At 37.4% G+C, this 65612-nt stretch overlaps 1 protein-coding gene and 1 long non-coding RNA gene across 9 annotated transcripts; one reads left to right on the top strand and one right to left on the bottom strand.

Annotated features, from left to right (window-relative positions):
* The first annotated feature begins 14429 nt into the window (after positions 1 to 14429).
* LOC119658460 (glutaminase kidney isoform, mitochondrial) lies at positions 14430 to 64767 on the top strand. Of its 8 annotated transcripts, XM_038065869.1 has the most exons (13): positions 14430 to 15112; positions 31565 to 31618; positions 40473 to 40564; positions 59905 to 59934; positions 60362 to 60458; positions 60557 to 60696; positions 60772 to 61029; positions 62341 to 62456; positions 62520 to 62641; positions 62707 to 62865; positions 62931 to 63239; positions 63352 to 63795; positions 63856 to 64767. In XM_038065869.1, the coding sequence occupies exons 1-13, from the start codon at positions 14888 to 14890 to the stop codon at positions 63955 to 63957; spliced, it is 2148 nt and encodes a 715-aa protein (XP_037921797.1). In that variant the 5' UTR covers positions 14430 to 14887; the 3' UTR covers positions 63958 to 64767. The 8 variants fall into 8 exon arrangements, with proteins under 8 accessions (XP_037921797.1, XP_037921807.1, XP_037921816.1 ...); XM_038065879.1 differs by lacking the exon at positions 59905 to 59934 and having other exon boundaries at positions 14431 to 15112; XM_038065888.1 differs by lacking the exon at positions 31565 to 31618 and having other exon boundaries at positions 14432 to 15112.
* LOC119658487 lies at positions 51678 to 53516 on the bottom strand. The gene is made up of 2 exons (XR_005250234.1): positions 51931 to 53516; positions 51678 to 51866 (listed from the first exon to the last, which is right to left on the bottom strand). It is a non-coding gene; the product is annotated as an uncharacterized LOC119658487 (long non-coding RNA).
* Positions 64768 to 65612: the final 845 nt, after the last annotated feature.

Raw genomic sequence — 65612 nt, 5'->3', positions numbered from 1 at the left:
CCAGCATAAACCGAATTCCACTTTTTATTTAAATTGATCAATTGCATTTATAATTTCCGCAAACTTATGTGAACTTAGACCAAAAAAGAGAAAAATATTTTAGCGAATTAACAAAAACCTTCGTTTAAAGCATTTAAGTAAAGCTAAATAAAAAGGCTATGTAACTATAAAAAAATATTATAATACTACCCAGCAACAACATCAAAGTCCGAAAATGTTAGTTTCTCAAAGTTATATATATATATATATTATATATCCTACTGTTTCTTTTCTTTTTTCGGTCTTGATCTAATCGGCTATTAAGTCAATACTTCCGCCTTTTGACAGGCCAGGCAAAAAGAAAATTCTATTCAATTCGCTATATCTATCATCAAAAGCTATTATTTAAGGAACTGGAATTTTACGGATTACCTATTTCAGGACTAGATACTATGGGGCCAACTCATCTCCCTGTCTTGGAAACGTGTCAGTGAGGAAATCGTTGGCCGTGTTGTTTGAGTCTTTCCACTGAAAGTTTACCTTAACCATCGTTGCCTGTGTCATTTGCATTAGAAATATGTAATATTCAAATATTGGTGAATTGTAAAAAAGGAACTGAACGGATTAATGATACAATATCTAAAGGAAAAAAATTTAAAAAAAAAACGTTTATTTGACCCCACAGTTAGCCAAGTTACCCCGAAAACATTATACATAAAAGATAAACAGAAAGTATAAAAACGAACTGCAATTTTCATATTTTTTTTGCTTTTTTTACTCATTTTAGGAATAGGAAACTAATATACCTAAAACTCTGTATAAAAATCGAGTAACTTACCCCATCTGCAAAAAGTGTAAATAATTATTAAGCTCTATAGTATGAATTCTTAAAGAATTACAACTCACTAGCTGGCTAGAACCGAACTAATTTGTTGAAATACAAAATCATATAATTAATGAAAACACTCAATTCACCACTTCCACTTATAATATCAGACGAAGAATTTTACTTGTCTCTTTAGTTGGTAACAATTTTTTTTTTGCTTTTCACACTCGATCCACCACTTCCTCTAAAAATATGAGACGACAAATTTTACTCACCCAATGTCTCTTTAGTTGGTAACATTTTTTTTGCTTCTCACAAAAATGTATCTTCTTTTTCGAACCGTGAAATACTACAATTGTGCCCCTAGTTATCAAGGTCAGACAATCGCATCCTGCTATTTTTTATTCCTAAGTGCCATATAAACTCCCTGTTAATAGAGTTGAAAATAATATTTCATGGATTTGTCGACCGGCATTGCATCTTTTGTTCCCCCTCTCTGTTCTCCCCTCCTCTCCCTTGTTCCCCCTCTCTGTTCTCCCCTCCTCTCCTTTCGTCCATACATTGCTCGTGGCCGATGATAGGTTATTCATGCAGAATGTCCCCACCATTTGTTTCTGTTCTTTCAAGTCTCACACACATACAAGGCACGCTTAGGAAGTAAATACATTGAGGCTCCCACAGCCGTAGGGGATGGTTTTTCGACATGTTGACAAAACTGTCATGTAGCCTGACTCTTCTGCTTTAAAATAAGATCAATTCAAGGCTAGCATTCGTATAATTAAAATTCTTGACCCAGGATCATCCTTTGCGAAAAATTTCAATCCAATCTCCCACCAAGTACGAAATCCACCCCGTCATCCGCTACCTCGTAACCAAGGAAAAAACCACAGTTGAGATTTTTAATGCGGTTAAAAGCGTTTATGGGGGTTGCCCACTACACATCTGAAACTAATGAAACAAAAAGACAGTTAGTGACAATTTCAGGAAAAAAACAAGCGTCCGTGTTTTTGGAACTAAAGTTATCATTTTGGCTCAGGGGGAGACCATCAACACAGCAAGATACTGTTGAACCTTAAAAAACTAGAAAGGGCGATTCATAATAAAAAGGCGCTTTAGTTCCAGACTTCACACGGCCAACCCTACGAAGCAACTCCAGGATTCTTTTAGATGGGACTCTACAAATACCTTTTTTTTGTTTTTTTTTGTGCGTACACGGAGGTGGAAAATCTTAGAAAGACACGTCCGCCGCAGATCCGCCGCCCGAACGGCGGAACAACAGCGGGCGCGTGTGGGATTCACACCCACTAAAAACCACCCCCGGTCTCTCCAGCCCCAGCCCCGCGGGACCACCATTGAGGTATTACTTCGCGGGGTAGGTTTGCTCTTAGGCACTCATCCTTCTCCTATTTGCAGCTTTCCTCCTTCTTTGTTCTTTCAGCAACTCCTCCTGCATTTGGATGATTGCGGAGCTAACCGCAAGCCACTTCTCCTCGGACTCCAGCATCTCAGTAACCAAGCTCTCCGGGGTCCCGCTCCTCCCCAGCACCTGGTTTAAGCTCCTTCTCTCCATCGCAAATCGTGGGCAGTGAAACATCACATGCTCTGGATCCTCCGGTATGCCATCGCATCTGGGACAGTTCGGAAAATCATCCAACCCAAAGCGGTGCAGATACTGCCTGTAGCAACCACCGTGTCCCGTGAGGAACTGGGTAATGTGGTAGTTGGTATCCCCATGTTTTCGCTCAAGCCACACCCTAATGTTGGGAATGAGCCTGTGCGTCCACCGACCTTTCGCAGACTCGTCCCATCTGCGTTGCCAGAGATCAAGCGACTCTGACCTTGCCGCATTTCTACGCTGTGCATGCCCCTCCATATGTCTTGCATTGTACAGGACACTCATTTCTTTGGCCAGAATGTCAACCGGGATCATGCCTGCCACCACCAATACTGCCTCATCTGATGTGGTTCTAAAAACACTGCAAACCCTCAAAGCCATCCGCCGGTAAACTGAGTTCACCTGCTTCCGTCTCTAAGAGTTTGCAAGCGCCTCTGCCCACACAGGCGACGAGTAGAGCTGGATGGAGCGCACCACTCCGGCTAGCACCAACCTCCGGCAATGTTTCGGTCCACCAATATTTGGCAACATTTTTGCAAGTGCCGTGGTGGCACTGGCTGCCTTTTGGCATGCATACTCTAGGTGTTCCCTAAAACTCAATTTGGTGTCAATTATTACCCCCAGGTATTTGATAGCCGGCTTTGATACGACCGTATGTCCACCGACCTCCACTTTTACAGTATTATTTTTCCTGCGTTTCGTTATTAAGACCGCTTCCGTTTTCGCGTCCGCCAAGGTCAGCCCGGCCTTTTCTAGCCAGGACTTTACTGCCCTCACTGTTTCCGTTGCGTAAACCTCCACATCTTCTGGGTGTTTTGCTGCAACAACCACAGCTAGGTCATCAGCAAAGCCGACAATCGTAGTCCCCTCTGGGACGGGAAGAACAAGCACCCCATTATACATGATATTCCACAACAGAGGACCAAGTACCGATCCCTGTGGTACCCCGGCTGTGACAATGTACTCTTTGGAGCCGTCATCCGTCCCGTACCAGAGAGTCCTCTCTGAGAGGTAGTTTTCCACCAAATTCGCTAAGTATCCGGGGACACCTATGTCAGCCAACGCCCGTTTAATTCTATTCCAGTTGGCCGAGTTGAATGCGTTTTTGACATCCAACGCCACCACGGCACAGCAGCCGCCAGAAATCAGTGCACCTTTTGCCAGGTTTACCACCATGCCAATTGCGTCCACCGTAGAGTGGGCGCGTCGGAAACCAAACTGGCGTTCCGACAAACCATTGCTGGCTTCGACGATGGGCAGGAGTCTGTTGTAGATGACTCTCTCCATCATCTTCCCCATTGTATCCAACAGGCAGATAGGACGATACGACGCTGGGTTTCCAGGTTGCTTGTCAGGCTTCGGAAGCAACACCAACTTTTGCTTTTTCCACTGGGCAGGGAATATTCCTTCTTTTAGGCACGCCTCGAAGGTGTTGGCGAAAAGGTCGGGCCTAGTCTTCACTGCCAGTTTCAAAGCTCGGTTGGGGATGCCATCCAAACCTGGGGCCTTGTTGTCACCGAACCTACCACATATTTCCCGCAGCTCGTCCACAGTTACAGGCGGTATTATGCCGTCATTTGGCTGGACAAAAACTTGCCTTCCCCTATTTTCGTGGTGAGGGAACAGAGTGGTAACAATCTGTTTCAGGAGGCGTGGACAGGTCACCTGGGGTGATTTCCGCAGCCTTTTCATCACCACTCTGTAAGCCTCACCCCAAGGGTTTATGTCGGCATGGTCGCACAGCTGTTTGAAGTAGTTCTTTTTGCTCCTCCGAGTGGCTTTCTTTTTAGCGGCCCCCCGGGTTTTCCCCTGGGCCTCTGGCAAAGCCTCCTTGCCCGAAAACATGCGGCTCGCAAACTTGCGATTTCATTGCTCCACCAGTAGTTGGGTTGCCTACTGGGGAGCAATCGCCTTCTGGGCATAGTAGCATCGCATGCTTCCGTCACCCATCGAGTGATCTGGGTGGCTTTCTCTCCAGCCGTACCATTCAGGGATATGTCGGATTTGAGCACCGCGGAAAACGTGTCCCCCTCGAACGCTTTCACTGTCCAGCCAAGCATACCACCCCAACAGAAGTGGAACAAATCGGGATACTGGAAGCTCGGCCCTACGGTTATAAAGGTTTTGTGTTCATCTGACATATTTGGCTAAAATCCAAGATTTTCATATGTACACACGTTTGAAATTTATGTACATAAATAATTTGTAACGAATCTTCACACATTTCCACTTTACTTCGTGCACAAAGCATACATATATATCTTATGTTAAATAATAATAATCGTTGGCGCAACAATCCATGTTGGATCAGAGCCTTGAAGTGTGTTAGAACACTTTATTCAAGACCGTAACGGTACACTAGGCGCCCGAGATTATTACCCTGATTTGACTCAGGTACTCATTCACAGCTAAGTCGACTTGTATCCGACGTCAAATCACGATACAAATTCCACTGCCACCAGTGAGATTTGAATCGCGACCTTCCGTACGACAGCCTTGCGCTCCAAACACTCAGCTATCCGGACACTATGTTTAGTTTGGTAAGTTGAAAACCGCTGGTAACCAGGTACACACATGTCTATTATATTAGATTACCCGGAAGCTTTATTAGCACATACGTATACATACACATGTCTCTCTTGAGTAATTGACACTGTTATGCAAATAACTAAAAAAAAAGCCAAAAAAGGGAAACTAAAACTTCCCCATGAACCCCGCCGTTTCTTTAAATTCCCTTTACATGATGATAATGTTATACACGTCGCAAGGTGCCATACATTTACCTGAAATGTAAAACTTTGACCTTGTTGATAATAGTCGGATTACCGTCAAATTTTTCAGAATTATGTCCTATATTATCGCCTACACTGATGTCAAATTTCGTACTTCTGGAAGGAAATTAAGGAGATTTTCTAGTAAACTTCAAAAATATGGTAATATACTATTATTAACTTTATTTGTGCAGACATCATAATGGGATTTATTTTGAAGCCTCGATTTCATACAGTTGCATAACTGTTATTTTTCAGATTTTTCGGCTTTTGAGGCACGTATTTTGAACTTATCTCCCTATCTTTCATCCAATATAAGAAATAAGACCAATTTCGGAAAGTACTAATCGAACTATATTTGATAGCCCACATGCCCATATTCGGTGAAAAAATGTATATCCCCATTTCGCATGTATGGGGAGCCTCCTTCAAACTCAACACAAAATGGCGCCACACGCTGCATGTAAAGGGACACAGAGACCACATCTTTCCACCAAATTTCGTGACAATCCATTCAGCTGTTTCCTAATAAATCGGGTATGACAGACAGACAAACGGACAGACAGACAGACATTAAACCGATTTTAATAAGATTTTGTTTCACAAAAAACCTTAGAAAGCAGGGTAACTAGCTGGCCCATTGTGGTGACGGAAGTCGTGATTGGCACTATTATTAATTTTATTTGAAAGGAGTCGGAATGGGAACTACTTTGGGGCGTAGACTTCAGGTTCATCATTCCGTTTTTCTTTCAGATTTCAGATGACGCACACATTTTGAGCCCTAATATCTTGACTTTCTACACGATATACTGCTGCTACCAATTGAACCCTTTCGTTTGATACCCTACATGACCATATTCTAAGAAAAGAATGATTGACCCCTTTTCGTATGAATTAGAGCCCCCCTCCTCAAATAGAACATGTCACTTGCTAAATGTAAAGGGTTTCATAAGTCACACATTCCCACCAAATCGCGTGACAATTGGCAGCCGTCTTTGAATAACTTTGAATCGACTTCAATAAGGTTTTATTCTACAGAAAACTTTAAACATCGAAAACGCGTGTTGTAGCTGATTTGATTATAAAAAGGAAACTCTGTGGTCAAGGTGATATTCTTGAACTATTCGCCAGATCAAACTGATTTTGTATTCTAAATGGATTTTAAAAAAAAATGGGCACAATTGAGTTTTTCGCCACAAATGAAACAATTGCACATCCAAAGTTCTAAGAAAAGCATACAACATTTTATACCTAAAGTGTCAAGCATCCGTTGTTTCATATGCCAGGTATCTCCCTGTCTGTTGTCGTTGGTGTGCAGGACCCTTAAACTGACTGCAATTTCCAAAGAATATCCCTATTTCTAGATTTTTTTGTTGAGCCTTCCTTGGTCCCATCTTGAAATTAAAATACAGAAAGCAATAATTGCAAACCCATGACATCAACCTTTTTTTTCAATCTGAGCCAATATTTTGTTCTAATGCCCCAAATTTTACTTTCCCTACTCTAGTTATGCTAACGTTCGCTATCTTTGCCTTAGTAGATTTTCCCAAAAATTAAAATAAATCCTCTAGTTAACTTACTTTCTCTTCAATCTCCTCCTGAGCACTGAACGCCAATCTGTCCACCGGCATTGGAATCTGAATCTACGACTTACTTAATCATTCAATCTCAACACCTTCATTCTATGAAACTTCTACAGTGTAATACCCCCCTAATATGTCAACATCTTTCTTAGTTAAAGATACTTGTACACATATGTACTATGCTATGCGTCCTTGACGTTGAACCATTTCCACACGTTCACGCATAAGTAATCTGTGCCATGCGAAGTTATTCGTATGTCTATGAACGTTAGGTGGCTTCGCAAAAAGATGTAAGAACGTAGGATTACATGAAAGCTCTCCTGCTTCGAGTGGTGCTCAGTTCTTTGAAGATTTAAGAAGAAAAACTGTTTACACTTTTCTCTAAAAGAACAGTGATAAAATCTAGCTAGTGTGGCCACTAGCATTTTGTGGGGCGATAACGAATTCCGCAAATTAAACCATACTTGGGTGGTGTGGTTGCTATGCTCTGAGTAATAAACTTGTTTATATTTTTTACAGTTGAACACATGATTCTTCGCTACGCTTGTTTGCGTCGCACTAGTCCTCCTTTGAATCTTCTTCCAACAGAGAGGAAGGAAACAAGTTGTTCGGTATATGTATGCCATTATAAAAATTTTACTAGGGATAGTGAAGTGTGAATACACATCAAAGATAAATTTTCGTCATTAGATAAGAAAATCGCTTTTTGCAGTTAGATCTCGGAAAATTCTCTTCAATTTCCGTAAGTCTTTTTATCTGCCCGCGCCACACCGTCAACTCAGAAATTATGAAGCACAGCCGTGACCTATGTACACTTTTCGGTTTCAACTCGTAACACAGTTTCCAAGTATTATTTTCGCAATTTAAGAAACATTTGTTCTTCTTAAATACTGATACGGATTAGTAAACCTAAATATGCGCCTCTGAATGTTTTCACAGGTGGTTTTCGTTTCGAAATAAACATAATATATAACTAATAAATGCAATTTTTCTTTGGGCCTTAATGTTCTGGAAATTTTTGCAATATTTATTGGAAGGAAATATTAAAGTACAAATTATCAAACATTTTATGACTGCTTTTTGGACACGTAATTTTTCTTTCTCCCGATGCGGTGGAACATTGACGTAACTCGAAAATTCATTGAAAATGAATATTGCCGTCACTGAGTCTAAAAATAGTTACTCCGTTCGGCACAAACTTGACATAATAGTTGTTCATTCTCAACGCCTCTTGACGACATTTGTCACTGCAGATGACCCACAAAAGCTAAAAAGGCCAGAATTAGAAATTCGAAAAAGAACAAGAAGAAAATAATTATAACCAATTTACCTTGAACCTTGAACCTTTGAACCTGGTTCTTCGGCTCCGAAACGAGTTCATGTATAGAAATCAGCCAAAAAGTTATTGGCATCAGTTTTTTGGGATGCGAAAGGAATTTTGTTTGTGGATTACTTGCAAACTAGTGAAACAATAAATTCTAAATATTATTGTAACCTTTCAGACCAGCTGAAGGAAAAAATTCGTAAAAAAAAGACTAGATTTGCAGAAGAAAAAAAATGCCTTTTCATCGGGACAATGCACCGTGTCACAAGTGCATTTTGCATTTCGAACCTCTATAGCCTTTTGCAAAATTGCAAAATTGGTAGATCTCTCCTTTAAAGAGTCTTCCACTACTGCTTTGTCACGAACAATACTATTATGTCGATTTCAGCCTCCGATGATTTAAAAACACAACTATTTAGAGTGATCACTGCATGGTGGTCTTCGCTTTTCTACAAGGGACACAACTTGCATCTTTTTTAAGGTTTTGTGTAAAACAAAACCTTATTAAAATCGATTCAATGTCTGTCTGTCTGTCACACGCATTTTTCTCCAAAACGGCTGAACCGATCCGAACGAAATTTGGTGGACAGATGGAAGCTATAAAATCCCACGCATACAGCGAGTGGCATAAATTTAGGTGGAGTTTGAAGGGGGCTCCCCATACATGCAAAGGGGAGATTCAAAATTTTTTTCACCGGATATAGTTGTGTAGGGTATCAAAGGTCTCGATTAGTACTTTCCGAAGCTGACATCAGTTTTGGCATAAATTGCAAAGTGCGTGAGTGAGGAGTAGAAATGTACGCACTTGAAGGGAGACAGGACTCATTTTCGAAAACTACCAAACCTAAAAATCCGAAAAAAATCAGGGTGGTGCGCCTGCATGAAATCTAGGCCACAAAATATGTCCCATTCCAATATCTGCTCAAATAAACTTACTAATAGTATATTACTACTTGTTAGAAATTTACTAAAAAACCCCCCTTAAATTCATCCTAGGACTTCCAAATTTTGTACTAGCATATTTCCTAAATACGTGCTAAATTTTGTGGAAATCTGGCAATTAACGCCAAAGTTATAGCAGTTCAAACTTAGCAATTTCGCGCGAATTTACTGCTTCCAAAGCCATGCAAATCAGATGCTGACGTCATAATTACCCGAAATAATTGACATTCGCGTGAAATATTTAAGTTTTGTGTAAAACACTTATGTGAAATCTAATCTTCGACAAATGTCCCATTCCGGTATCTGCTCAAATAAATTTACTAATAGTATATTATCAGCTTTTAGAAATTGACTAAAAAACTCCCCTTAAGTTCATCCTAGGTGTACCGGCATAGAGGACAGTCTCGTGCATACATTTGCCAAGTTCCATGAAGATCCAACTATTAGTGTCAAAGTTATAGAAGTTCAAACTTATCAATTTCGTGCTAATTAACAGCATCCTAAGCTATACAAATAAGATGCTGACGTCATAATTAACGAGAATAATTCCAGTGAAATATTAAAATTCCATTCAAGAAGAATCTAATTCTCCCTAGCCCTTTTTTATATTTGATATTGGTTAAATTGTTGGCATTTGCTAATAATATTAAACTCAGAGTGTGAAGCGTCTGGGGTTGACCATTATCAACACAGGGCTTTCCATCGGATGATTTATTTAAATCGCTTTGTAGAAAATAGAGGGCAATGGCATTTTTAGCTATATTACACGGAGCTGTCGTGCACTCGTCGCTCCTCACATCTTATTCTTTTTCTTCAGCCTTCAGTTCACAAGCGGGGTCGGCTCGTCGTGATCGGTTTCGTCATTTTACTTTATCAAATGCCTGATCAGGATGTAATCTCGGGACCTTTAAATCCCCATCCAGCGTATCAAGCCACCATTGTTTTGGCCGGCTTTTTGGTTGCTTATCATTGCTTTCGATGTTCTCACCAATACTGGTTGTTGAATTCTCGTTAGCATGAATTACGTGATCACAACATCAAAAACGCCTTTCTTGCAATTTTTCCACGATCGGTGCAAACCCATATCGATCGCGGATATTCTGATTTCAGACGTAATCAAAACGTGTCACGCCTCCAGTGCAATGCGACATCTTCGTCCCCATTACCGCAAGACGCCGTTCATTGTCCTTTATAGTCGGCCAACACTCAGAACTATAGACAGCGGCAGACGGACGACATTGCATTAAATTTTAGATTAGGGACGTGTGCTGATACGTGGATCACAAAGAACACTAGTTGGGGAATGTCACTTCATCCAGGTTACATTAATGCGTGAAACAATTTCATTACGCAGTTCTCCATTGGCTGATAGCATTAACTCGAGATATTTAAATCGCTGAGTTCTGGCAATGGCAGTAACCTGCCCTTCGAGATATTTTAATCGCTCAGTTCTGGCAATGGCAGTATCCTGCCCAGAACTGAGCGGTTTCAATATCTCGGGTCAATGCTATAAGCCAAGAAGCCAAGAGAACTACGTTATGCTATAGGGAAACACAAAACCTTTTATACCTGAAACGTCAAGCTTCTGGTTTCCCGACTTGTTAATATTTGATTTTGGTTAAATTCTTGGCATTTGCTAATAATATTAAACTCAGAGGGTGAAGCGTATGAGGTTGACTATTATCAATACAGGACATTCCATCAAATGATTCATTTAAATCGCTTTCTACGAAATAGAGGGCAATGGAATTTTTAGCTATGTGACACGGAGCTGTCGTGCACTCATCTCTTCACATCTTCTTCTTTTTAATTAGCCTTCAGTTCACAAGCGGGGTCGGCTGGTCGTGATTGGTTTCATCATTTTATTTTATCAAATGCCTGATCAGGATGTAATCGCGAGATCTTTAAATCCCCATCCAGTGTATTAAGCCACCATTGTTTTGTTGTTGTTGTTTTGGCCGGTTTTTTGGTTACTTACCATTGCTTTCGACGTTCTGACCAATACTGGTTATTGAATTCTCGTTAGCGTGAATTACGTGATCACACCATCGAAAACGCCTCTCTCGCAGTTTTTCCACGATTGGTGGAAACCCATATCGATCGCGGATATTCCCACTTCAAACGTGATTAAAACGTGTCACGCCACCAGTGCAATGCAACATCTTCGTTCCCATTACCGCAGGACGCCGTTCATTGTCCTTCCTGCCCCTCGAGATATTTAAATCGCTCAGTTCTAGCAATGGCAGTAACCTGCCCAAATGAATGATTTCAATATCTCGGGTCAATGCTATAAGCCAATGGAGAACTACGTTATGCTCCTCACATAAGGAAACACGAAACCTTTTATACCTGAAGTGTCAAGCTTCGGGTTTCCCGACTTGTTTCTACCTTAGTATCTCTTTTCTTACCCATTTCTTGTTTATTTACTATTACTATAAACTGAGGTGTGTATGTGAATTAAAACCAATCTTAACTACGTAACTACGTGTACAGTTAAGCAGACTATAAACCCAACAAAAAACTATTCTGAACCTACCTCCCCGTTTTCGCTGAGAAAAACCATGAAAAACTCAATAATATTAAAAGTTGACTTGCTTAAAATACAACTTTCGGCAGAATGAAGCAAATAATGGTTCCAATTTTATTTCAACTTCCCAATCGAAGTAGTGAAGAAACAAATGAAGGTGGCGACATATTTTAATTTTTCCTCACGATGAAAAGTAATGTAGTTAATTTTCTCAAAACAGTTTATTCGACGGACAAATATTGCATATTGAAGAAAAATGTCTGTAGAAGCAAAGAATGGAACTTAAAATTACTTCAAAATGTTTTCCCAGTCGTTAGCGGAGGCAACAGACGCTCAGAAGTATTCAATACTTACTAAACAGCACCATTTTAATAATAATATGAATGGAAGTCTGAAACGGAGTCTATTGATTATGAAGAATTTCAGAAACTCTTGTTGTTTTGACATAAAACGCCTTCCAGCCAGTTATAGAACCAATACTACAACCTGGATGATCTCTGTATGTTTTGGTTGGGATATAGAGTTGCCAGGCTTTTTTAGAAGAGTTCCGGGGGGGGGGGGGGGGGGGAGGGCGGGGGGGGGCGGCATATTCCAGTCGGACCAAGAGTTTTATCGATGACTCAAAAAAAAAAAATTGAATGAAAAAAAGAGATAATAGGCAGACCAGCATAATTTTCTCCCTGGGCCCCGTTTTCCGCACAATTTTAAACCCGGGCTCGAATTTTCCGTCTACAGCCCTTGGAATCGGTAGAAGAAAAACCTAAATTTTATTATTTGTTCATCATTGCCCAACTCATCTATGCATTGATCATTTACAAGCTTTCTTTCCTGCCACCAAACAGAAGATTCTTTGCAAATAAAACCTACCGAAATGAGCGGGGAGAACGAGGATAATTCTTCCCGTCCTGGGTTTTCTCGGAGGCCACAATACTTCTTTGTAAAAATTATTTAGATATTTTCAGTTATAAAACGCATTGGCGAACTTGATGAACTTAAAAGAAAAAAGAAAAGTTTTGACACTTTCTCACCTCAGAGATGACATACATACAGTTTTAGCAGATTTCACACAAGTTACGTAAAATTTGATAGATCACGTCCGACATTGAGTGTAAAAATTGATCTTATGTTAATGCTTTGGAACGGTGTACGGCATAACACAGGGTTTTTGTGGTTCTCAAATATTTCGGGGACGTGCAGCTTGTCAAATATTGCTATATAGCTAGTTACCGTTACTGCCGAAACCTAAGGAAAATTGAAGGATTGTTCTTTCACGTAACCATTATTATCTTTTCTGTTAAAAATTTATTGAAAATGAAAAGTAACAAATGCTCAACCGTATACTTTCCCGTAGATGAGATTCTAAATACTCGCTCAGTAACGTCACACAAAGTGTCAGCAAATCACCGCATTTTCGTTCCCGCCTAGTGAGAATTCGATTTTTAAACAATTATAATTATTATAGTAAATGAGCATTTCGAATTGGGTTTTTTCAACGGATGTGAAACTACTATTTCAGCGTAAAAACAACATATAATTATTTTCTAACGCGGGGAGTCCATTACAGCACTGATGAAGGGAGGATTCGACTCCTGAGCCATCCGTTTATGTTTTTCGGCCTCTATAATGACTTTGTCTTCGATAATAAATTTTCAATCTTTTGCCGTCCAATATAATTACATATTTAGTAATATAGCACATCCTCGTCTTTAATTTTTCTGTGAAAGTTTCGGATTTCTCTTTTTACGATTTACGATTTTACGATGTTCAACAAATACTGCACTTTATTCTCAGTTTCCTCAGGGATAGGCTATGTTAGAATTTTCTGTAGGTAAAAATAGAAAACCGTTATCTTTTAATACTCGAACCGATTGGTCGTCTTTTATCCTAGAAATACAAAAATTTAGGCATGCAATTGTTAGACTTGAAAAAGCCAACAAGTCGCTTACGAAACACTGTGCATATCAAATAAAAGGAAAACGAAAAACTAGATTTCTTTTAAATTTCTAAATATGTTTAAAAAAATATTTCATCTTTCCAGCGTCGCCATCGACTGACAGTCAATGTGGTTCTGCGTATTTGAATTTGCAGGCCAAAAATTTAATCAATCAAAAAGCAGTTATTTTCTTCTACAGAAAGTAAAATCTGTCTTTTGCTTATAATTTTTTAATTTTTGAAATAATATTTACGGTTTTATATAGATACAGAACACACAGAACAAGACGAAGAATTCAACTTCTCATGTACACTATACGTATTGATTGGATATATGTACGTCCATCAACTAGATTTGGAGACGTAATATTTGAAATTTGCTTTCACATCTCGAAAGTGTAGATATGTACATAATTATGCTTTTTCTAACATCAAATTAATTTTCAACAATCTCAACACGTACATATATACATATCGACATTTAGATGCTCAAACTCGGTTATACTGCACAGATTAGCACATATGATTCCACGAATTCTCCTTCCCTTCACGAGCAGTTCATTACGCCGCTTTCGCTACTCTTCAGCAGTGTCTTCAGCAAATTCAGTAAACATATTTAATCTACACTCTCAGCGTCATCTGAATGAAACACATGTAATGTAATATGAATTTTGAATCATGAAATGGAAACAACTGCATCAGGTGAGTGGGTGCTTTCCCCGAACACTCTGACGTCAGAGTGGATTCGACGCACAATACCCTCCCGTTCCACGCCTTAGACCATTGCCAATGGTTACTGGATCTAGTCATGTCGCACATGTGCGAGCCAGAGGAGAACATCTTGACTTTTCTTACCTTCCACTTTTATCTAATCCTTATCATCTGTTTAGATTGAATCTGCACAGAATCTGGCTAGTGTGTCACTTACCTGCAAGATTCCATAGCTTGTCAGATACTTCTCAGGTACCGGCTTCCTGACTTCTGCTTCCATCTGAATAGAAGTTCGAATAGTCGTTAGATAAGCAACTTTCAAATACTTGAATTTTTCTCTTCGTATGGATTTTGCTTCTTGGGGGGAGTGGAACATGGCTAGCAGCTAATCTGAAATTTTTTGGGTATTTCAATTTCTAGGTTTCAGTGGAGCGAATCGCGCACAGTAGTTAGTCAGTGTTCCACTAATTTCTCAACGAACAAGTCCAACTTTTAGTCAGTCAGCGAATTTCGTTTGTGCCTCGAGTATATAGAATTTTTGGCAAAAGTAGTGTGATACGTGAAGAAAAGGCTGATAAAATATTTATTGGTTAGGAATTCTGGAACAACGTGTGTATTGATAGTGTAGCTGTGCTCTGATTTCTCCTTACGTGAAGAAAGTTTTGATTAAAGTCAAGATGATGAAAAGTGCATCGATTCGCAGTTTGATGAAAAATTCGAAAAAGTATTCCAAGCTGGCTGCTACATATTCATCGTCTGCAGCGGGCAGCGGTACTAAAGACCGCTTCAACGATAATCTTCTCAAAGATGAAAGATTGCTGAGCCGCGGTTTGGACGGAGGCACACGAGACCAGCGGAATGTATGGAATTCATCACGAGATTTTCACGATTCCAGCTATCAAGTAAGTGAGACATTGAAAGGTGACCAGCCCATCATCGATTATACAATTGGGAATATCTATAGCTACATACAAGCGCTAAACATCTGATTTCCATCATTGATTTTTGCTTCACCCCTGGTTCACATTACAGCCTTTGCAATGGGGAACAGTGGATTGTGCTGTGTATGTGGCAGGCGGTTGGTATGATTCACTTCCGTGACAAGAATAGTTTGCCGGTAACGCACGTGAGGGTTAATATCGACGAGAAACGTGATAGTGCAAAGAATGTTCTAGATCATCTTATATATGTATATACATGCATACTTACATGGTCTGGAATACCCAAGAAATTTTTTAATACGTGGAAATTTTCTTTCAAATTTTGGACACCTTTTGGAAAGTATATACATATCTACATATTTAATTGGGCTCTATTTGATTAGATTGTTGACACAGAACATTTGCATAAATATCTCTGCGATTTATTTGCGGTAGGAATTTTGTGCTGGCAAAGTTTGGAAATTATGATTTTTTTTCTGTTCGATGACTAGATTTGTATCTTATTTTGAAACAAGGTAGGGCATTTATATCACGCGGATTCTAGGGATCAAAGTAATTAAATGGGAAAAAGAACAGCATTTTCTATACAGCCAAAAATTAAGTTTAATTTATCTGCAAACACCGATATTTCGAGAAAAATTTGCATTCACCACTAGGAATCTTATAACATGATATTTTTCTCAAAGATTAATCCCCAATGGTTTTCCATGACTTCCTTCGAAATGCTATGGATATGAAATAATTACTTGCAAAACAAAAACCTTATTAAAATCGGTTCAATGTCTGTCTGTCTTTTTTTTTATTTTATTTTATTTTTTTTTAAGGAGATATTTAAAAGACTGGCCTGGGCACGCCAGATTGTGGGATTTTTACCCACTAAAACCATCCCCGACTCCCCCCCTACCCCATGAAACCACCTTTCGGTATTACATCACGGGGCGGAGTTAGCTTACTTTAGCTAGATCTCCTTCCGTCTTCCTGCGGGGTTCGTAACCGCGCCTTCCTCACTTCTTCTGCTTTTTGCAGTTTCTCCTGGATTACTGCGATCATGGAATTGATCGCATTCCAGTCTTCCTGGCAAGCTACCATTCTCCGGACAAAATTTTCCGGTGATAGCACATCACCTAGAGTTTCTTCTAGGTTCCTTCTTTCTTCCACGAACCTAGGATATTGGAAGAATACGTGCGCTGGGTCCTCTGGGACCCCGTCGCAGTTTGGACAATTAGGTTCGGTGTCCAATTTAAACCTGTACAGGTATTGACGGTATCCTCCATGGCCGGTGAAAAACTGGGTGAGATTATAATTGATCTCCCCATGCTTTCTCTCCAGCCACTCCCTGATGGAAGGGATCTACCTGTCCAACGACCCTTTTCTGACTGGTCCCATCGCTGTTGCCATCTGCTTATAGATCTCTCTCTTTCGACTTTTTTCACCTGCGATAAAGGAGAGATGGACCTGATGTTATAAATGTTCATCATTTCGATTGTCAGGATGTCAATTGGCATCATTCCCGAGATGACAAACGCTGCATCGTCTGAGGCGATCCTGAATGTAGAACACACCCTTAAGGCTATTCTTCTGTAAACCGTACTCAGTTTATATGCATTGCCTAAAACCTGCAGCGCGTTTCCCCAAACTGGGACTGCATTCAGTATGATAGAACTCACCACCCTGGCTATGAGTAGCCTGCAAGTATGCCGCGATCCTCCTACATTCGGCATCATCCTTGCCAGAGCCATACTCGTGGTGGATGCTTTTTTACAAGTATGCTCTATGTGCTGCTTAAAATTGAGTTTTCCATCTATCATCACCCCCAAGTATTAGATGGCAGGCTTGGAAGTGATGATACGATTCCCGATTCTAATGCAGGCGTAATTTCTTTTGCGGCGCTTAGTGATGATGACCGCTTCCGTCTTTTCCTCAGCGAGTGCCTGTCCAGCACTCTCTAGCCAAGCCTTAACAACACTGATTGCTTCGCTTGAGTACAACTCGGCATCCTCGAGATGCTTTGCGACCACAACCAGTGCTATGTCATCGGCGTAACCCACCACCGTGGCCTCCTCCCGAACCGGAAGATTAAGCACATCATTATACATGATGTTCCACAGTAGTGGGCCCAGTACAGAGCCCTGTGAGACACCCGCGGAGACAACGTACTCCTTGGGTCCATCATCGGTATTATACCACAATTTTCGCTCATGCAAATAGCTATCTATAATAGCGGCGAGGTAGGTGGGAACAGCAATCGTCGCAAAGACTTTCGTATGAGGTTCCAATTGGCCGAGTTGAATGCATTCCTCACATCCAGGGTCACCACCACACAATATTTGCTGGGACAACCCCTTCCGTGAATTGCATTTTCGGCCAAGCCAGTAAGCATCAATGGTTGATCTGGCTTTACGGAATCCATACTGCCTATCTGAAAGGCCCCCTTGGCTCTCGACGACTGGAAGTAATCTATTATAAATAACCCGCTCCAACATTTTCCCCATAGTGTCTAGAAGACATATGGGTCTATAGGAGGACGGTTCCCCTGGAGGTTTACCAGCCTTAGGCAGCAGCACCAGATTCTGCCGCTTCCACGGTGCAGGAAAGATTCCCTCGGACATGCACGTTTCGAACAGCTCTGCGAACATATCCGGTCTACATTTGACGGTAAGTTTGAGGGCCTTATTTGGTATGCCGTCCAGACCCAGGGCTTTACTGTCGGAGATGATCGGCCTCTGAATCGCCCTGTTACAATTTTATAGGCGCTACCCCACGGATTTATGTCCGCGTCCAAACAGAGCTCCTTGAAACATTCCCTCTTACTCCGCTGGATGACGAACTTGAGGTTCTTGCGAGCTTCCCTATAGGCATGCTCCTTTTGCCCTTGATCGATCCTACCTATTGCTCTCTGAGCCGTTCGTCTCAAATCGATCGAAGACTGGCAAGTTCACTATTCCACCAATAATTGGGTCTTCTAGTGGAGAATGAGCTTCTCCTAGGCATCGACGCGTCACATGCCTTAGAGATGCTTAGTGTAACATGGAGAGCTCTATCCGTGGAGGTACCCGCTTTGCTAGGCAGGTCTAGCCACACTTCCATGAATGTTTGCTCATCCATCGCGTTTGCAGACTATCCTAGTGTTCGTTTGGATTGGGGTGCGGGTATCCTGCCTTGTGGCTCCGTCCAGGACATGCCACGTGGCAGCGTCTGTCTGTCACAGGCATTTTTCTTAGAAACGGCTATACCTATATAATCATGTAGGGTATCAAATGAAAGGTCTCGATTAGTACTTTTCGGAGCCGGTCTTAGTTTGAAGATTTGTTAGCAAGGCGGGGAGTGGGAAGGGTGGAAAGTGATGGTTTCTTTAACGGACCCATTCTCAGAAACTATCCAACCAAAAAATCTGAAAAAAATCATGAAGCTATATAGCTATATATAGCTATATAGGTCTATATGGTGTCCAGGCCTCAAAATACTCTCCATATCGATATCTATTAAAATTAAGTTAATAATAGTATATTACCATATTCTTGGAAAAATTGAGTAAAAACCCCCCTTAAGAGTTATAAAAGTTGGTAGTAGTATAAAATATAATATGAAGCATATTATCCCCAAGTTTGATCAAAATCATACTATTAGCAACAAAGTTACAGTAGCTCAAAATTGTCTTTACCGTGTAAATTTACAACCCGAAATACTAAATTTGACATGCTAAATGCATATACATAATGGGCTAAGTACAAATGAGATAGTTCTACACTCAAATATACTCACCGAAGAAGCAAAGAAAACCTTTCATACCTGAAGCGATATTTCGAACGAACAGGAATAATGAAGGACATAACTACGAACCCGAAACAACTTATTATAATTTTAATGAGTTAAATATGTTTAGTGTTTGCAATCATGAGTTTCACCATATTCAAATCCTTTCCTGAACATATTAGGCCTAGTAAAGCAATTACTTATGATTTCATTTCTTAAGGAACGATAATATAGCATGGAAATATATCCATGTTAACTATACTCAAAACCGCCAGTTCCATGTATTCTGCCATTCCAATAGTTCGTGACAACAACTGTGCCATGGTCACATGCTGTACATTCATACCATATTTTGTCCAGCCGTGATGACTTTGTCCAACTAGTTGTGATCATCACCCTTTTTACGTAATAAAGGGCAACCACATATATTCCTTTTTCCTCTGTTATTTTCCATTTCATAACAATATGTAATGTATTAGTAATCAGCTCAGCGAGCCGAGAACAAAACCAGACAAACATGACCGAACTAAGATTTGAACCAGAAACAAGAGGATGATAGAACTGATATGCCTGGCAATCACCATATTTTAGATGGTATTTTGATCTGAGGAATTTTTCCGCTCGACTGTTTTGTTCAAAACAACCCATACGAGGGCTTCGACATTAAATAATAATTAGACAAATATGAAATCATTATTGCAGTCTAAGATCAAACACGATTCTAAGCAGTAAGCTAAGGAAAATCAAGGTTCACCGAGAAGGATGAAACAATTCTCAATATACAGCATTGATGAGAAAAGTTTTTTGCGTTACTCGGGGTATGTTGTTCGAAATATGATCAAAATGTAAGATGACTTTTTATTTTTATCAAAAAATATTTATTTATTCGACGATATTTATGTTGATCCCTTCAAAGTAATCCACCTCAGATATAATTTATGCCAGCGCTTCTTTCAGTCCTCGAAGCATTTCTGATAAGCAGTTATTAGTATACCTTTAAGTTCTTGCGGTGGTGCAGTCTTTATCTCCTCGATCTTTAGTTTAGGATCATGAGCGGCCGAAGGATGCCAAATTCTCAGTTATTACCTCTTTGAGCAAATCAGGATCATCGTTGACATCGTTCAACAGTACGTGACGGCTAGTCTGAAGTCAGTTTCGGAGCAAACCTCGCTGCCATATACTCATATCCAAAACATCCATTAAAACTGCTTGGCATGGATCACACGAACGCTGCCATGAAAAAAGTTAAAGTTAATAATAGTTTATTATTATATTTTGAAAATTTATTGAGAAGCCTCCTTAAGTCCATTCGAGATCCATAAATTGGATCTATTGTAATATGAGTTTCGACAGGAAACATTATATTGGAAAATTTTGTTCAAATCCTATCATTATTAACAAAGTTAAAGTAGGCCAAAGTACAGCTAGTACTAATCCCTGAAAGATAAAATAGCAATACCACATCGAATTGAATATACGCTACGAGGCAAATATTGTTTCATAAAAAAAATCAGCAAAACCTTTCATACTTCCGACTTATTTTAACATTGTCATCAGTTATTGACCTGGGGGCTAAAGTGAACTTCAGCTAAAGTGAAATTCATCATAAATATTTCCTTCGACCTTTTTAGAAGGGCTTATATCACTTCTAAACATTTTTTTCAGAGAACCGTATATCAAGTATTTTAAAACACTTAATTCCATTTTGTACACAAAGTTTGATTCAAATTTTTTGATCTATTTTTTGGACAACAGAAAACCGCCGAGCACGCAAAACTCTTGTAACCTTTATGGCTTTAACAAAACAACATTCGGGAGGGAACTCGAGTGTACCGACATAAGAAGTATAAAAAAACCAAAATCGATTGAAGATGTTCTGTGAAATTTTAAAATCACCTCCCTTTTTGATTACCCCTCGTATATTATTTACCTACAGAAGGGTGATCCTCTGCATGGAGTACCACTTTGTATATTAAACAAATTGAAGAATATTAGTCAAAAAAACACTTCTATTGCAATCTGCGAAACCTTGTGGGCCATATTTCCTAATACATATTTTCTCTTTCACCGATTCGATCTGAATTCGTAACGTTTTTACCAAATCTAGGCAAACCGTTAACTAAGAAGATGATGCCAACGTGTCGGTGTGTTTCTTTCCACCGTCGCCCATATCCACCGTTCCCCGTACTTGCAAAAGGGGGTGTCAATTTTTTTCTCAGTTCTCTGTTAGTACTTTCACTGTTTGACATTTATTGGAAAAGTGCGGGGGTCAAAAATGATCATTTCTCTCTTTCTTCAACTACCTAACTGAAAAATCTGAAAAACATCAAAAGGCTACATAGGTTCCGAAATACCTTCCATATCGATATCTATTCAAATAAAGTTAATAGTAGTATATTACTGTAATCTTTAGTAATTGACTGCAAAACTCCCTTTAAGTTTATCCTAGAATCATGAAATTTCGCAGCAAAGACTGTAATAAAGAGCATGATTATACCAAGTTTGGTGGAAATCGCACTATTACTAACAAAGTTATAATAGGGCAATTCGTCAAAATCTAAAATTATTGCCATATACTTCATTAGTTTAGGGTTAAATTTGAAGGAAACAAGGTTTCTAACAACCAACCTAAAGTTCCTAGGGCGGTTATGGATCCGAAAATGTTTTGTGGGATCAGCATCATTTGTTACGATCATGTCCGAAATGAGGACATTCACAATCGATACGACGTCGTACGTCCTCAATGATATGATCATGTCATCTTTCCTAATGAGAACGCACTAGGTAGGATTGGACTAAACATACGGATCAATGGAAAACGATCCAAAAATCGAAGCAGGCAATCACCAATGGCTTGACACGATGGACAAAAAATTTCTCGTCTATATCTGGAGAAATCTTATGACTGGAATAAGTCCATTCCACAAGTTGCAACCCCGCTGCAGTCTCACTGTTCTTTAGAGGCGACTGGAATTTAGGGGATTGCTATCATGTAGCGTTTCTTTTTTGCTAGGCTTTCACAGCTATTACTGTTATTCCGTACAAATTTAAATGCCATATGTGACGAGTGTCAACCACGAAGGAAGCGCTATGCCAAGAAGCTGGAAAAGCGGCGAACACTGATCGTGCAGTTCTGACAGTACTTAGTGAAACTCAGCCAAAATGTCCCATCAACACACGCGTGTGTAAAATAAGAATAAAATGTGCGACTCGAACGTGCACGAGGAGCCGAATACTCGTAAACCTGGAAACACAATCGACGATCTATCGTCCTACCTTGGCACCTCCTGATCGCAACTTATGGGGATGTCCCATTTTTAATGCATTTGTATTCAAACTCTGGGGGAGAAAGTGAAGAGGGATGAGACGTCATGAAGTTTTGGAGTTTTAACAATTCACAATTATTATAACTTTTGCAGTGAGATACATTTTTTTAATTATCGTCAAACGTCAATATTACCCTAGTGGAAATGTTCTAAGCATAAATTATAAAGTTTGGAAGCTCCCATTCTGCAATCCACTCTATGGCCATCTCTTTACAATACTTTGTCGAAACGTTTTAATGATCACTCGTCGACCAAGCCAGTCTAAAATCATTGAAAGATTAATAGCGGGGGCTCCTGAAAAGAAGGACAAGGAAAAGAGAAGGAATACCAAAGATGTCCGGCACAAAAAATAGACCTTGCGAACGAATGATAAATTTTCAATTCAATTCAACATTACCTTCACTGCAAAGTGTAATGGCAGGCGAAACGAAGAAAAACGTCCGCTTCTCTTTGCTGCACTATTTCGTTAGTTTTATAAATATAGTAAATATAGCGAATTACCTCTCACTTAAATAAAAATTAGGTGCCTTAAGGGGGTCATCCCATGTGTCGGATTTGCGGGATCGAATTTTTTTTTTTGGCATCAATTGTATCTAGATATAGTGTAGAATATACGGGCAAAGTGATTTTTTGACATTCGGAGTCGTTCGGAAATTATCGTGTTAAATACGTGATGAGTCACATGCTAGATTTATGTAGATCGCCGTAATAAAGCTCGTATTTTAGGTCCGAATGACGTTCGAATGACTTCGCTAAAAGGACAAGAATTGAAACCAAGTCTGTACATGTATTTCTTGAAAAAACCTAAGGTTTATGGACTAGGTATAGCAGATTAATGGTCAGTTAAGGTTTTATGGCTAAAAATCGGATTCTACTTTTTAAATGCGTTTTTCTCGAAACTGCATGTTGAAAATCGGCTGCCACTTAGCCCAAAATCTATCTAACGAAATTCTTTGAAGTTTTCAAGACATATTCGAAACATATTTCTACGGTCCGCAAATTAGGATAATTGCGATTCATTCAGTAGTTTTTTTTTTTATTCATTGAAGAAGGGGTCAAAAAGCTCTAAAATTCAAAAAAAAAGTTTAACAAGGCACCAAAAATTTAGTTTTTAATATTTTTTAATAATCCTAAGTCTAAGTCTGTACGCTAAAATGCCGTTTACTTTTTTTCTTTAAGATGATCGCAGCGCCATCTAGCGTGACAGCAGAAAAGCACCTTTTTTTGGAGATGGGTGTATAAATTGTTCTGTATTTCAATAACGAACTATGCGATCAGACTGGAAAAATTACCGCGCTCAAGATATTAATAAATCTATGGTGAAAAATTCGTATTTGTATCTTTCTCCAGTTCTTCACAAAAAATTTCTAAAAAAAAACAAAAAAATACGGCCTTCACACGGGATGACCCCCTCAAATTCTAAATTCTGAAAATTCCACCAAATCACAGAAAAAGAAGAAAATAAAGACATTACTAACTTTAAAAAAAAATAAACAAAAATATTAGATTTGAATTAATTAACTGATTTTCTGCATGTTAACTAAGCGGGGTCGACTCGTCGTGATCGGTTCCGTCATTTTATTTTATCAAATGCCTGAATCAGAATTGGAAAATCAGGGAACTGTGAGAGAGCTGAGAATAATTTTTTTCAATTTTACAAATGAACTGAATTTGCAAGAATACAGTTGTATTAAATTATCGCGAAATGATCATAGTTTTATCCAACCATCAAATTAATTATTACTAAAGACAAGAAGTGGATTTATTCAGGCCACCTAGTTTTTAGTCGTAAAATAGGGCCATGTATGTATTATGAAATTTTGTCAGAAAGTCAGACAGTGAACTCGACATTTGCATGGGGCAATTCGTATAAAACCGAAAGATTTATCGGCAAGCAAATCATGCATTTTGCTTCAGGCGTTTTAGCAGTCGAGAGGAGATAAAGGAACAATCAAAGATGGCTCTGCTGTGCTTATAAACATCGAGCGTAAAAAATATTTCAAGGTTTGAATGAAGCGCCGACATAAATGGGTTGGACTCGTTAGGCATTACTTTCCAGGGAGCAATATCGATTTTGATGAACATCTTAAACAGAACCTTTTTGATCAAAGTTATAGGTATATAATAGCAGCGAATTTTACAAACTTTTCAACAAATTTTAGTTTCGTCATTGACTTATTACCATTATATTTGATGAAAAAATTAGAAACTTCTTGACAAACAGTGGAAATAATGAGTTCCCCTGGTTGCATGTTGAATGACAAAATTACTTCATTTAGGTCGGGGCTTTGTCAATCGAATCCTTAAAGTCCAACAACAGGTTTTTCCAACTTTCCTTTACGGCGAAGCGGGTTATCCTGCTGAAGGGCTTGATGGGAACGATAGATAGTTAAGTATTGTGAGAAAACGATTCTGTGTCAGATTGCCGTCAGTGATGGGAAGTAAATCTCTGCCCCCATAACACGAAAGGTACCGACAGAACATTTTAGCTACCGCCATGTGCGATATCCGTGCCACATGAAAGAACTTTCAACGGCCGACAAAATGTTTCTTCAAAAGCTGAAAAGCTTGGAAATATGAGCCTGTGCGAACAATAAACATTTTTCTTGCTGATAGAAAAATAACATTTCGGATGATGTAAGTTTTTAAATTTGGTTCCCGGTATCATCTACAGACTGTTCTGCTGCTCACCCACCCATAAGTTCTTTCCGACAGCAGCGTTCATAGAAATGGTTGGGTACTCGCTGATGAAATTTGAAATAATTCGATCCCGCCTTGGTAATATCAATTGCCTCCGGTTTGACCTTACCCTACCTTACCTTTCCACTATCCGATATAGTTTTTTCTTTTCTAATAATGCCATATAAGATGGTGGGTAAAATCAGGTATCCTTGTGCTAAATTTAAGGCTGAAATTCCCAATTTGAATATTATCACAACCGTAGAATGGATCGCGATGGTTTTCGCCATTTTTACAATAATTTACCTTGCAACAGTTTTTTCTTGTTATATGTATGTATCTATGTAATGTTATTGCCTGCCAAACGCACTTTTCTCAAAAACGACTTTACTGATTCGCATGAAATTTGGTGGGAAGGTGGGAACTGTGAACCCTCGCACATGTGATTCTGCTGTACGTTGGATGAAAAGGGTAATAGGGGGGAGAGGTCTTCATACATGTAAAAGATGAGTGTAATTTTCTTCACCGAATATAACTATGTGAGGTATCAAATGGAAGGTCTCGATTAGTACTTTCTAAAGTCAACATTAGTTTTAACATTGATTACAAAGGGGAGGAGTACGCGGGTCGGAAAGGGGTCAATTATTTCAAGGTGCCGTTCTCGTGAAAAACATGGTTGTCCACGAGCTTGGTATCTAGGCATCAAAAAATTTCCCGTTACGATATCTGCTCAAATAACGTTAATAAATGTATATTTTCATATCTAGCAAATTTACTGCGAACTCCCCTTAAGTTCATTCTAACTCCGCTAAATTAATACAGTAAAATTGGTTTTAGAGAAAACATCGTACTGGAAAATCAAGCGACGACGGCTTTACAGTTTCTTACCAGGGCAGAGGCAAATCGTCAGACGCTGCCTCACCTCTGCCCTGGGAGCAGCGTGACCGTAGCGGCTCGCAGATGTTGAATGCTCCCTTATATAACTCGTAGAGCACGACATGCCTACGAATTATATTGAGCGCAAATCCGCCTTATTGACCAGAGCTTGGCCAGAGCTGAAATCCTTCTCAAAACGAATCATACTGGAAAGTTTAATGGAAATCATACAGTTATTAATAAAGCTACAGAGGTCAAAATTTCCCCTTTCTCGTCAAATTCCTACTCCCCACGAGATAAAATTTCATAACACATCGAACTGAATATCGGGTATATTCAACCTATATGCACTACGAGCTATATACATATAAATAGAATAATCGGGAACCTGAATGTTTTTGCATTCGTACCTGAAGCGCCTAGCTTCCGGTTTCCGACTTGTTCTTATATGTAACTTAGCACTAACTTAGACCAATTTTACTCAGTGTGTGTAAAAAAAGACGTTAACCCGTAGCGACCCTAAAGAACCATATAAAAGGTTTCACTTTCTCTTATAGTAAGTTAAGCCAGTGTAACGACACGGAATTCGGTACTCGAGTGCTTTACCTTTGGTAATAATGGCAGCAGAACTACTGTTCGTACTGAGTGTTCTGTGGCAAAGTGTCGATTTGATAAGTGTTTTGAGAAGAGCCAACTCTGGGAAACATACCCTGTATTGTAAAGAAGGAAACGAATTTGTTTCAATGTGCCATATGCTTTGGCATATGACTAGTCCGAGTTTCTCTGCTTTATTGTGCTGCTTTCTTCTCTTCCAAGATTTAGACTTGTATTCTCGCGGAATTGATATACATATATATTATGCCTAGATAGAATTGAGACGCAATAAAAAACATAATTGTCTTCGATGAATTCAATAAGATCAGACTAATCAACAAGGACATCAGCAATAATTATACAGTATTATACAAGGTAACCCATGATAAGGAAACCTAAGCTCCTTAAGGGATTGAATATAAATTTGAAAACTCATTCTTTACTATCATGCGTCCTCGAATTAATTTGGTCCTAGTTTGATAATATAGAACGGAAAGGATGACAGTGGAGTACTTTGTAAAGAACTCTTCCTGTTGATTTCTAAACATTACATGACTAAGCAATGGAAAGAAAGTTGTCTGAAACTGAAGAAGTTAGAAATTTAGATTGTCTCAACGGTGGGTTAGAGCACAGAAATGTCCTTAATTGTAATTTGAATGATCGAACAGGTGCAGGTTTATTTGAAAGTGAGGAGTTTAATTGTGGTTTATAATGTCGACCATTAAAAAAATGCCAATCAGGATTAATGCTGTTCTTCAAAGATGTGTTTATTGTTCTGAGTCAGAATGAAGTTTAGAAGTCAGTGCTTGCCAACGAGTTGATTCACATGTTGGCAGATCAAGTGTCCTGGTTTTATGTCGAAAGGTCTCAGTAACCAGTCTTTGTTTTGAAAATTAGTTTCTTTTCCCCAAATTATGTACTTTGTTAGTTTTGTTAGATTTGCCTTGGAAAATTTTCTTTTCGGTTTCTTAATTGCTTGATTGCTGCGATGATGAGTCTCCGGAATGTAGATCATTTGCAATTTTAGTAAATTTCCTAATCAGTCCTTTGTGGAATATAGGATGGATGTTAGTCACTAGCTGAGATGAATAACCCGACATGTGTAAACTGCTCTCATGTAAATCGAGCAGGTCACGCGAGATCGCGCACTGTTGCTGGCAACCAACAGATCCTATTTCAACTTACAAAAAGTTTTACGTTCGAAAGGTTTCCTCATAGGACCACAGTTCCTCCTGTACAAAACAATTATCTTATTAGTAATACTCCTTGGAGACATAGGTTCTTGGCAATCCAAATTGCGAAGTATCAGCCTCATTTGAGAGGAAAATACACCGAAGAATTTTTGATATTATACAAGAGAATAGAATATTCCGAACACCTTATAGAAGGATGAATTTGTCTACAGCAGGATGGATGATTCCATAAGTACACAAGGAAGAAACCTATAAGCGATATCGCGGCCTTTTGTATGTAGAAAAGGGGTGGCTCAGTAAGATTCGATAAGTAGGTCATTTAATCCCTGTAGGAGATGATCCAGCCCGGAAAGTCTATGGAGATAACATCTATAGTAGAAAAAAGAGAGGCTAGAAATCCGATCATAGATGAAACAATGACATATACCAGGCTGCCAAACAATTACTAGGGATATCGAAACGATGGGCCTCAGCGTAAAATCGGCATGTTTGCAGTTTGTTGCCAAGCCAAGCCTGGCCTGGAGACTGGTTGTTGCGTTATTCATGATGATGATGACGCGACTACGGATTCAAAACTATACGACATTAGCTTGTAAGCAGAAGGAGAGCATAGGTATTACAGACGACGGAAGCATATTATATTATATTAGTTAAGACTGGCTTTTGATATCTACCGTTCCTAAAAATTTCCCTTATAAAATTCCAGTTCCGGATGCATTGTCGTTGATTATGTGGTAGCAACATTTGCAGATCAGCGATGTGGTTTTATAGATTATAATAATATTGACATTCGACAAGTGACGCACATGAAGCTGCAGCCCCTAGAAAATAGTTGGTCGGTTTGCTGACTTATAATACAATTTTTTATACCTCGTGTTAATTTTTTCAGCTCAATTTATATTACTAGAATTATCACAAGGGCAGAATCTCAATTGACACAGATCTTAATTTTTACATTTGGTCTTTGGGGTAGCTCTAGTTAGTGATCGACTGTGGCTAAAAATCGTTTTTGCGAGAAATACACGTGTTCATTTTGCCCCCTATATGAATAGGCAAACTTGCCAAATTTGGAGCTGGAGAAATCCATGCGTGATTATACAGCACCTCATGTATCACCAGTTCGTGATTGTTTAATCTGGATTGTGAAATGCTGGCATTACTTGATTTTTTTTCGCTATGATTGCGATAGTTTACAGAGAGAGTGTTTCAGAATGATGACGTTTGAAATGCCGGTTTATCCAAATTGTCTAGCATGAGTCAGTTATGCCAGAATGACACGAAATTAATTGTGTAATGCCACGACAGAAAAACTGATGAACCATACTAGCGAATATTGAAATTTTTAAATAATACGTGAGTCTGCTCAGTTACGTATTCTCCATTCTCTTATAAGTCACTGCCTGATCTACGGTGATACGTTCCTAAGAAGTACGTGAAACTAGCCGTCAGTCATGAGTGAATTTGTCATCAAAATTACGAAACTGGTTAATCCCAAACTGACCGTATATATATATAGGGCCTTCTCTAGCCAGGGAAAAAGGAAACGATGGTGATCGTCTAGTTTTAAATCCACAGTTTTTTTGAAGTGCCATCATCATCATCTACGGCGCAAAAACCGGTATCCGGTCTAGGCCTGCCTTAATAAGGAACTCCAGACATCCCGGTTTTGCGCCGAGGTCCATCATTTCGATATCTCTAAAAGCTGTTTGGCGTCCTGATCTACGCCATCGCTGCATCTTAGGCAGGGTCTGCTTCATCTTCTTTTTCTACCATAGATATTGCCCTTATAGACTTTCCGTGCTGAATCATCCTCATCCATACGGATTAAGTGACCCACCCACCGTAACTTATTGAGCCGGATTTTATCCACAACCTGACGGTCATGGTATCGTTAATAGATTTCGTCGTTATGTAGGCTACGGAATCGTCCATCCTCATGTAGGGGGCCAAAAATTATTCGGAGGATTCTTCTCTCGACCGCGGCCAAGAGTTCGCAATTTTTCTTGCTAAGAGTCCAAGTCTCCGAGGAATACATAAGGACTGGCAAGATGATAGTCTTGTACAGTAAGAGCTTTGATCCTATGGTGAGACATTTCGAGCGAAACAGTTTTTGTAAGCTGAAATAGGCTTTTATCGGTTGTGATTTTCGACCCTAGATAGGAGAAATTATCAACGACCTCAAAGTTGTATTCTCCTATCTTTATTCTTCCCGTTTAACCAGTGTGGTTTGATGTTGTTGGTTGGTGGGTTTTCGGTTCTGACGTTGCCATCATATACTTTGTTTTCCCTTCATTGATGTGCAGCCCAAGATCTCGCGTCGCCTGCTCGATATGGATGAAGGCGGTTTGTACGTTTCAAGTCGTTCTTCCCATGATGTCGATATTGTCAGCATGGGCCAGTAGTTGGGTAGACTACCCCCCGCATTTACCTCAGCATCACGGATCACTTTCTTGAGGGCCAGGTTGAAGAGGACGCATGATAGAGCATCCCCTTGTCGTAGACCGTTGTTAATGTCGAATGGTCTTGAGAGTGATCATGCTGCTTTATCTGGGCTCGCACATTGGTCAGGGCCAGCCTAGTCCGTCTTATCAATTTCGTCGGAATACCGAATTCTCTCACGGCCGTGTACAGTTTTACCCTGGCTATGCTATCATAGACGGCTTTAAAGTCGATGTAAGATGGTGCAACTGATGTCCATATTCCAACAGTTTTTCCATCGCTTGTCGCACAGAGAAAATTTGATCTGTTGTTGATTTGCCTGGAGTGAAGCGTCTTTGGTATGACCCATGATGTTCTGAGTGTATGGGGCTATCCGACCTAGCAAGATAGCGGAAAATATCTTATAGATGGTACTCAGCAAAGTGATACCTGTGTAATTGCTGCACTGCGTTATATCTCCATTTTTATGTATGGGACACATAATGCCTCTTTGCCAGTCGTCAGGCATTGATTCGCTGTCCGACACCTTGAACACAACTGAATGAAGCGCTTGGTGTAATTGGTCGCCTCCATATTTAATCAATTCGGCTGTAATTCCATTGAGTCCTGGCGACTTATAATCCGATGGATTGTATGGACTGTTTCTTCTATATTTGGTGGTGGCAGTATTTGTCCGTCGTCTTCAGTTGGCGGGACCTCCAACTCGCCGATGTTCTGATTGTTGAGTAGTTCATCAAAGTACTCAACCCATCGCTCTAATATTTCCATTCTGTCGGAAATCAGATTTCCCTCTTTGTCTCAGCAGGATGAACATCGAGGTGTCTAATGCTTCATCCTACTGACTTGTTGGTAAAACTTGCGCGCCTAGTGCGGTTGCTACTTTTCGAGTTCACTGATGGTTCTCCCAGGCTTCCTTTTTTCGTCTGTGAAGTCGCTTCTCCGCTCGCTGGAGTTTGTGATAAGTCTGCGACCGTGCCCGCGTCCTTTGAGAATGCAACATTACTCGGTATGCGGCATTCTTCCGTTCCATTGTTAGCTTACATTCATCGTCAAATCAGCCGTTCCGACTCTTTTTGTGACTGGGGCCAAGTATGTTTGTGGCCGTATTTATGATAGCGTTCTTCAGGTGGTTGTAAAGATTTTTTGAAGTATACGGTTAAAAAGTCATGTTACGTGAATAATATAAAAACTATTCAGACACTAAAACACTAATCTATTAATGGACGATCTCATGTAATTTAAAAATGCACTTCAACATTGGTTTGACAGAACAGATTGTTAACAAGCTGACTGCAGCAATAAATTACGAAATGAATCTTTGGAAAATTCACTAGGATTTTTAAAAAATTCTAAAAGAAAATAAATAACCTACGATACTCCATGCCAGTGATGATGTTCAATTCAAACATGATAATTTTAATTGGAAAAAATATTCGGAAACAAAAATATTAGAGTTAAAAAATTATGGAAGTTGTCATTCCATTAACTTAATGTTTTTAACTCGGAGCCATCTGAAATTAACATTATATTTATAAAATTTATATTTTACATAGGTCCTTGGTGTGGTAAAAACCGATGATGGATTAAAAGTTGTCAAACCCCATAAAGTACGTACACATAACATACATAAATTGAATTCCTGTTAAGCCTTCATTAAGCAATGGAAACTCAATTACTCAAAATATAATTTGTTGAAATGAATATTTATTATTAGTACAAACTAAATCGCATCTACCATTTTTATAAAGAATGTAACACCATTCTCATGAAGGTTCATCTACAGTTGTGCGCTTTTGTATTTCAAATAACTTTGAATTTGTTTTCGAATCATTCCACCGATCCACTCATATGTGCTAAATGAATCACTTAGCTATCTCAGGGTTGTTTTACGCATTATCATTTATTAGTTTCTCGTGAGATAGTACAGCAAACAGAAATGAGTGAACGGATATGGAGAAAATTGCACGGCAATTTTCAGATGTATCGATTATTGCGGTCACAAATATTTGCATATATATAACCATCACCTATACCATTAGTCAATATGTTCTAATTCTAACGGCATTATAATAATTAACGATTATAATAATTAATGACTTACTCAATCAACCCGAATTATTCAATCATCTCGCTTTCCTAGCAAGTATTACATATACTACATTTAATACTACAGAAATATTTCGTCAGTTGGTGACAAAATTAGTAACGTAGTATCTAGGCAGACTTTTGGCTTCCAGACACTTGTTGACTCGTCCCGCTCGAGACTGTCACATGTATGTACGAGTATGTCTGCATATACACATAGGTGGTTAGCACAAAACGCCTGCAAAACCAAGCGGTTCTCGTTATCAATAGCTTTGAACTTCCCCATGTGACGCCGCAAGTCGTAAATTAATTTACCATTTATCACTGATTAGAAGATAATTGTGAAACGAGTACGTAGGCAGTCGCGCCTCCAAAATTTATATTCGGTTTCTGGAACCATCTTTTTCTCCCCAGCTCGACTTGAGCTTCGGATTCCTGATTTTTTTAGGATACAAGTGATAATGAAATTAGTGTTACACCGTTCCATCATATTAGGTCATGCTTTTGAGCTTGCTTGCTGCAAACATCTAGTGAGTTGGAATTTATTACTATTGACTGATTTTGGCTGACTTTCGCTTCTGCTCTTGCTATGTTAGTTTCACTAGTAGCTTTCAGATGTAGCTCATCTCTACAGTATAAAGTTCAATCTTGTTAAGTACTTCCTTTCTGATTAACATTTGTTTTGCAGACATCATCAGACAAGCTTCCAGATAAGGTGTTTTGAATAATTCAACCATTGATTACCGCCAGAAATGAGGCGATATATGGAATTTATGATTAAGTCTATTTTGGCTTGACCCATGTCTGAGTGTTAGAAAATTTTTCGCTTCTTAAAATTTATGACATTGAGAGCACGAGGGTGTCTCGTAATTATCACAGAACATCAAAATAGCAGTGCTGTTCATGTAGATTTTGCATGAACAGAACAAGTTCAGACGAAAATATCATATCACCTGGGGTAATGTTATTAGAGTGAGGATTAAAAGAAAGCTTGGTAAATAATACATCATGAACTATATATTACTATAGATTCTTTCAGCCTATATGAACAAATCGTCATTGTAAGGTTTGATTTTGATAGGAGTAAATATTAAACATTATTTATCAAGGAGGTTTGGAGCATTCATTTATTAAAGAAGATCTTTTTGTATTTATATCCATCGTAACTCTTACAACAAAAAAGTCCACATGGCCACAAGGATGGAAAATCCGAAGTTGAACCAGAAGATGAGCATCAATTTACAAATGGAATTTATACAACATGCATCCTCTGTTTTAAATATTTTTTTCACATTCATTAAGTTTGAAAAAAAAGTGATCGTTGAGATGTTTTTTGGAAGGCATGAAATAAAGGGAACAAAATTATTTTGGTTATGCAATTCAGGGGAAGGAGGACGGAGCTGGATATTTTTCCTCCCGGAATCTGATTCTCCCTTGGCTGTCTGTCGATAGAGTAACATTTTCGGAATGGTGCTCAAACATTCAAACTTCAAAAAAATTTTATTCAATAGTTTTTGAACACTAGGGCTGAGAGCTATGTAAAAGTTGTAGAGATAGATATTAGATAGATAGATATTAGATAGTAGATATTTTAAGAGGTACGGCAACGTAAAAACAGTATATGAAAAAGTGCAGGTTATAATATAGGCCATGACACTCTGAGACTTATTGCAAATCTCCTCATCCAAAATTGCTCCACAGCCATATGAATTCATCCGTATGGACGGAAAAATGAGACAGATTCTCATTAAGTGCTGAACACTGGCTAAGCCACCTTTGAAATTACGCTACGGGTCTATGCAAACTATTTTGAATATTCTAGCTGGCATAATTACTTAATTTTTACGAATCGTGCCTTAATGGTTTCGCACGATACCCCAAGATATAAATTCGATTTGATTTCGTTTCATGCCAAAATTGATTTAATCTAGGTTCACAGTTTAACATTTTTTACTCGCGCTTACTATTTTGTGACCCTCACGACCACCGCTTCATACCATAATCCTTTGTATTTTACAATATATTGACCATTTTATGATTTTATTTGGATGCTAAATAATCCCAGAGCGCATTAAAGAATACTTTCAAAGCTTGTTCCACAGAGAACAGCCGGGATTGTAGTCTGGATCCTCCGGTACTGGTCACATTGACAGAATCGGGGAATTCAAATCTTCGCTTCATCCGGTCTTCGTTGATTTCGAGATGGCTTTCGATAGTGGAAACGGGGAGTACGTCTGAAATAGTTTACGCGAAAGAATCATTAGTTTTGTATTCTGTTCGTCTAGCAATTGCAGAAAAGGCAATATTGACAATTTATTAAACCTACAGATTAATAACTTTTTCCTACAATGATTTTTGGTTCCCTCTGGTTTCGACATTGTGACAAAACTTTCCAATCAATTATTTTGTAAAACTTTTCAAATATCACAATGAGCAAGCATGGCCCACCTCACACCATTACTATCTGTGAAATACCTCCGCTCTAGCCGCGCTCTCTCTGGCAGTTACAGCACTCCGCCGTTAGTGGAAACTCAGGGGTTTCTGGTTTACTGGTGGACGTCAAGACGAACGCGGCGCTCTCGCTTCCTTCCAGGGCCGTCTGCTCCCTAGAATTGAGATCCTCTTGGACTTGCCATCGATGTCCAGACAGATCGAGTGCTCCCCACGCTCGAGGACTTTATAGAGGCCCTCGTATGGTGGCTACAGCGGCTTCCGGATGAATCCTCACCAAAACGTGGGTAAAAACTTCCCCAGGGATGTAAACCGCCGGCTGCGTGTGACGAAATGGCGGAGGTGGCTTTAATCTGGGAACCGCCTCTCGTTGTAGACGCAAAAATTCGGTCTCTCCAAGGCCGTCTCGGCTATCGCAAACCAGGTCGCTAGGGAATCAAAGGTTCTCCCTGTACACCAGATCAGCAGCATCCCATTGAACTGCGGATGGTATGCAGTCCTCAGTTTTCCAAACTCCGATAAGAAAGTAAATTCAAATTGCATTCTCTAGTCTGTGATGACGGCTATAACACCAAATCGCGGAATCCATTCTCGGCAGAGGGTCTCAGCACATGACTGTGCTGTTATATCCTTCAGAGGTATTGCCTCAGACCACCGCGTAAACCGATCAATGATCGTGAGACAATACCTGTAGCTGTGCGAGTCCCGCAAAGGACCTATAATGTCGAGGTGTATACCTCCCAAGAGCTCATGTCCTTGTTCATGAAGGCCAGAAGTACTTGCTGGAGACTTACCGATTCGTTGTCCGAATGCTAAGATGCGCAAGATCGTGCACCGAACGAAACACTTCTTTATGAAAAGCGACCGGAATATATGGCTTGGGTCTCTTTATAGAGATCTCACAGAAGATAGAGGAATATGAGCTGAAGATAGGCAACTCCTTGAACCTGTATTTGGAACCCGATTGCAGGCTCTGAAGAACTGCGTTACCTTTCTGGGCTACAGAGATTCCCAAAAGATCGACTGTGAAATGCATCTTGTTGGGGTAATACTAAAAGGGTAGCATCTAGCTTCCGGTTTCCCGACTTGTTTATCTTAAGTTGCTCACTCCCCGGATAATTATTCAATCGATTCCGTTTAGATTCACAGAGAATGTTCATCTGAGATATATTCTTCGATGTATTGCAAGGGTCGCATTTTTAATGACAAGAAATATGTTTTTTTTGTTATTTTTAGAAATTAGAAGAAAGAAAATGTACTGTGATGAGATTTTTTTAGTTACGAAAAAAGTTGACATGCCAAAGCGAATATTGAGTATATAAGGAGCAAATGCATATTTTATCAAGAGCAACGCACTAAGCAGCTCGCAACCCTTTAATTTAACTAACCTAGGTCCGTAATATGTATTTTTTAAATTGAAGTCTAAACATTATTTGTCTATATGGAGGGGATTTAATGTTGTACCTTGGAAAACTATGGACGGCAGTGACGAATTGACTATATGTACAGTTTCAGCTACACAGTGGATTAGCTGTGCAGTTTGCCCGAAAAACCATTATGGGTAGCACTCAGGTAACTTCGAATTATCGCTTAGCAGGACGACCACATTGACTATACTAGATTTTAAAAGTATGGCGGGCTGGAGATTGATTTTTAACATTATGGTGGAGATAAACCAATTTTTCTTTTTGCTACAAACCTTACAATTCATTCAGTTTCGCAAACAGATTCCTCCCGTTCCGGTAGTATTATTTGTGCCGAATTCCCTATTTTTGGATCTTTTGCCGAAAACCTTTTTCAACCAAACCCCTTGGGACTCAACCCAATCTGTCTACTTTTATTTAGACACAAAGCTAGCCCCAGAATAGAACGGGATAAACTGGTAACATCAAGAATGTCTGTCATATTTATTTTATTGATTTTCTGAGTTCTTTAATTATCTTGGAGAAGTCTATTCGATTCCTTTCATTGCCGTTTGCTCATTAATTGCTCAGTACATAATATACTCGACGGACAATCATTCATTGAATTCTAGGCTACTCAAAGACGGACCATAACTTTCGTTTTTCAAATCCGTTGAAAATACGGCGTGAAATCTACGAGTTCTCCACAAACAGCGCCCAACCTGCGTGTTCATTGTGCATCGGTTTTATACAAGTTTTAATAATAACCGGTGGCGTAATAATCTTATTTAGATCTGGCTTTTGAAGCATATTAAAGCACTTCATTTCAAAGCCGTAATGGTACATTTGAGGGAAATGTGGTCGGCATTACACTCATTGGAAACTGACTCAGATACTTGTCACAACTGAGTCGACAAAGATGCCAGAGATTTCTGAGATTTGAACCATAACCTTCTGTTGAGACAGCTTAACTCAATACTAATTGTACTATATTCAAAGCGGGACCTACACCTGTCGTACAATCATTACAAAAAATCACATAGCATAGATGACCACATTTTCTCCTGGCACAAAATAAAAAGAACCAAGTATTATTCGCGAGTGCAAAAAGGTTTCATTTCACTAGATTTTGCGGCATACACTTATCAAGAAGAAATCATAGTCATATCAATAACTTTTTGGAACGATGAATTGTCATAATTGCAAATAAAAATTGATTTATTGATATTGCCCCTACAAACGGCCCGTCTGTATAATGATTTTCACCCATTATAGCTCATATCTAGATGATTATATTACTTCAACCTACACACAAATCATGTCGTAAGCTAGTGAAACAATTGTCATCAAAAACTTAATAGAAAAACGATAAAGTTTGATTCGTTATCGCTGCTCAAATAGATAACAACTATGTAACGAAATATTAGTGTTAATGTCTGTCGCCTCGTGGCACTTTTAAACGTAGTTTTTTTATTGGCTTGAACATTCTCTAAGCTATCTAAGAATGATAGAAGTATAGAGTAGTAGAAGTATATTATAAGGAGGAAAAATTTCTAATTGCTCCAAAAAGGCAATACTCCGAACATAGTCTCAGAGCTGAAACGTAAATTTTTGTGTGAACGCGCGATCGGTACCCACCATTTCCGAGTAAAATGCATGACAGACTGCAAATAGATTTTATTAAGATAATATAGCCTCAGAATTTGCCGTCAGGAAAATAGTAAGAAATACAAAAGGAACGATACTATTATACATAAATCCACCCAAACGGTGGCAGATGATGACGTCCTCTTATATCTGAAATTGGCAACCAAAAAAACGCCATGAAGACCAAATTTACAACGTCGAGAATTCATCTACATTGAATCTATTGTGCCAGATGTGTACAAATGCATACAAAATTTCGAGGGGGCACTAGCCTATAAGGGACCATGCCACTAGACGTGGCGCGCCCTACATTCGGATTTTCATTGGCAAAACTGCACAAAAAAGGGATACGCCCTCAGGCACTTCCTTTGTAATTGTCCAACTCTAGCTAGCTCTAGGCTACAGACACTAGGTAAACCATTCTTCAATTTCTCAGAGAAATTTCTATTTGCATGGTGGGAGAGCCACTTCTCTTTAAGAATACTACGGACTGGCTCTGAAGTTGAGCCGGCTAGATGCGAATAATGCACCCTAAACAAAAGCTATAATATGGAGCATAATCTTAGCAGTTTGCAAATTGAAAATTTTGAAGGTCAGTATCACGCCAAAGTGGGTATTCTCACATAATATATGCAGGGTTCAAATGAGACAAATGTCCACCCAAATGTTTTTATAAAAGAAATACACAAAACCTTTTATATCCTGAAGCCTCCAGCTTCCGGTTTCCCGACTTGTATATATATTCTATATTTAGTTAATTTATATAGTTCTCTACGGTTACATCAGGCTATGCTTAGTCTGTACCTTTAGCTATGTCAAGAAACTATTCGAACACCCACACGAGTTTGATTCTGATTCGCGGGATCAGTAGCTCTACCAACAATTTTGAGCTTTCTCTCTTTTCTTCTTCTTCTCTCTTTCTTAGTGCATTAAAAGTCCCTTCTGTCAATTTAAAACGCCATAGGAACTTCGGTTCAGTTCTTTTGAGGGAACCTTGGTCATTTCGGTATGGTTTTCACCCAATTTTTCTTCATTTTACAATCAACTTTTCCAAATCTATCCAATAAAATCTATCTTTTTTTTCCTTTGCCTATTGTCGAAACAAGAGCAAAACTATGAAACCAACCGAAAAAGTGGCAAATTTGAACTGTACAGATCCTTTCAAACTTCATTCTCTCACAGTCATCGTCAAAAATAACATGTTCAGTGTATCAGAACTGCAATTGGCTTTACAGCCTAGAACAAAGCCGGAAAGGTTGTAAAACGTAGACAACTTAGCCGGAAATTTAAAAGAGAAACAAGCACACAGCTCTATCACGCCCAGAGAGCCAAAAAACTCCGAGCACCGAGCCGAGGGAAGAAATAACCACGTCACATCGTATCACCAAAGCACTTGTAAAAACTGTTGCACAACCCTTTGAATTTCCTTCCACGTGTAGGATTTCTTCGCCCATTTAAAATGAAGTACCCTTTTAAAATTTTAAATTTTAAATGAGTGCCTGAAGAAAGGAAGGAATTTGCAGTAATAAATAAGATGAAACCATTATACTAACAAACTGGTAATTCATGGTATAAATAAATGAATCTTATTATCAAGCCCAAGCAAAAGTTTTTCTTGCTGCGGCGCACGAAAAATAATTTTGGCTAGCAATATCTAAAACTGTACATTCTGCGTTTTCAATGATAGCATAGCACGATAAAGATGTGAAGAGATTAAAGGTTTTAAACAGTTGAAAAGTGAAGGGTTCTAGGGTATTTCATAGAAGATAGATATTGAAAATATGAATATGACTAAATGGTATGCACAGGATTAGGGTGTTGAATGGATATTTAAAATTTTTGTTAGATCCATTTTTCTTTATCTGATTTTTGCAGATAAAGCTCAATAATTTTTCAATAAGGGGATTTGTAAGCATGCAATATCTAAAAAGTTTTTGGTAAATATTTCGATTTTTTCCCAGGCCAGAAATTTTTTCGTATATGATTTACTGAAAGATATTTCCGCCTAATTATATCTGAAAAATGTGCATTGTCACACAAACTCATTGGAACAGTTTTGTGGACTTTAGTCGCTCGTTGAGTTTTAATTTGCTCAGGTTCAAAGTAACGAAAACACATGATCTGCAAGCAACTTTTGCAAAATGGGAAAATTTTGCTGTAGTTATGTAATTACTCGTATATTTCCAAAATTCTGCATAGCTTCAGAAAACATTGCAAAACAAGTTCTATTGCGACTTTGCCGGAAACTTTTAGAACGTACATCAGCTTCCTCAATATTCGAAAAAATGATAAACGTATAATAAATTGTAGGCTACGTTTTGATATTTTTAATCTGATTGACGTCACTGACACACCTTCAGTATCTCAGTTGTCTAGCTTGCCCGGGAGGAGTGAGTATGACGCCAGAGCTTCATACGTCCACTTTTACTAATGCTTGGTAGTATTTCTTGAAATACAGTAATCACATGTCCATTGTGACTAAAAATAGTTTGTTATGCACGCATAATGTGTATACTTATTTATTTATTCAAGAATTTCCTCGTGAATCTTAGCCATTCGTTGGGGGCATTTTACAAATTTGCAGTCAAGCATGAGATATTTTGCTTTCATTGACACATAATTGAGAAGCGGCCAAAAGTTTTAAAAGTTTTAGTGTAAGGTGCTAATTTTAAATAATTAACGAAGTTTTTTCTAAAATGTTCCAATATGCGCTCTTACAGAATTTGAGTAGTTTTTCATTTATTGATCACCTTTTGTAGCTCATATGCTTGTGTGTCTAATTCTATGCTAAAGGTATTTAAGTTTTTGTTAAAATTTTTGTATGAATTTTAATAAATTTCAATCAGTAATATATTGCTTTTCACCTACATTGCAGTTTTTCCCCGTCCAGCCAGTACCAAAATTGAACATTCTCCCCGTGAATAAGCGAGTCGCCTTCTATGATCTGGATGATACTGTCAACTCTGGGTAAGTCTATCTATTTTAATTATGTTTCTCTTCCTTTTGTACTCAATGTTCTACATTTGCCTAATTTTCTCTATTTGATTATGCAAATGTTTTTATTCTGTAATAAATTATTCAAAGAATGAATTGACCCACTTGATTGTGTTGATAATCTATAGAAGTCTATAGAGCAATACTTACGAAGATCGACACTTAGTCCCTCACTTACTCTATGTGCCCTTCCTTTTGATCTGGGACGTGCTTCGATGTGATTATGGTTCTCATATACAGGTGTAATAATATATTTTTATTGTATGGTATTTGGAATCCATTAACATTATTGCAGATGATTTTTTATTACCAATATTTTTCTGGAATTTATTTCACTGAATCGATTTGGTTGATTGAAATAGGAGGAAATAGGAGTCCTTAGACTGTTTTGATTGAAATATAGTTTAGAATACTTCCGTTTTCATTAAAAAAAAATACAGTTATCTGGACTTACGGTTCCATGACGACAATGTTGACAACATCAGACGGTACTGCTCATACTGTTGGCACGATTTAGCTATCCAGCTCACCATAACCCGACTTTCTGACCCCAGCAAACCAACGACAATAGGGTAAATCAGCGAGAATTATGTTCAATGATAAGGTTATGCTTAATTACTCACGTGGCTTAGAAGCCTACTGCTCCGTCAAAAAACTGCATGATTTTCCACTTAAGGGCAACTTGGGAAAATCGTTGAGTAAATGTCTATGAAATTGCATTAAAAGTTTCCTCCAATATATTTTTTAATGATATTCCTGGTAATAGAATTAAGGCGAATATTCTACTGCTCCCGAACGTGATTCTGTAGGAAAAAATGCAGAAAAATCTGCACTTTCTTCCCATGAAAATTGAATTGTACAAACGCATTGGATACAATGCGCGAAAATGCTTTTGCTCTTATCCAAAGACGATCCCAAGAATACACTGTAGCCCAAGAAGACAGGAGATTCAATTCTAGTGCATTCTTTGAAATTTTATTGTGATAGAAAATCATTGCACATCTTCGACCACGATGGGAATCGCGTGACAAAAATTCTGCGCATAAAGGCTGCGAGTACGTGGTAGCATTTCTCATAATAATAGACATAACAGACATTGCACAGCTGTTTATGGCTTTTCATATCCTAGCGGGAACTAAAACCAGGACTTCCTTAAAGATTCATTTCGGATAAATGGTAACGGATCTTAATGGAATCGCTGAGCGAATGATGCTTCAAAATTCCTCTATAGGAGGCTTGGTGGAAGCAAACACGAGCATCATTCTTAGCATTTGATCCATGGAAGAGCACATAAATAAATGTATCTAAGATCAATCTTACGGATGTATCCGTTTGCTGTTGGGATAAGATAAAACACACGCAAGAAAACCATATAGGTGACATCGACACACCAATGCACTAATCACATGAGTCACGGGCCACTTACCCATCCCGTGCCTACCCAAAAGATACACAATGACATTCAGTGTCTACGATTTGTGAAGATACGAATGCTCCGTTTTCAATCACTTTCTTGGCGGTTAGTAAAAATTTTGCAACTCTATAATAAAGTTTACTTATCGCGAAGAATTTTCTATGCTTTTGGTAAAAAGATTATGTAAAAACGTGAAACTTTCAAAGCTCCGTCTTCACGAAATACCAACACTTTCATAATCGGAATTCTTACGTTTAATTTTCAATTCTCGTATGAATTGCGCACACTATTCCCAAGGATCCGTTTCACTGGTTTGCGGGTTTCTGCTAGACCCGTCTTATAACTTTCATACAATCATTACACGATGTCATCACCTTTGAACTATTCGATCACTTACGTAATATTATACCAACATAACATCTCGCGAGGTAAAACTGAAATGAAAATAACAAAAATAACCGCTCACCCGCGCGCGTGGTGCCGTGAAACTCCGGACCTAAGTGCCGCAATCGCAAGGAAGCATCCACGACGGGTCACATCCTCGATCAATATTCATCCTGCCTCAGATGTATGGTAAGGCGCGGCCTTAGAAGTTTCCACCCTGCTTTGGTGTCCTCCGGTCATTCTAGTGGAGCATGTCCTTTTTTAGTGAGAATTTTGCGAGGTTACAGGGAAGGAGGGAAAAAGAGAGTCCCCAAATCGAAGAAATTAGCTGAACTTCTGACCGGCGGAAAAACGCGAAGACAAGCGTTCAGATATTCACAGCAAGAGTAAGGCCCGCTATCCACGTACAGTTCGGCCTGTCCGTTACGCCGAAAGAGTCCACAATGCACCCGCCCACCAGTTGAACTGAATGCACCATCCACGTACCGTCAAGCCACAACATCATTAGTTCAATTCTGGACCTAGATGGCGTTGAAATTCAAATTTCATATGATTTTGTCCATGAGCGTTTATCAAAAATGTCCACTAACGATAAAGATGTCCTATCCACGTAATGGCCGCCGGTCAAATACGGACTATTACACGTAACTGACAGGCTGGCCTGGATGGCGGGCTTTAGTTGTGTTTACTCGTTGCATGATTCTTTAATAATTTTTTTGTTAGGAATGTTCCTCTTTCTTCTTTCTCCCTTTTTCCTTATCATCCAAGAACTCTCGGTGAAGGAAAAGCATCGACTCGTGGATGACAGCAATTACTAAATTCCGAAACTATCGCCTTTAGGGAAAAATTTCGATCAAGAATGCACTTAACATCCGTAAAAATAAAACCATCAACTCGAAAAAACAACGCAAACCAGAACCATTACCATCGACCTACACCTCACCAACGGTTTCTACGTCTTCCTACTCGAAGAACCGAAAAAGATCTCCTCGTGCCCAGCTGATCAGCTGCCCATCCAATCAGCCGGTCTCGGTCCCGCTAGTTCCTCATTCCATCGACTCCGGCCTGAACTTCCAAATTCAATGAAGGCACAGCAAACGCTACGACTACAATAGAACAACGGTTAGGTCATGCACCGAGTAACTCGATGATATCTTCGCTATGTTCTAACATTGCGTTGTGAAAACAACAAGTTTAGCGACCAGTTGTTTTGTAAAACAAAAAGAATAATCATTTTAAGTGTTAATTGTTGGAGGTAAATGAATGTAGGGATGGGAATTGGGAAAGCTAAGGGATGTTAGAACCGAAGAAAACGTATGCAATTTTGAGCCACTGCCACATCTAAACCAAGAAATGAATGTTGCTTAGTATAAAAATCTCCAGGTATTAAAAAAAAAAGTGGCCATTTTTTTTAAATGCCTATTTTCAACCTTTGTCATGAAAATCGGGAAATTTTCAGCAAATATTTGACTTCATAGTTCAATCTCAAGAAAATTATGTTTCCAATAAAATATTAGAATTCCCAAACGATCGGTTGAGTAGTTTTTTTTCTTAAAACGTGAAAAAAAACTATATTTTTTAAGAAAAATTTTACTTGCATTTAATATAATAATACCTAGTTATAATTTGATTTTTTTAACAATTTTGGTGCGTCATGTCCCCTTAAGTGTGACCAACGAGAGGTAATTATATTTGGCCGTTATTTATAACATATCCGAATAACCCAGTGGTTAGAGCACAAGGCTGTCGTACGGAAGGTCGCGGTTCGAATCTAACTGGCGACAGTGGGATTTATATTGTGATTTGATGTCGGATACCAGTCGACTCAGCTGTGGATGAGTACCTTAGTCAAATCAGCGTAATAATATCGGGCGAGCGCAATGCTGACCACATTGCCTCCTGTAGGGTACTGTAATTGTGTAATGTACCGTTACAGTCCTGAATGAAGTGCTTTAATACGCTTTAAGGCTCTGATTCAGTTGGATTGTTGTGCCAACGTTTATGGTTATTATTTATAACGCATATTATTTCCTTGCTCAAACTGAACTGACTCTAAAGGCGGGCTTTAATGTCGAAACTTCTTAGCAGCCTTCAGCCATCTTTTATCAATTATTCTAACAAAATGTTGACTCCATCATTTATAAAATTTTTGTATCCTTGCTAATTGTCATTACTACAAATTTTAATTGACGATAGTCCATAGTTATTTTCGTCAAAATATATTCGCAACATAATTGTCTTTTCTATCATTAGTGGACATTTTTCTTCGTGTAACCTACAGTTTAGATCTGTCTAGATTAGACCTAAAATCCTCAGATATGAGATTCATTTTTACTTTTTATATAATGGCCATAATATCTTCTGAAATCAACAGAAGTGTCCTTGCTACCTTGTAGTTCAGATATTCCTCTACTAGGAGTCTTGTAACAGCCATTATTACGGATCTTTTAGATCGTACCCATCAACATAAATTTGAGGCAACTTTGAAATCACTGCTCAGTTTTTCATTTTCTCTTTAAATTTTGTTAACTATAATAATTATAATTGGTATTTAATGAACCTAACTACTTCATTCTCAACAATTTTTTAAACATATGATTTGGATGGTGGACTATTCCATATATAACGACCAATCCTTTGAGCGATATCTTGACTGTACAGTCATAGCTAAAATCGCGCTCGAAGCTTGTGGTGGATGGGTCACTGGATCCGAATTAACGAGGAAAACCATCCCTGAAAAGTCTATAAGGCTACGAAACTGATTACCCGGTTTCGAAGTGAAGCCCTTACCCGGAGCAGAACCAGATATATTAGGCAGTGCGTAACAATCACCATAAGAATAAAAGTGACATTTGATTAAAATGTTAGATTAAAGTTTATTAAACGACTGCTGTCTCTCGTCAAAAACACTAAAAGCAGCTTTACTTACCCTTTTGTATAACACGAACTCACTTCGATTCCGCCCAAAATATTTGAATCGTTTGACAGTATAAAATTAATGAAGAACGTCATAGAGGCGCCAGTACGATTTGGTCGCTTCCCTGGTGAATTCTAATGTATTTTCGGATAAATTGGAATCACAGTATTTACAACTTTAATGAGCTTATAATTATTGTCCTGGATGTTTTTAAAACTTTCGGTAGGGTCTGGTATCCTACGATTCTAGCAAAGTTCGAAGTATTGGGTTCAACCCTTTCCTTCTGAAATGGATTGAATATTCTTTCTTTGACCTTTCCATCTCTACTGTATAGGACGCTGTCTTCTGTCGAGCTGAGGGAGCTCTCTATCCTTTTATTTACCAATGGCCGTCTGTCATTAAGGTAGTTTTCCTATGTGACGCTCGATATTTCAAATTTTTCTAGAATTTTTTCTTGACAACGGAAATAAATTTGATCTTTTCAATCTTTTTATTTGTATATTAAAAAAATTTTTATTAACGAATTTGATAACTATTTGTGTTCATTTTTACATTTAAATTGGGTCCCTCTAAAAAAGAGAATTGCTTACCATATTCTCCCGACATATTCTGCTTTCAAAATATGTATAAAATAAAAAGTCAATTTCTGGAAACCATTACATAGGAAAACCACTTTAATGGTCCACTATCGTTAAAAAAAGCCATACATACATTTATTTCTGTACAATGTGGAGAAAATTCCAATTTTTTTTTCATATTCCATTCACTCTTGAAAAATTTGAGGCTAGAATAAATGTTCCGCGACATTATTCTGCTGAAGGTCATAACTAGAGCTCTCCAACTGCGGGACATGTAGCGATTCCAATTTTCATCTGAAACCAAAAAGCTTTTAATTTTACATTATTAACTTATTTTCTAAGAATTTGAACCTCAATTCCTATGAAAATAATCAGAATCAAAAATGTTGCAGCTGTTGGAAGAAAAATTTTTAATCATCACCACTTTTTTACAAATAACGGAAAAAAAGCCTCCTTAAAAATATGATATCATCCCAAATGAAAAATTATACCTCTAAATTTTATAATGATGATTTTGAGTTGAATTTCCCGCAAATTTGAAAATCGTCATTTTGAGAAAAACGCGTTTGAAAAAAATTGTTTGAAAAGTTGCCTTTCGGATAAGAGGGCATTTATCACACGTGATTATAAAAGTTGCCTTTCGGATAAGAGAACATTTATCACACGTAATTATAAATAAAATATAGTTACAATAAATCCAAATGCACTCGTAGAAGGGCTGACGCCAAATATTTATAAATACGCTCTCGAACTTTCATTACAAAATTATGTAAGAACAGGAAGCAACAACTTGTAGGCGTTCGATCCTGAGCCTGTATCCGAAAAACGCTGGGTTTCACGTAACCACGTGTACGTGTTTTAATACACAGTTCAAAAACTGAGAGAAACAATTGCATAAACGTTTATTGAAGTTTCTGAAAAATGCGCCCTTTTATAAAAAAAATAAAAATTTCTTCTGTTTTGACCATCATTTTTTGAACAATTATATCCTCGGTTCTGCATAATTTACAGAAATCAAACCTTTTTCATTGCACCAAATAATTTTGATAGGAGAAAAATAATTATTTTGAAGTATTAGGTATGAATATAGTAAAACAAGGTGAGTTAGACTCCTTAAATTTCACTTGACGTTATATACTAATTAAACTCAGCAGATTCATGTACCTTGTTTAGTTAAGTCTTAATCAAAATTCAATTCCTTTTCTCTTTTCATCCATGATGTACAAAGATATATCAAACTCAACCTTGCCTTACATCTTAGGCATTGAAATACCCAGGAAACTAATCTAGACAGAATATATATTTTCTGTTATCAAAAACGGCATAAAATGCTAAGACTCTTCACCATCTGACTTGGGGTTTATCTATGAGTACCGTATCCACTCTTTACATTGGGACAGCATTACCTTTTACGCGTTAGACAAAGTCTAAAGTCTGGCATTTTGGCTCATTGACGATGAGACTATTACCTTCGGCATCGATCCTTTGACACAACTTAGTAGTAGTATAACTTAATGTACAACAATTGTGGGGGTAATCACTAATATATATAGTATCCAACTGAAATTTAAGTTTCTGATTTATATATACAATAATTTACTTACATAATGTATATTCAGTAAAACGTACGCACATATACATATAAATAGTTTCGCTACACATGTTAAATCCGTATGAATCATTGTATATTCGGAGATTAAACATCTAAGGTAAATATCACGGCCCAAAAAAACGTGTAGTCATGTGCTAATTATGTACATATTTGACTTAGAATCATTTACTCTGCTTTGATCCAGTACCAAATGCGGCAAAAGGTGGTAATATATGGATGAACAGAAGTACATGATTCAATATGGGCAACAGTTTATAATATGAATGTTAATGTATAAAATTTGGAAATGTATTGATATCTGATATCTTCAATTAGTATAACTAAAAGGCTATCTGGCATCTATTCAATTCTCTCAATCGCTAACATGGTTTAGAATTTGCTGTCGAAAAACAGATGTATATGAATACTTTCAAAAATAAACATGCTGAAAGTTTCATGGTTCATTTGAGGAAAAAGAAGCAGCTAATTCTTATAAAAATATATGACATGTCAATAAAAAAAATCCTAGTTTTGAAATGGATAATCCAGAGGCAAATACCTGTCTTACGCTTTAAATAATTTCCTTTAGGCGTCGTGGACTTTGCTCCTTTATTGGAGAAGCACCATGAATCATGCCATATTTAGTTAGGCCACCTTTCTCTGAAGTAACAGAACAACCAAACTTTTCCTTAAGAACTGCAATCTACCACCCATTATGTAGTACAAAGCAGGTATGAAGGGAAGGAAAGATATTAATATAAAGGATTTGCAATTAATTGTCAGAGTTCTAGTCATCCGATCAAATTCATATAAAGCCAAGCACGTTTTTATCACAATCAATTGAATACTTTTATTATGCCGAACCATTGGAAAGGATAGTATACGTAATTAATTTGGGGAAAAATGATAACATAATTTGAACTTCTAAGCTTAATTATTCGACATTGAAACTATTTACCGAATTTATGTATAAAATTGGTATGTTTTGGCACCTCAGCATAAATGTTGACACCAAAATCTAGAAAATTAGATGCTATAAATTTCCGTCAAAATATAAAATATACAATACGATCACTTCTATTTATAGTATACTCTGAATATGCGCCTTTTATTTATTTAATATGCAGCATGTGGCGCCTTTGTTGCAATTTCATCATCGAAAATGGATTGAAAAGTCTCGCAAAAATCAATAACATCTAATGGACATGTAATCAATACATTTCGACATCCATGCTTCATGATTCAATCGATAGTTTCCTCAATTATTTCATTGATATCAATTAGTCGTCAAATATTCTTTTCCATTGATTCAAATTAAATTCTTCGTGATTATTGAAGGAAGAACTTTTGTATAGAATACTCGGCATGTATAACATATACAAACTAAAATATTCTTCAGAATTATTTTAGTTTTCTCTGAAACGTTTTAAGGGAAGCACTTGAAGTTTAGTTTTGCTGAAGTTAGTGTGTCATTTAGTGTTTGAACCAGAAAAGGAATATTTTTGTTTTCAGTGATTAGTGTGCAAAGTATTGACAAAAAATATCAAAATGATTCAAATGATTCGCATGTAAGTTAGTGAAAAGTTTGTGATAACTGTGCTCGTTTTGCATAAAATAAAAACAGCCTTCTTGTAGTCAAATTTATCCATCTTTTATGCCCATGTGTCTATCTGACTGAATCTAATTCATTGTAAAACAAATGAAAGTATTGTACCGAAATTTCGGAGACTAGAGAATTAATAAAAGAGACACATGTAGCGTACAAATTTATTGTCCCCCACTTTGGCGAAAAATAGTATTAAATTAAAGCTCTCGATCAGTATCACGTGTGCACCTTGACTTTGTAGAAAACGTATGGTAATCACATTAGAATTTCGACATGTATCCCTCAAAGTCTGGCAAAAATCATACTTAGAAATTATTCAACAAAAGCATCTATGAAACTCATGGTTATATTCTTATCAAAAAGTCGTCTTTTTCAAATTTCTTTCTAAATAAAATCGATGATTGAATAGAACTTAGTGGGTGTAAAGTTTTATGAGAAACTCAATGCTGTCGCCTACTAACTGAAAAGTGTGGTGCATATCCTATCCTATTAAAATAATATATTTTCAACCGAAAACTACTCCCTTCTTCAGAGTGAAATTATGCGGTGTTTCCAACGATTAATTAATTGAAATAATAAAACTTGTTGTTTCTTTTTCGTTGGTGTGGGTATTTATTCTTGCAAATACCGATATTTCGGGAACCACTTGTTCCCTTCATCAGTGCAAACAAGTTCCTTAACTCCGTAACTTGTTTGCACTGATGAAGGGAACAAGTGGTTCCCGAAATATCGGTATTTGCAAGAATAAATACCCACACCAACGAAAAAGAAACAACAAGTTTTATTATTTCAATTACTCCCTTCTACTCCATAGAATGACAATTCTACGTCATGGTTTACGTAATGATACAAAAGCAGTATGCAACAAAATTTCTGGCTATATAAATGCAAAACAGTTATTCACTCTATATTTACATAAGAGAACTATGAAACCTTTTTTTATCCAAAACTCAAACCAAGAAAAATAGTCGAGAAAGTTTTTCTTATTTCTTCTGCAAAGGAATCGAGTACTTGTCCATTTTGCTATTTTACATCAAAATAAAAAAAATTCTTAAAAGTGCAAATTGTAGTAGTTTTTAAGAGTCTCATAATTTAATGAAGGACTACCAAATCACTGGTACAAAAATTTAAATTTCTTGGTATCCAAGGAGTAGTAAGTTTTTAACAGTTAATTTCTGAATATACGTAATGATCTTCCTTAAAGAAAGCTAAATACAAGAAACAAGAATTTGACATCTAAAAATACTAGGGGCCACTAATGCACTTACCTTAGATACCAAATCAAAAATTAAGTTATTTGATTTCATTTGTAAGGAGTTTTTAAAGGGACGGTATCTTTTAAGAGTTCATATATCAGAAATTACAAGATCTCTGAAACCCACTTTTTACATAAGCATAATGAATACGCCATTGGATAACCTCATTCCAGAGTAAGCCATTATCTAGGTGGATTAAGATAGAAGCCGTTAAAAATATAGAGGTGTCAAAATGTAAGCCATTAGAAATCATGATAGAATCATTGTATGATGCTCGGGAAAATTTAATTAAATTTAATTAAGCTTATGGCCGCACAGCGCGGATTGAAATAATTTTGGCGATCGCGAATATCGATGTTCATTTTTACTATTATAAAAAGAAGAGACAATTAAAACAACTACACATATCCGTGTCCTTTTTTTACAGAAACTAGTCCAGACCAAAAAATCATATTAAGAGGGTCAATGAAAATGAAAATTTCATTATTAAGCCTTATAGGAGAATTGGAAGACCCAGCCGTCTTTTCCACCAATTTTGTCTACGTTTCATTCCACTAAAACACTCACTGTTATGTGTAATCTCTCACTTCCGATGAGCAATGGATGAATTAAAATTTTTGATAAGAAATGGGGTAAGACTTTCTATAAGTTTTAACTCGGTCACGAGGTAAATTTAAGACGAAAACTGTCTCCTAAACCCTTTTAAAAAGACAAAAATGGTGGAATCACGTTATTCATTCTTGAACTTCCAGCACAGAATAATATATCCTTACCGTAATTGACTTTGAAAGAAAGACCGACTTTTTGCTTTTGACGAAATTGCTTCTCAGCGGGTCTAAGCTACGGGAGTACACATTCAATAATCAGAAAAGAACTTAACTTCTTAAAGATATCAGCTCATAGTCACTTGTGATGAGAAATGGTTCTATTGCTATAAATTAGAATTAAAAGAGCTGACCAAGGGTGATGACTAAGACATTATGCTACACCGCTAAAGATCCCAAGTGATTTTACAATAACGGAATTAGGAAGAGTCCAAAAAGATGTGAAAATTGTATTTCAAAACAAAGAGATTTTGTGGAAATATAAAAAAATATTTGAAATTATATCTTTTTAGGACAAATTACTTTAAAAAATTCATGTTACGACCCTTGTAATCTAGTTTGCCTAAAGAGTAATATGATAATAAACCAAAAAAGTTCAACAGAGAAAAACAGGCCAGGGAACTTCCATAACCACCTCCTGATGAATAACAAGTGCCATCCAAGTCAGTATTGCTGAGCGACCAGATAAGAACGATAGGAAAAGAAATTTAAATAAAGTAAAAACGGTGTAACATATCAAATTGATTCTGGTTTTTTATTTAAGATACATTCATTTCATTAAGTATAGAATAACACATTATATAAATGCCCGCCTCGCTGACAATGTTTCAATGGCTTTATTCGAGCAATAGCTTATCAAATATTGGCGTCGAGGTCATACAAAGTGATGGTCTCATTAGCGTAGACTGAGGAGTTGACGTAACCCTTAAGAAAATAATCGTGTGGTGTCAAGTTGCACGATCGCTGCGAACAATTAATGAACACTCACCGCGTGATAACCCAGTCGCCAAATTTTTCCTTTACCACTTCGAGCATTGCGCTGGTTGTATGGCATGTAACGCCGCCTTATTGGAACTACAGCTTGGATATTTCTGGTCACAGAGTTGATCTACTTCGCTTTATACCGAGGATTATTGACGATAACGCTGTTTCCTTCCTCATTTCGAAAGAAATAGGGTCCGGCGATATGACCATGCCATAAAACGCATCCAAGTGTCAATGTTTGTGTTTTAATGCTTGGTCGAACACTTTTGGATTGTGATCGCTCCTAGAATTTGGCTTGTTTACGCTAAGCCAAAACCGGACCTCGTCCGAGAAGATGATTTTTTGCCAATACAAGCACATGAGCAGGAAGTTGCTGTTCAAATCATTTGGATACGGCATTACACCCTTCACTTTTTCAAACTACCTATTTTGATATTATTCTTCTTAAGGGGTTATTATTTTCCATTTTTTTTAATTGGCTAAAAATGCGCCAGGCTCTTGTATAACTTGGTCCATCGCGCTGAAGGCTGCGTCAAACATTGCACCCGTCTCGCAGATGTGAGGGGGATCCTCATCTATCGCCTTTCTATATGATTCTATTTTTTAAGAAAGAATGATAGTGTCGTAATTTACATACTCATGATTCTAAACGAAATTCAAAAAATCGTTGAACAAAGTTTTATAAAAAATGCAATGCAAAAATATGCAGTATTTTTTTTTCAATTTTCCTGACCATCTCAACTGTATATAACCCCTTAGACTAGTGCTTGAATCATTCCACTCCGCTAAATCAACATAATTTTTACAACGGTCAAAAGAAATGAATGATTGAAACAAAACAAATTAAAACAGCTTAATATTCAAGATGAGGCTCATTATTTTGAGGGAAAATATTTGGCAATATTTATTCTTTTGTGTAAGAAAATCTTTTAGAAATAATCAGATTTTTGAAATGATTCATGAATTTTAGCTGATGCTGATGATAACGCATCCCACCATAGGACGATAGTTTTGATCGAATTCAAAGCCAAAAGCATACCAAATACTATAATAGCCTTCTTATTCGTTAGATCTGATCTCGTGGAGCTTTTTGCCAAAGTGTTTTGACTCAACTAAAATCATAAAACAAAAGTTGCAGAATGAATTTAAAACCACATTAGAAAGCGTAAATAGATATTGCCAGTTGACAGTGATAGCTTTATCGATTTGCTATAACACCGTGCCAGACATTTACTTGTATTTCAGAAGAAATTGTTCCTAAGATTTTAGATATTGCTACAATTTTATTCGATGACGTTAAACATTTATTATTAAAAATAACATTGACAATATTGGTCAATACAGTAAGTGGAGAAAAGTTTGTCTGGCAGCCAATTATTCTTGTCCTTCGATGGATAAACTGTTTTTGAGGGGTTAATATCACTTGAAGCGCCAAAAATGGGTCATTTTCACGGATTTTTTTAGGAGACTACGAAACTTTTTTGAACGATCATATCGTCGAAGGATTAAAAAAAAAGTGAATTTTTCAGAAAATGATGGACAGTCGATTTATCACTGAAAAGACAGTCATTTTTGGAATATATTTATTATATTTTTTATCGAAAAAATCGAACATACCCGATAAAATTTGGTCCCAGATGGACGACATTAGGAAAAAAAATACAAAAAAAAATTAAAATCGCTATATCGCGAAGATATGTATATAAAAACATTAGCAAGAAAAAGCAAATAACTAAAACTAAGTATGAATAAAAAATTTGTAAAACCATCTCTGCTTGGATTAATAGGTAGGGGCAGAAAAACTGTGTATTTCGTGAAATAGGTGGTATTTAATTTATTTCATTTATGCGAAATTAGCGAAAGCCATTACGTATTTTTCAAAATCGTGTATGCTTCCTTACGCGCAGCTAATAATCAAAGAAATGTTTGTTGGGGTAAATTCGTAAAAATTATCTAACCTTTGGCAACACGCAAATAAAAGAATTTTTATATCGCTGCGCGTAGCCCTCTATGTCGCTCCATTTTCCGCGAAACAACGTTTTGTATATTCAACGATATTTAGAAGAAACCCTTAAAATATCCACTTTTTCCGTTTTTTGTTATTCTTAGATAAATTCATCATCCACCATCCTAGTTAATGAATCAGATTGATCTTATTTGCTATGCTGAAGTACTTAATTGCAGCAAGGAATTTCGATAGAAACTTGATGGTTGTGGTACATATAATAACTACAGTACGTCGATGTGTTCTCTAACCGACAGAAATTTGAGGATGTTTGCTATTTTTAGGTGTTTCCGTTTTGCGTTTAGTACGTAGTATTCTTCCAGGTGTATTATCCCACTATGCACTATGATGGACATTGTCCTTGTATATTTCTCGAGGTTTCATCAGTCCCCCACAAAATGTACAGATAGTGTACGCAGATATCCCCAGGTGCTAGTTTAGCATGTGGTTATCAATGAGTAATCCCATTATGATCCTAAGACTCTTCTTGATGAGGTTTCAATCAATCTTGCTAGCGCTTTGGTTCATATTTCCTCATAAGCACAATGGAACAGCTCATTCCTGGTAACTTCATCCAGTATAGTTCTTGTCGGCTTGGTGACATGGCCATGTTTATCTTTTAGATTCCACAGAAGGATTTTTTTTTCTTTTCTGTTCCCGTCTAATTCGAGTTCATCCGCTATCTTATTGGTTTCTAATTTATAATGACTTCAAACCCAGATTACCCAGACCTTATTATATGTATGAGGCAAGCGTATTTAATTGATAGATTGATTGATTAATTGATTTCTACACCAGCCTAAAGTTCACCTTCTTGAACCCGAGTTCCTTGAGCGCCGCCTGGCTGTCAGTTAGAATTGTTTCTGGTTAATTCTGCGCTTATCGTAGTATGGTAATATTTGTATAATGCAATATTTGTATAATGCATGAGTTGCAATTAAAAATTTGATGACAAACGCAGCCCAAATGAAATTTACAAACAAAATTTTGAAATTTACTAATAACATCTCGACGTCATATAAATAAGGGTGCTTATAAGTTTTACAAAGTCTAGGTGGCACATGACAAACTAATTTGAACGACATATAAAATGATTTGAAACGATAAAAACTTTTATATCATTTTTATTGGCTCTTCTCCACTTGAGTGATTATTGTTCCATACAAATGATAATTGAAACCGTAAATATTTTTCTCCCTTCAAATCTAAAAATATATCGTAATGTAGTATCTGCAAGATTCACGTTTATGGCACATTCTAAAAATAAATCATATTTGCCTTCAATAGACAGTTTATGTAAACCAATTGTGGAAATATTGGTACATGAGTTGCCTTTTGCGAATAATAGAAATACAGTGGAATCCTGATTATTCATACATCAATTATTCGTATTTCCGATTAATTCGTACAAATTTACCGGTCCCCAGAGTTAATTTTCTTTATTTTGCACTCCCGCTAAGGTAATCCCAATATTCCGTACCAAATTGTCCTTGACCATACGAATTATCGAGATTCTACTGTATAGGGATTTTTAAAATTTAACCATCTGAATTTGTTTAAGGAATAATATATATATATATATTTCCTATTGCCATCCTGAAATCCGATATGCTGTTTATGAGGGATTTTATGTTTTATCTTGAAACTATTCTCAGCAAGAAATAATTTTGAGTTTCACTCTCTGTGTAGGAATGTATTTTGCTGCACTTTGTTGCGTAATTATGTATAAATATAATGCTGCTTTTTTGCAAAATGTCTCACATTATAAATATTTAAATACAAATATATAAATTTTATTTCCATGCATGCTCGTTTCTGAATTCAAACTGGTACCTCCCATCTTGATAAAGGATAAAATTATTCGGTTTATGGACCTTAGTAATGTGCCATTCCCAAATGAGCTTCCAGGTTTAGAATTTAATATAGCTTCTCATCAATGTGAACTCAATTTTTCAAAGATTTCTCCTCTCTTCAACAATTTTTAATTCTTCATTCATTATGTCTATTTTTTGTTGCTGTTTTTATAGGTAGAACGATTTTGTTGCTTTGTATAGCTGTTGTATAGATTTTTCTCAGGTTGCAGTTGGACATTCAGTTATTTGCTTGCTTTGCCAAACTTCCGTTTAACACCTGGTCATATGATTTCATTTGTTGGCTGGCATATTATCATTTAAAATTCTCAATTCAACGATAATATACTTTGATAGCGATCTTTTCGAATGGCTCCTCACATAACACCTTGCCGTTACATATGGACGCAACAAGAATGCATCACGTGTGATAAATAAAAACCTCAGTTATTATCAATTGTATATAAGTTTTCAAGATTTAACATAAATATTTCTTCCAAAATAGTGACTTGCCCTAAGCTAGGAAACAGCAACAAAAAGAAAGTTGACTTATTTTTACACCTTTAAAAAATTAATATTAAACTGCTAATTGTTTCTATATAAAGACGCCTGTTGACAAGATTTTTGATTTGCATAAGTGCGAAATTCATAACAAAGGAAAAACAAAATCAGCATTTCAAATTAACAATTAAACACTAATCAAACTATATCTGGCGATATTCTACACGATTCGTACAATATAAATTGGATTGCCAATTTTCGCGAAAAACAACTTTTCAAAAGTAGTTTACACAAACGTAGTTCCGCCGCTCCTACCTCCCTTCGAAGATACTTTCCAATACTAGGTTCTAGCTTCTCTAGGCAGCTCTTCTTTGCGTCTCGCTGGTTTAAACATTGATTTATTTTAACAATTAGCTCCTTCAGAATATTCACCTATAAAAGTGCGAAGCTTGTGGAAACGGCGCGTTATAATTTCGTAGCTTTTGAGTGTTAAACATATTCGGCCGTGAGTTCCTTTCTAACAGTTTTCAGTTTTTAGAGCATTCTCAATTTTTTATAATAAAAATGGAAAAAACCAACGGTCATATTCGTAAAAATGGAAAACTTCATGATGATCCAATCGAAAATTTACCGGTCAAACATAAAGAAGCTCTAGTGAAAATATTGTCACGGTTTATAAGGTAATAAGTGAAGTGAAGTTTCTACTAACCCAATGGTGTATAGATCTCTAATGATATCCATTAACCTTAATCCCGAAATGTGTGCTATGAGATGAAATCTAAATTTTCTAAAGTCAAGGAATAACAAAAATTTTAAATTTCTCTCAAAACGCTAACTACTTACCTCTACTTCAACACTCACACCGCATTTCCCAACTAATATATTAGTATCTTCTAATGTTCTATCTACAAAGAAGCTAATTTATGTACCATTTAAAAGAACAAACCAACTTTAGTTTGAAACAAGCGTTCAGTCCACATCACCTACAAATATTAATCCAGCTCTAACTTGTCATAAAAATTGCAAATTCGAAAAGAAAGGGGCTAACGCCAAAGCTTTCGTTAATGGCCGATCCTATACAACATATGCTACTTGTACTGTTGGATATGGTGAGTGCATACGGCATTATTGTATATTATTAATATCACTGCAGATATTCTTGAAGTTACTATTGCTTGTTTTCTCATTTTTTGTTCACTTCAAACTATGATATATACAGTGGCAGTGCAAAAGAAGTGGATTTAACCGGTAGATCCGAGATATCATAGCTCAAGCTCTGGTTTTAAATTCAACTTAATAAACTCAACTGACTAGCTTGCTTCCGCCTCGCATTTACGTTTTCGAAGCGCTCATCATACAAATTTGTAATTCATTTCAAAGATTATGACAATTTGTCAGATCTCTATTTTCCACTAAATCTCACTTGGCTCCTTAGTTTCCCTTTTCTTCAACATAAAGTTCGGAGATTTAAACTGAAATAAAAAATAAATAAATAAATATTAAACACTTTTCTTAATATATGATGAAGATAGAAAAGGTACTTTCTCCTAGTTTCGTTTTTCAACAACTGATGCAACCAACTAAAAATGTATAATAAATAGTTTCGTTTTGGTCTCCCATCTAAGTACTAATCACTCCGTACAGCGCTTAACTTCAATAATCGATCAAAGATGTTTTTTTCTACCAGTCTTCAATTTTCACTAATTAGAGTTTTTTCGGTACTTGTTAATACAATGAAATTTTTTTATGCGTTTATGTTCTAAGGTGATTGCCCGGCGGCTTACAGCCAACAAGAATACTTTTGGTGCATATAAGGACATTTAGTATTTTATAAATGTGATATCGACATCATTTAATGTCTTATGGTGCAGTAAATTCACAAAAAAAAAACACTTTAACCTATCGCGTTAATGATAGAAGAAATTCCTATATATTATGGTTGATATTACTTCTGAATCTTACAAATGCGTGTGTGTTCGATTACAATAGGACACGGAAGTCTGAGTGCTCAGACGCTTTGCCCCTCCTCCACCTAATACACATTTTGTGTGCTTAAGGGAGATGTTTACATATTCGCTGTATAAAATCAAGAGCTCCTCATTATGAGTTTCTCTTACAAGCTCAATTTATCGATTTTAAGAAGGTTTTTTGGCATTGTCCGAATGGCCCAAGTGGTTAGAGCGGCTCAGATCTAGGGGGATTTGTTATCGTGGCTGGATTTCGAATACAAAATAAGTTCATTTTTACATAGAATTGAGATATGCGATGAAAAGTGGATCCTATATGACAATGTCAATGCTCAATGGATTGACGTCGGTCAAGCACCAGGACATATGAGCCAAGTCTTCACATAACGAAAATAATGGTGACCATTTCGTGATCTATAGCTGATGTTATTCGTCATTCCTTCCCAAATCCGGTGAAACAATAGATGCGACAAAGTACTGTACAAAACTCCAAGAAATTTATAACAGATCATTAAGAAAACGGCCAGTATTCGTCAACATACTTACATGGAGTCATTCTTCTCCACGGAAATGCTAGGCCACATGTATCGAATACAACAGTGCAGAAACTGCATCAATTGGATTACCTCCCCCACAATATTCACCAGACCTGTCACCCACTGATTATCATTTCTTTAAACATCTAGACCACTTCATCGCTGAGAAAATATTCAATCGCGGAACAGCTGTTAAAAATGACCTCAAAGAATTCATCGCTCTCAGAAATCCAAATTTTTATAAAAAAGGCATAAATGGACTTGTATCTCGTTGGAAAAGATGTATTGAGGCTATTGCAAAATACACATTTTTTTTTTTTTTTAATTCACCAGGTTCTTGTTTCTCCCAGAGTAGAAATGAGACAGTTTCTAATCGGAAAAATTAGGTGTGGATAGAAACTCCAATTAATGCAAGGACCAATTGTTAGTAGACCTTTCAAAGAGAGAGAGTCAGTAAAAAAATAAAAAATCGGGGTCGTTGGTTTTATTTTTGAAGAATATCTTAGTAAGTTATGAGAAATGAATACTATACTCTGAGACGAGAACGGTGTAGATCAAAAGAACTTTCAACCTGGAGATAATGCCAAGCTAAGTTGCTTAGTATCTAACCGAAGGAAAATAGTTTAAATAACAGAAACTGTACGTATTTGGTAGTAAAACCAAGCAAGGAAGCACTAGAAAGATATCCTTTGATATATTCTCCAAATTCCTTGGGCCAATTGAACAGGGCGTTGATCCTTATTGAATAATTCGAGGTTATCCTCAAAGTATGTGGTTTTCCTTCGGCGTAAATCGATCTTCTATGATGGACGATGTTTCGAATAACCAATAATAATATATCATAATACGAAGTATATTTTACTAGTAAATTCTTTAAGATGAGTCGATGCGCTAGCTGATAAAAAATCAGCAGTCAGAGACGATAAAGTGAATCCCAAAAATTATAATTCAGAGCAGAATTAAAGACCACACTATACATAGACTTTGTTTTGGAAACCATAAAATACATTTTTTTTATACGTTTATTACATATAATTCAAAGATGCATTTTGATTGGTCGTTGAGCTTTTTCTCAAAAACCTGCATAAAAATAACAAATTTTAATCTAATTTTTCGCAGTTTACAAAAACGAGGGTATACAATACGGATGTGAGTATTTTCAGTGGTTAGATTGTATTTGTTTACCTTGTCGTTACTTTTGAACATACAATATATTGTCTGTTTCTGCCTAGTCGTTCTACCAATAATTCGTTATTAGTAAACTCTGAGTCCTGCCTGTTAGAGGATTAGGATGTTCTTTGTGTGTCAAGGTATATTTGGGGTGTTAAAACAAACAAATATTTAGATAGAAACCAACAATTCAACATCCAACGCAGACAAAGTTACACAGGCTCACATGGAAATTTATGATACAGAAAAGTGTTTTAGAATATCATATACGTTCTTCTTGAAATGTCTACAATAGCTTCAATGTGGTTTTTGAATGGGTTACAGTAGTTGTCTATAGTTTCAAAGTTTATAATGTGAAGTACTTTTTCATTCTTCGTTTCTCACGAAAAAATTATTTATATTACAGTCAGCGGGAGCAGGAGCAGAAAAATGCCGAAGATGTGCTATTCGACATGTTCCGCAATGAGGATTCTGGTCTTATACCAATTGGAAAGTTTTTGGCCGTAAGTATTACAAAGAACTGATTACACATATATGGATTATACATAAACCCAGCGCAAGTCAGACTTATATGAATTTTTAATTTGGCTCCCTTGTGTAGGCACTCAGAACAGTTGGTATCCGCATGAATGATCCTCGAATCCGTGAAATGATGGATAACTTAAGGAAAGTTCATAAACTATCAAACTATGAAGGAGGCTCACCTGAAACTCAAAATCTCAATCGAGAGACATTCAAAAGGTACGTTTTCAAATGCTTGGTCATACCATTAACTTAAAAGAAATAACAATTCTTATTCAACCTTAAAAATTGCAGTGTCGTTGCGCCGAATATTGTCTTAATTGCGAGAGCATTCAGGCATCAATTTGTTATTCCTGATTTTCATGGATTCACCAAGGACATTGAGGAGATATATTGGAAATGCAAGAGTAATACGGATGGGAAGGTTGCAAGCTATATTCCCCAGCTAGCTAGGTTTAGTCCAGATTTCTGGGGTATTAGCGTATGTACAATCGATGGACAACGATTTTCCATTGGCGATGTTGATATTCCGTTCACTTTACAAAGTTGCAGGTGAGTAAATATTATACAAACTCACTTTTCACCGAATAATTTCCGCGTACCCAAGCAAGAATAAATTCCTTTATCCTCATCTCGTACCTATCTCTTCTGAGTAAACATTGACACGCTCTCAAGTATTTTGACAAAAGTTCTAATGTGTTCCTGGGACTTACACGAACGCCAGAATTCTCTGAGAATGTGAGGTTTTACCCACGATTTCCGTCTTATCTCAAACTAATCTCACACTCGATAATGACCAACATCCTAAAATCGAAGCAATCATTAGAACCTTCTGTAGGAACATGTTTGTGAAATTTTCTCTTTTTACTGGAGCGTGTATCATACGATCGCATTACATTTTCGTCAAGTTATGCAAAGGAGCTGAGAAATAAATTAGAGGCAAAGTCACAGTCTTCGCGTTCAGCTTGTCTTTAGACCAATTGAATTTTCAACTCGATTAGAACTTCCCAATTACCACCAAATTGATTTTACTGCAAATATCAGGTATGAAAGGTTTTGTTTGTTTCTTCTGTCTTTAATATGCTACTATTAACTCAATTTGAGCGGATATCGATATTGAGAGTATTTTGAGGCCTGCGCACCCCTTTTACATGTATGGGGATAAGTGGAGATCTGAACTCTGCATACCGTCGCAACATGATCCATAGGGTGTTGATGTGGTTAATGCAGGAGGATCCAGAACGGATAGTTGAACGGTTAGAGCACAAGGTTGTCGTGCGGAAGATTGCGGTTCAAATCTCACTTTTGGCAGTATGATTTGTATCAGACACCACTCGACTCAGCTGCGAATAAGTACCTAAATCAGGGTAATAATCTCGGGCGAGCGCATTGCTGACCACATTGCCTCCTATAGGGTAATGAAATCCTGAACTGTACCGTTACGGTCTTGAATGAAGTGCTCTAATACACTTCAAGGCGTTGATCCAATTGGATTGTTACGCCCACGATTCTTATTATTAATGGCACCAAACGTGATGCCTGAAAAGTTAGGGCTACATGGTTGCTTCTTTTGATCTAGTTCTTTTCTAAGTTTGTTGTAATTATCGTAGCCAACTAAATATAACAGGTACGGCCATTCGCTGGTAGATCTGAAAATAGCACCCCAAATTACTAATCAGGGCATTAGGTTAGCCGAGATCATAAATAGATCATTGTGCCGGTGTTTCTTTGCCCCATTCTTAACTGATCAAATCCACTATCTCAACCAATTATAATAATCTTTGACCGTTGTAAATATAATCCAAACACAGCATAATTACATCATCCTCTGCACTGCAACTGAAAGTATTTTCATAATTTCAGCAAGCCCTTAACTTACGCCATCGCGCTAGAGAAACTAGGACAACAAGTTGTACATCAATATGTTGGTCAGGAGCCGAGTGGAAGGAACTTCAACGAACTCGTGTTGGATTACAACAGTAAGTTCAATTGGTTTGAAAACAAGTTCAGTATCTGCATACAAATTCATTTATTTCCTATAGAGAAACCACACAACCCAATGATTAACGCTGGAGCAATCCTGACTTGCGCACTTTTGAAAACTCTTATCGCTCCTGAGATGACTTTAGCTGAGAAGTTTGAATATACAAGGCAATGGTTTAGCGTAAGTATTATCAAGTCTGCCCAAAGCTTATAGAAGTTATATAAAACAAAAACAAAAACTTACAGAGGCTTTCCGGTGGTGATAATTTCGGCTTCAATAACGCCGTCTTCCTATCCGAACGTGAAGCTGCTGATCGAAACTATGCGCTTGGTTTTTACATGCGGGAGCATAATTGTTACCCTGAAAGGACGAACCTACGCGAAGTAATGGACTTCTACTTCCAGGTTAGTCATTTAAATACAAACAGATAATAACGGAAACTTAAAATTATATCTTTTATCGTATATAGTGTTGTTCGATGGAATCTAATTGTGACAGTATGTCCGTAGTCGCTGCAACTTTAGCAAATGGAGGAATCTGCCCAATCACTGAGGAAAAGGTCCTCAGACCAGACGTAGTTCGCGATGTATTATCCTTGATGCATTCTTGTGGCATGTACGATTATTCCGGACAATTTGCTTTCAAAGTTGGCTTACCAGCAAAATCAGGGGTTTGCGGAGGTATGTTGGTGGTTATTCCAAACGTTATGGGTATCTTCACTTGGTCACCACCATTGGACCCATTGGGAAATAGTTGCAGAGGAGTACAGTTCTGTGAGGTGAGCCATTTGTATCTTCGCTAATTCCAAAAGAATCGTAGACTTATATTGAATTCAACATCAGATTTCCATGAAAAAAAATAAATCGAACACTGACTTCTCTCTCCTTTAGGAACTCGTGAATATTTTTAATTTCCACCGATATGATAATCTCAAACACGCCTCAGACAAGAAAGACCCCCGCCGTCATCGCTATGAAACAAAAGGTCTCTCTATTGTTAATTTGCTGTTCTCAGCAGCTAGTGGAGATGTGACTGCACTTCGACGTCATAAACTTTCTGGGATGGATATTACTTTGGCCGATTATGATGGCCGCACCGCTTTGCATTTGGCAGCATCCGAAGGACATCTTGAATGTGTGAAATTCTTATTGCAACAATGTCACGTTCCGCATGATATGAAGGATCGCTGGGGCAATATGCCCATCGATGAAGCTGAAACATTCGGTCATCGTGCTGTTGTCGAGTTTTTGAAATCTTGGGAAGAAAGCCAACAAAAAGGAAATGAGGAAAATAAAGAAAATGGAATTATAAATCCAGATATGGTTAAACAAGATGTAATTTGAAAGAATTACGCTTTCGAACTTAGATAACCTAATCATTCATCAATCTTCTAGGAGTTGATACCAAATGATACTAAGTCAGTGGCTTATGATCGCAGTGCAACAGCAAGTCCCATACCAAATGATGCCGACGACAACTCAAAACCAGGTCTATAAGACTGAAATGCACCTGCAAAAAAATTATATATTCGTCAATTTTCTGTGTACTTATTTTAACGTCTCAAATTGTGTAAATTAAGATATTATCGACATATTCATAGAAAAATTCGTTCTCGTCAAATTCATTTAAAAGCTTCTCATAGATATAAGGGAACCTCATTAGAACCAGCCTTAAATGCATTCATTAGTTCATCCTTGAAGCTGACATTTTAACAATTATGGATAGAATCCAATAGTTGATATTTAAACATACACCAGCATAAAACTGATTTGATTCATACCTCAAGGAGTAAGCAATAAAGACTAGTACGATATTAGTTTCCATTAGTTTAGAGGTAGCTTTAGTTAGTTGAATTCATTAGCTAGAAATATGCATATTTTGCATCTTTATTCAACTATTATTATATTAATAATTTTCTTAGTTTAGTCTTTTAGACGATTTTCTTGAAAGCAATTGATTCCAATTATATATTACTTATAACTTATTCGACATTTCGAAATCATATATAAAAGTAACTATAAATATGACAATAATTTACTCATCGATATCCTTCTATTCTATCTGTATTGTACATATATCGATAATAATTCGAATGGTGATAATATGTACCCCGCGTGGTACATAGTAGCAATTTTAAAATGTATTTTCTGAAAGAAAATGGGGATAAGAAGGAAGATGTGTCGTCTCGATGAACGAATCTAAAATTTTCGCTGTGATTTTAATTTTATATTTCGTATATTATTTACTTACCAAATATTTGTGAAGAAATGAAATGGGAATATATAAATAAATATATCTAGATGGCATTATAATTGTATTCATCAGAGCAACTGTTTCAATGCTTTCCACACAAAAGGGATATACAGTTCCATCACGGAGCTGAATACCATAAAATGAACAAAGGAAACATTAGAGCTCGTTCTTTAAATTAGTAAAAAATTTCCTGCCTATATTTTTAGTGACAATCGTTATCGCCAAATCAAAATTCCAGAGAGCCTTTTTTTAGCAAATCAAACTATGCGGAAGTTACAAAGCATCACTGACCGCTTTCAGCATCATTAGAGTTCGCTTTTGGCTGATTTTGAGACGGAGGAAATACTTACGGGAAGATGAGAATTATGGAAATTTTTTTCTTCATTTTTCAAAAAATGTAATACACTATTTCGCTAAAAATTTGCTTAAGCTTGATTTTAGTTTTCCCCCGCCGGCATTGCCTCATAATGCGTTCCAAATAGCTGAGTACATGAGTATGTCAGCAAACATGGCCGTTTCATCATTCTGGTAAAAAGAACTTTACTGTGCCGCTTGTCCCTATGGGAAACTCACTCCCAGTTTTTCATAGTAGCATTAGCCAATGCCACTGACCCTGCAATTACCATTTCCGATCCCGTCATGTGAGAAATTGAACTCTCTTTTACTAGGGCATTTCTTTCCCGTCTATACCACTGTAACCGACTACCCAAAGCATTTCCACCGTATTGAATCTAGATATGGAGTTCAAATCATTTCTATATTCCTTCTTAATGTGATCAAATGGATCGCATAACACCCTCGGGACAGCTTGGCTACGAAGTACACGTGCAAGGGGGACTAACAGAAAATGAACGGATTTTAGCAAAGCACTACCATGGATTCCTGGTGAACTCTACTT

Source organism: Hermetia illucens, chromosome 1 (genome assembly GCF_905115235.1).
Source record: "Hermetia illucens chromosome 1, iHerIll2.2.curated.20191125, whole genome shotgun sequence".
NCBI lineage: Eukaryota > Metazoa > Arthropoda > Insecta > Diptera > Stratiomyidae > Hermetia > Hermetia illucens.
This window is presented reverse-complemented; position numbering and strand designations above follow the sequence as displayed.

Coding starts and splice junctions, on each gene's coding strand:
- LOC119658460 (XM_038065869.1), top strand. CDS start 14,888: ATGATGAAAAGTGCATCGATTCGCAGTTTGATGAAAAATTCGAAAAAG. Junction 60,697..60,771: donor AATCGAGAGACATTCAAAAG/GTACGTTTTCAA, acceptor TAAAAATTGCAG/TGTCGTTGCGCCGAATATTG. Junction 62,457..62,519: donor ACTCGTGTTGGATTACAACA/GTAAGTTCAATT, acceptor TATTTCCTATAG/AGAAACCACACAACCCAATG.